We start from the raw sequence: 71,730 nt of genomic DNA, 5'->3' as shown, positions 1-71,730 counted from the left end.
TTAGGCATGGAGTTTCACTCTCTAAGGACCAGTCTCCCAAGACTGCACAAGAGATTGAAGACATGAGGAAAATTCCTTACGCCTCTGCCGTAGGAAGCCTCATGTATGCTATGCTTTGCACCCGACCTGATATATGTTTCGCCGTTGGCGTAGTTAGTCGTTTCCAATCCAACCCTGGACCCGAGCACTGGATTGCTGTTAAGCATGTTCTTAAGTATCTTCGAAGAACTAGGAACTTGATGCTTACATACTCAGGTACTGACCTGACTATGACGGGATATACCGACTCCGATTTTCAAGCGGATAAGGATTCCAGGAAATCCACTTCGGGATCTGTGTTCATCCTTAATGGTGGAGCTGTTGTGTGGAGAAGTGTTAAGCAATCTTGCATTGCTGACTCCACAATGGAAGCAGAATATGTGGCTGCTTGTGAAGCATCCAAAGAGGCTGTATGGCTTAGAAAGTTCCTTAAGTATTTGGAAGTTGTTCCAAACGTCGACGAGCCCATGACCCTTTATTGTGATAATAGTGGGGCTGTCGCTAACTCAAAGGAACCTAGAAGCCATAAGCGCTCTAAGCATATTGAGAGGAAATACCATTTGATTCGAGAGATCGTGCAGCGCGGAGACGTGGAAGTGAAGAAGATCTCAACGGTGGACAACCTCGCAGATCCATTCACCAAGGCCCTAGCGAACAAGGTCTTCGACCAACATCGTGAGGGATTAGGCATGAAGGACTACACACACCTTCTTTGAGTCAAGTGGGAGTTTGTTGTCAATAGTGCCCACAAGAAGAGTTGTAGTCTTTATTTTGAACATTTGATGTAATAAAGTCTCATGAAGACTCTTGCTTGTAATTGCCTATTCATTCATTAATAAAGTTGAAACGTTCATTCAATCTTCCTTGTCTGAAGCTTTATGATAAAACCATAGTCTTTTAGTCCATAAACAAACTTAACAACTTACGAAGAGACAAATGTAGATTTGCATGAACAAACTCTTCGTAGTTTGCTTAAAACGATATATTCGCAATCTTAGGGTCAAAGGACTATTGACCTCAGTATGATTGTTAGAAGAATCTATGATGTCTGGTTATGAGGCATTGAGAGTTAGGAACTCTATAGTTCTTCTAGGTATCTTCCGAAGGTACTGAATTGACCAGTGCACTTCTAGAGACAAGATAAGAACAAACCATTTAACCTCTTATGTCTCGAAGTCACTATGTATGAATTGCATCATGCTTACCTTAATCCTGAAATGAGACATGCCATTTCACACCTTAGTATTCTCATTTGAGAAAGTCAAAGTTCGGACTCACTATGTGATTCCGAACAAGGCCTATTGGTGAAGTACTAAGTTGTGAGTCTGTCATGAGTAACTTTGTGAAGTTCTCATAGATATGGAATTCATGTACAAGATTGCTGAAATGCAATGTATGTCACCTCATGCTTTGTTCCTTGGAGTGTGAATAAATGAACTGGCCAGTGTCCAAATTGAGTCTTGACTCTTTTGGATGAAACAATGTGACTTGTTAGCTCCTCGTCAATACATTGTTTCTAACTTATTCACAAGCGACAAAGGAGTTGAGGAAATAACAGCTAGAAGGGTAAAATGGTAATTTAGTAAATCCCGACTAGCTGATGACATTCATGAAGGGTAAACATAGATAATATTCAGTGGATCCGCTCATCATAATTAGGTCGAATTCTTGAGTAGAAAATAAATTCATTTGAACCGAGAGATTTTCAGTGTCAGCTCTTTAGTGGAGTCAGTTGGCATTAAGCTAAACTTGGAAAAGGTTTGTGAACTTTTGAGTCCAAGTGTTTAGCTAAAGCTTTGTTCATTTGGGTCCATGAGGTCACTGTCACGAATCACATCGATAGGAATAGTTAAACTGGAAGCTAAGCCAAAACAAGAACGAAAATAGTTAAAAGGGTATTTTTGTCTTTTGAGACATAAGGATGAAATGGATGTCAATAAATTTTGACAAGTTCATTTGATGACTTAATGTCACTCGGCCATAATATGATTAATTGGGCCTTGTGAATTAATTTCATTTCATAAGAATTTTATTGAAAACTCTTAATGGGCCTTTTTCATGTTCTCATGAATAAATGAAGAAGCTTCTAGAAGCTCCTTCTAGAAGTGAAATGGGCGCCCATAATACCCAAGGAAAGAGAGTTTATTTTGTGCATAAATGTATTTAGATACTTGCCAAAAGAAAAAGAGGAAACAAATTTCCCACACATGCAATGGGAAATTCGGCCAAGTGAGAAAAGGGAAAGCCAAGGAACAAAAAAGGAAACAAATCCTTGCCTCTAGGAGGCAGCCTTGGGCGCCCAACAAGGAATGGGAAATGAAGGATTTTTGCTCATGAATATGTGATATTCTATAGAAGAGGAAACTACCTTATTGAAGGTGAGACCTCTCCTATAAATAGGAGCCCCATTTCCTCACAATTCATTCATCCAAGTTTAAGAGATTTGAGAGACTCTCTCTCTAGAACTTGGCCGAAGTCCTCTTCTCTCTCTCTCTAGTTTATTTTCGGTTTTCTCTTGTCTTGGCACCTAGGTCCTCACTCGACCTAGTCTTTAGCTCTGCGACTTCGAGACTCGTTCTCAAGTCGTAGTGTTTAAAAGTGCCCACTCACTAATTCCTTCTTTTCGAGTGATTTAGTGATAGAAACTATCGTGGTTGCTCGAGTTCCCGAGGAAAGAAAAGAGAGACGTGCTGCGAGGGGAGACGAACGTTGCCAACCTTCCAAAGGCTCATCAACGTTCAAGCATCAAAAAGGTTAGTAACTTTTAAAGCTCATATTAGTTTTTATTTACATGCATATGCTCTTGTCTAGGTTAGTAAAAACTAGTTTTACTTAAAAAGAAAATTTTTAAAATTCCGCCGCTTTGCGAAGCGTTTAATCTTTTTCTTAAACCCTAGATCGATTCCAACATGTTTGGCCCTTCTTGGAGTCTTGCATCGAGAAGCGATCCATTACCTTATCAATATAAGATGCTTGAGAGAGCGACAGGGTCCGGTTTTTCCTATCTCGAAAGATTTGGATCCCCAAAATGTACGCGGCTTCTCCTAGATCCTTCATATCGAATTGCTTTGCCAGCCAGACAACTTATCCACGTCATTACCAATGAGTAGTATATCATCGACATATAGTACCAGAAACACAACTTTGCCTTCGTGTATTAACTTGTAAACACAAGGCTCATCTATTGACTGTTCAAAGCCAAAGCTCTTTACAGTTTCATCGAATCTAATATTCCATGACCTAGATGCTTGCTTTAATCCATAAATGGATTTAAGCAACTCACAAACCTTGATCTCTTGACCTTCTTCCACGAAACCGTCTGGTTAAGCCATGTAAATGCGCTCGTCAAGATTGCCATTCAGAAAGGCAGTCTTGACATCCATTTGCCAGATCTCAAAGTCGAGAGCTGCAGCTATGGATAGGAGTATGCGGATGGATTTAAGCATCGTGACTGGCAAGAAGGTTTCTTCACAGTCAATCCCTTCTTGTTGGGTATAACCCTTCGCCACAAGTCGTGCTTTGAACGTCTCGACGTTCCCATCAAGACCCCTTTTCTTCTTGTATATCCACTTACACCCTACGGGTTTAATCCCTTCAGGAAGGTCCACAAGTTTCCAGACATTGTTGACATACATCGAGTGTATTTCAACTTTCATGGTGTCAAGCCAAAGGTTTGATTCAGAACAAGCCATCGCTTGGCTATAGGAAACAGGATCATCCATGTCAGAGACGGCTACAAGAGAGTCTCCATAAGACATGTACCTGTCAGGCTTTTGAGTAGCCCTCCCACTACGTCGAGGTACTACTTGACGAGATTCTGATGAGTTAGGTTGTGTTTCAGTTGGGGTAAGAACAGTTCTTACAGATGAGGTAGAAGCTTCCTCACCCAACTTTTCTTCAAGCACAATTTTGCTTCTAGGTTTCGCATCCTTCATAAAGTCCTCCTCCAGGAAACGAGCATTCGTGCTAACGATAGTCTTATCGTCCTCGGGACTATAGAAAATGAAACCTTTAGTTTCCTTTGGATATCCCACAAACAGGCACAATTCTGACCTACTAGCTAACTTGCTAGTCTTTTGCCTCAGCACGTGTGCAGGGCAACCCCAAATTCGGATGTGGCCTAAACTAACTTTACGGCTAGTCCATCGTTCATAAGGAGTACCAGGAACCGTTTTGGACGGAACTTGGTTCAGAATGTAAGCGGCTGTTTCAAGGGCATATCCCCAAAAGGAAGGAGGGAGTGATGAGTAACTCATCATTGATCTAACCATCTCCATAAGAGTTCGGTTTCTTCTCTCTGACACTCCGTTTTGTTGAGGTGTGCCATGTGCGGTAAGCTGAAAAGCGATACCTTCTTCTTTAAGAAAGTCATCGAACTCTCCAGACATATACTCACCATCTCGATCAGATCGAAGGGTTTTGATCACTTTGCCAGTTTGCTTTTCCACTAAAGCCCTAAAGACCTTAAATACGTTAAAGGTCTCGGATTTGTGTTTGAGCAAGTAGACAAACCCATATCGTGAGTAATCATCGGTGAAGGTAACGAAGTATTCGTATCCTCCACGTGCCTGTTGGCTGAGCGGACCACATACATCAGAATGTACTAGTTCCAGCAACTCAGTGGCTCTTCGACCCTTATCGGAGAAAGGTCGCTTAGTCATTTTTCCTTCTATGCAGGATACACAAGCAGGTAGTGAACCTATTGCAGAGGCTTGGAGTGGACCATCCCACACAAGTCTCTTAATCCTATCTAGACTGATATGACCAAGTCTCAAGTGCCAGAGGTATGTTGATTTTGTTAGATCGGAGGATTCAGAAAGTTAGATCCTCTTTGGCTCCCTAATTAGATCATTATCTATTTCGGTGTCCAAAAGAGAAGGTTTAGTGGGATAGATGTAGAAAAGAGCATTCTTCATACATGCATCAGTGACAACAGAATTATCAGGAAACGAAATACGACTTCCATTCTTAATGAACTTTAAACAATAATCTTTCTCACGAAGACGAGCAACGGATATTAAGTTCTTCCCAAAGGTAGGAACAAAATAAACATTATTCAAGTTTAAAGTGCGGTCTTCAAAAGACAGCGTCACGGATCCCACAGCCTTCGCGGACACCAGGCTCCCATTACCCCATTTGAAACAGAACTCGCCTTCCTCTAAGCTTTTGGTTTTCTTGAAACCATTCAAGGAACAACAAATATGGTTAGTAGCAGCGGAGTCAAGAATCCACGTTGATACATTATCAGCTACTAAGCATGCTTCGGTAACTAGTACAATACTATGTTCCTTTGCTTTGAGATAGGCAGGACAGTTCTTTTTATCGGCTTTGTAAGGTCTGTTCTTAGTTCCAGAGGCGGAGGCTTTTTTCTCAGTAGCATGTGCCTCTCCTTGATTCCTCTTTCTCTTAGTGAGACCTACAGCAGTGTGAAGTTCCTCCATAAGCTTGGTAACAGTGTACTCTAGCTTGTTAATGGAGTACTTCATCTTGGAGGTATCAAGAGATGCGGGGAGAGTTTCTAAGATCACATCTATGACATTGTTCCCATCAATCTCAGATCCTAGGATTTCCATTTTACTCAGATAACTAATGATCAATATCATAAAGTCTCCAACAGGAGTCCTAGCCTGCATATGACAGTTCATAAACTGTCGGACTGCTTGTAGTCTTGCTTGACGCCTTTGCCCTCCAAACATCTCAAGGAGATTGTAGAGCATGTCAGCGGTAGTCTCGATGTCACGATGTTGCTCTTTCAGCATATTGTTCATAGATGCCAAGATATAGCACCTCACAATCTAATCGGATCGAAGCCAGGCCGCTAAGGCGTCATTGTCCTCTTGAGTTGAATCATCATTCGTCAGAGGAGGACACGGGGTGGTGAGTACCCATTTGTGCTTGTTAACGGTAGGTATTATGTCGAGGTTACGTTTCGAATCTACGTAGTTTTCGTTTTCGAGTTTGATCGAAGAAAGAAAGATAGAGAGATGGTTGAGAGACATATTGCCTATATAAGTTGAAACAAGTTTATGATTAGTCTTTGGTTTAGGATTTAAGTTTTATTAAGACTTTTATAATATCCAAAGGTGTTATAAACCAAACGATAATTTACTCCCTCAAGAGAAGGCCGCAAAAGATCTCCTTTTATAACTAAATGACACATCATTAATGCTAAGCCAAGATGTCAATACATCTATTTTGACTAGCCACCTTGTAAATTGGTTTGATCACTCACATCCTTTCGCAGGGCCTCGAGGGAGGATTACTAGGGATTGAGCCTAAGTGTGCAACCAACCACTTAGTCCTAAAGATCAACTTTGAAAAACAATCCCTCGAGGGGAGGCCTTGCCATCATCGTCTCACTCTCGGACGTAGCTCATTGAGCAATGATCAGAGCAAAGCGCCCTTGAGTACTCTCATTTAAGAGAGGGCCACGAGGGTGACTCTTAGTCCGGCGACACTTGCACTTTTCATTAGTCTTGGGGATCGTGGGTTACAAACAACAAGTATAACCCTCCCACTTAGTTTTTGGAGTTGGTTCATCGACTCTTATAAGTTCGGAAACAAATTTCCTAGTTAGAGAGCGACAGAGCGGACAACTAGAAGAGAATCCTAGATCGACATGTTCAGAGTAGTATTAGTGCATAAAGGCACAAGGTACATACTCGATATTTTCCTATTTTCTATTTCGGGAAAGTGCATGAGGGAAGTGTGAACTTAAACTCACTCGAACACTTGAAAGTTTGAGATTACACATCTTTTTATTTTTCGGCTTGTCTACAAAGAGACCTCCCACTCAAATTTTCAAGAGCATATAGATTTTGAACATATGTAATATAGATATAGTTTTGAAAACATTTTGAAAACTTATTTGATTTGGATGACAAAATATTTTCAAGTTTGAAAGTGAAAACGGTTTTTCAAAATTCAAACTAGTTTTGTAAAAACTCAATTTCAATTAAACTTTCAAAAATAAAAACATTTTAATCTTACACATCATGTTTATAATCATATGAAAAACATTTTTTCTCAAGAAAATTTTCTCATTAGAGTTCTATAACTCATGGTAGTGGGGTTTGAAAATCCGGATTTCTAAAAAAACTTGAGTTTCAGACAGCCGCGCACCTCGGAGTAAAATCGCCATATCTGGCGGCTCCGATGTCCTTTTCAGCCGAAACCGGTGGCATTGGACAGAGGACAGATAGAAATTTAATGTGATTCGAGAATCATTAAATTTAGATTTCTGAGCAGAGAGTTATGCCACTTTTAATGCGGGTTTACTCCAGCTCGAAGAAAAAGAAATAATTAAAACTTTCGTCCTTTTTAGGTGCGAAAAAGAATCGAGTGTAACGGAACGTTTTATGAAGGTTGTTAAAGCTTTTATTTGTGTTTTATTAGCAAGGTAATAACATGATATAAAAGAAATAACAACAAGCATAAAACGAATACAATAAATAAAAGAAACTAGAAAGACAAGGTAACTAGTCACAAAATTTACTCGAAAATTCTCAAACCTTTAAAACACGTTTTTCAATATAAAAAATTAAAAACTTTTAGAACTGATTCTAATGTGTTTTAAAAACATCCCAAACTCATAGAAAACCAACATGATTTTTAATTTAAAGGCAAGAGCAATAAATTAAAAAAAATCTAAGATAACAATTCTAACTTGTCACAAAATTAGTAAACTTTCGAAAACGATTTTCAAGCTCATATTTTTAAAAACATGTACATGCATCTCTTTGACCATAGCTCTGATGCCATTTGTTGGAATCGATCTAGGGTTTAAGAAAATAATTAACGCTTCGGGAAGCGGCGAAATTTTAAAAATTTTCTTTTTCAAGTAAAAACAGTTTTTACTAACCTAGACAAGTGCAAGTATATGTAATTAAAACCTAATATGAGCTAAGAAGTTTACTAACCTTTCTTGAAGCTTGATCTTTGAGAAGCTCTTGGAAAGTTTGCAATGCTCGTCTCCCCTTGCAGCACGTCTCTCTTTCTTTCCTCGGCACCTCGAGCAACCACGAAAGTTTCTATCACTAAATCACTCGAGAGAAAAGCAATTAGTGAGTGGGCACTTTTAAACACTACGACTTAGGAACGAGTCTTGAAGTCGCAGAGCTAAACACTAGGTCAAATGAGGACCTAGGTGCCAAAACAAAAATCGAAAATAAACTAGAGAGAGAGAGAGGAGTTCGGCCACCACAAGGTCTAGAGAGAGAAGCTCTCAATCTCTAACTTATAGGGAATGAATAAAATGAGGGGAATGAGGGTCCTATTTATAGGAGAAGGGTTGGCCTCGGAAAGAAGTAGTTTCCTCTTATTTTTCAAGTCTTTATGAGCAACCCTTTATTTCCCATTCCTATCCAAGTCACACGGCCACATAAGCCTTCATGACACCATGGATTTGTTTCCTCTTTTATTTTTCTTCTCCCTTGACTTGTCTTGGCCGAAATTCCCATTGCCTTGAATAGGAAATTTGTTTCCTCTTTTTCTTTTGGCAAGTATCTTCATACATTAATGCACAAAAGGAACTCTCTTTCTCTTTGGGTAGTGGGCGCCTATTATGCTCTAGAAAGGCCTTCTAGAAGCTTTTCCATTTGTTCATGACAACATGAAAAAGGCCCATTAAGAATTTTCAATAAAATTCTTATGAAATGAAATCAATACACAAGGCCCAATGATCAAGTCATGGCCGAGTGACATTAGGTCATCAAATGAACTTGTCAAAAAATTTATAGACATCCATTTCATCCTATGTCTCAAAAGACAAAAATACCCTTTTGACAATTTTCGTTCTTGTTTTGACTTAGCTTCCAGTTTAACTATTCCTATCGATGTGATTCGTGACAGTGACCTCATGGACCCAAATGAACAAAGCTTGAGCTAAACACTTGGACTCAAAAGTTCACAAACCTTTTCCAAGTTTAGCTTAATGCCAACTGACTCCACTAAAGAGCTGACACTGAAAATCTCTCGGTTCAAATCAATTTATTTTCTACTCAAGAATTCACCTAATTATAATGAGCGGATCCACTGAATATTATCTATGCTACCCTTCATGAATGTCATCAGCTAGTCGGGATTTACTAAATTACCATTTTACCCTTCTAGCTGTTATTTCCTCAACTCCTTTGTCGCTTGTGAATAAGTTAGAAACAATGTATTTGACGAGGAGCTAACAAGTCACATTGTTTCATCCAAAAGAGTCAGGACTCAATTTGGACACTGGCCAGTTCATTTATTCACACTCCAAGGAACAAAGCATGAGGTGACATACATTGCATTTCAGCAATCTTGTACATGAATTCCATATCTATGAGAACTTCACAAAGTTACTCATGACACATTCTCACAACTTAGTACTTCACCAATAGGCCCTGTTCGGAATCACATAGTGAGTCCGAACTCTGACTTTCTCAAATGAGAATACTAAGCTGTGAAATGGCATGTCTCATTTCAGGATTAAGGTAAGCATGATGCAATTCATACATAGTGACTTCGAGACATAAGAGGTTAAATGGTTTGTTCTTATCTTGTCTCTAGAAGTGCACTAGTCAATTCAGTACCTTCGGAAGATACCTAGAAGAACTATAGAGTCTCCAACTCTCAATGCCTCATAACCAGACATCATAGATTCTTCTAACAATCGTACTGATGTCAATAGTCCTTTGACCCTAAGATTGCGAATATATTGTTTTAAGCAAACTACGAAGAGTTTGTTCATGCAAATCTACATTTGTCTCTTTGTAAGTTGTTAGGTTTGTTTATGGACTAAAAGACTAGTGTTTTATCATAAAGCTTCAAACAAGGAAGATTGAATGAACGTTTCAACTTTTTATTAATGAATAAGCAATTACAAGCAAGAGTCTTCGTAAGACTATATTACATCAAATATACACAAATAGACACTACTACTCTTCTTGTGGGCACCATTGACAACACGAGCGCCTTCGTCAGCTCGGCCACCTCGGTCAAGCGCCTTCACCACCTCGGCCGAGCGTTCTTGCTACCTCGGCTGGGCACGCCCGCTGCCGGGCACGCCGCGCCCGGCCAAGTTCCGTGCCTGGCACGCCCCGCGCCCGTCCAGGCGACATGTCCCACGTGCCTTGTGCCCTCTTAGGTGTGAGGCCTCGCGCGCCACGCTCCCGGCCACCCGGTGGGCCTCAAGGGGCCGCGCCCAAGGCCTCCCCTCAAACACTACAAATACCCCCCCCCCCCTTGGGGAAGGAAAAAGGACCCCGTTTTTTACACAACTTACATCCTGGTTGATGCCAACAACACTCCTCTTCTCTCGAGAACTCTCTCTCGCCCCCTTGTGATATTTCCAAGAGCGCGCACTCCTCCTCCCTCGGCTCAGAAAGTCAAGGACCCCCCTCCACGAGAGGGAGCGCGCTCCTCTTCTGCGACCCGAGCCTCTGCAATACATACTGCCCTCCTGCTTCTTGGCCCTTGAGCTAGAACTCCGAGCTACAAGCACGCGACCCCTCTAAAGCCTTCACTAGAAGCTACGAGCAGGGTCCTACTCTAAAGCCTTGGATTCACAAAGCCTCCGAGCCCAAGATAGCCTCCCCACACAAATTGAACTACGTTCTGACCTGATCCCTACTAAAGGGTACGTAGGCAGCCAACCTTTGGCACGGTCACACCCCCCAAAACACACCTCAGGGTTTGGAGGGTGCAGCTCGGTCTACGAGCTCCCGTTTTTGGCCCGGGCGCGATCACTTGGTCCGGCCTTGGATCGAACCGCCCGAGGTATTTAATCGTTGTTCATTTTCGTGCGACAACATTTTGGCGCTAGAAGGAGGGGACTTCCCGACTTACACAGTGTTGTCACAGTTTTTCGGACAACGATTTAGGAGTCGTAGACGGTTAGACCCAAGGCCGGACCAAGTGGTCTCGTCTCGACTCGAGCGTGTCGGGCTTGGTATCCCAAGCCGTCCCTTAGCTGTAGGTGATCTCTATCTCGTCCAAGCACCTAAAAAGCAGGCAGAGAAGGTGTGAACTACAAAGGGGAAACAGAGGGGTTGCCTCTGTTTACCTCTCCGACGCTCAACATTAGTGGGATTGAGGTGGTTTGTAGAGGGATTAGGAACTACAAAGCTCACCTTGTCTCGATACCTGAAAAGCAAGAAAGAGATTGTGAACTACAAAGGGGAAACAGGGGGGGTGCCCCTGTTTACCTCTCCGACGCTCAACATTAGTGGGATTGAGGTGGAGTATAGAGGTTTTAGGGGTGTTTAGAGGCCAAGACTTGAGAGAAATGAGCGAGGTACGAGTTCGACAGCGTTTCAGTACTCAAATTCGGATTACCTGGACTAGGGGAACGGCCCCTCTATTTATAGGCGACCAAGGGGCGTTATGGGCAACCCCCTTGGCCGAGAATTGCCTTGGCCCGGCCATAGGCCGAGACTGGCCCTTGGGCTGGCCAATGGCCGAGGCTATTTGGGCCGGCCATTGGCTGAGGCTGGCCCTAGGGCCGGCCAATGGCCGGGAGTATCTTGAGTCGGCCATTGGCCGAGGCTGGCCTCTGGGCCGGCCAATGGCCGAGGTTGTTTGGGCCGGCCATTGGCCGAGGCTGGCCCTAGGGCCGGCCAATGGCCGGGAGTAGACTGAGTCGGCCATTGGCCGAGACTGGCCCTTGGGCCGGCCAATGGCCGAGGCTATTTAGGCCGGTCATTGGCCGAGGCTGGCCCTAGGGCCGGCCAATGGCCGGGAGTATCTTGAGTCGGCCATTGGCCGAGGCTGGTCTCTGGGCCGGCCAATGGCCGAGGCTGTTTGGCCCGGCCATTGGCCGAGGCTGGCCCTAGGGCCGGCCAATGGCCGGGAGTAGATCAAGTCGGCCATTGGCCGAGGCTGGCCTCTGGGCCGGCCAATGGCTGAGGCTGTTTGGGCCGGCCATTGGTCGAGGCTGGCCCTAGGGCCGGCCAATGGCCAGGGCGAGCTGCCGAGGCGCGTTCGACGTCGCTTTGCCTCCGTTCGGCCGCTATCGGGGTCGGGCCGATAACATTAGCCCCCCGAGTTTACGGCCGAGTGAAACTCATGCGCTAAACTCAAGAGTCTCGCCGTCATCGGCCCACCGGAGCAACCCGTCGCGACAAGGTTTGCCTCGGCTCCTTTAATTATTATTATTTTTTTCTTTTCCCCGGTCACTTTTGCCTTGTCTCGTTATACGCGTCAATGGACCCTACCAACCACCTGTCGGGGGCGCAACTTTCATCTCCATCGGTTACCAACATCGTGCCGCCCTCACGCCCTTTGAGCCACCACGTGACAGAGATGGCCGGGGGAGACTTTCACACGGTCGAAGCATGGCTGGCCGACGGGGAGGAGTACACGTGCATTGGGGACGGCCCCGGCCGCCAGGGGAACGCCGGCCCAGGAGCGCTGGGCGTCGGAGAGCGCTGGGCCGACCAACGCGGGGGCGCGCTTGGTGAACTGGGCCCGGGAGAAGATGCGCTGGCCCCTGTCCATGCCGTCTGTGCTGGGAGCGTCGCCGGAGGAGCCCCAGGCGGCGCTGGGGACGCGCGCGGCCCGGGTGAAGTCGCGCTCGGCGAGGCGGGCCTGGGCGATGGTGCGCCGGTCTTCGTCGGCGCTGTCTGCGCTGGAGGCGCCGCCGGGGGAGATCCAAGCAGCGCAGGAGGAGCGCTTGCCCCGGGAGGGGCCGCGCCGGCCGAGTCGGGCGCCAGAAGCGTCGCGCCGGCCCTGGGCGGCGACGCTGGGCCTATTTGGCAGGCGGGCGGCGACGATGGAGGCCTGGGCAACTCCGGCCCGGCCTTTCCCGAGGAGGCGGGCGGCGCCAATGAAGGGCCGCCGGAGGTGGGCGGCGCTGCTGGAGGGCCGCCGGAGGTGGGTGGCGCTGCTGGAGGGAGCGCCGGTGCCGGTGACGAGGAGGGCCGGCCGGACAGCGCCGGCCGGGGGGCGGCGGCCGAGGCATTGGTCGCCCTAGCCCTAGGAGCCGGCGGGCTAGGGCTGCAAGGGGGGAGCCCACCTAGCGGGCCGGGCCGCTCTGCTGGGCCAGGTGCGCGCGCCACTGGGCCGAGCGAGACTCCCAGGGGCCCAGGTGACTTGGGCGCGCAAGAGGGCTGCCTCCCTGGGCCGGGCACTGGCGGGGCCGGCCCAATGGCCTTGGGCGCACAACGCGGGGTCCTAGACGCGCGAGGGGGCCTCCTACCCGGGCCGGAGGTTGGTGGAGCCGGCCCAACCGCCTTGGGCATCCACCAAGGGAGCCCGGGCGAGACGGGCCTCGCCGAGGGAAGCTTGCCGGGTCCGAGGCCGGGCGCCGATGACGGGTCCGCTGCCGGGCCGACCATTGGGAAGACAAGGCCCGCCGAGCCGGGCACCCACGTCACGGTCCAGCCGGCCGGCCTGGGCGATCGCCACGAAGGATCTGTCGGGCCTGGGATCGCTTCCGGCGTCGAGTGCTCAAGCGAGTCGTCGGGCCGTCATGTCACACCCGCTGCGATGTCTTCTTTAACAGCGCGGGAGGAAGCACGAGCCCTAGCCTTTCCGACCGGGGGATCGGCAATACGTGGCGGACTGGATTGCTCGGGAGTCGACACTCCGAGCTCGCTCTCGATAGCTAGTTTTACGAGCTTGAGGAGGCGATACGGCATCCCGGACTCCGTGACGATCTTGCGACCGTTGCCCGACGATCTTCCGACTCGCCCCCGGAAAGGACACGCCACCATCCACGAGGCAAGCCTTCGCGGAGGGTTACGGTTACCCTTCCAGCTGGTGATCCAAGAGTTACTGATTCGGTTGGGGGTGCACGCGTCGCAAATGTCTCCGACCTTCTATCGGGTAGTCGCTGCGTGCCACATGATGCTCTACCGGGCAAAGAGAAGGGCGGTCACCGCGGACGACATCCAAGATCTCGTGCTCGTTCGCGGGGTTCCGGGGAAACCAGGCTTCTACACGGCGTTCACTCGGAAGCGCATCTCTATCGTCACCAAAGTTACCTCGAAGCACCGATACCCTTGGGTGTGGGTGTCCGAGTCAGCCTTTGGGACCGCGCCTCTCTTCTTCGGCCCCGTGGCCGACTTCCCACCCGTGGGTGATATCGAGGGCTCCGAGCTCGTCGCGGTGATTAGGGCGATCCCGGAATCAAGGCGGCAAGGAACACTCTTCGAGTCCCCAGACCTAATGGCGAGGACCGGGTGGTTCGTGCCTAGCGACGACGTTCCTTTGCCCCCCGGCCTCGACGCGGGGGCCACGGAGGATCCCGAGACCGAGGAGGGGGGTGCGTCAGCTCCTTCCCCCGATGCGGGGGGTACTGGCCGCGCATACACTTTCGCGTTATTGCGCTATCGTTGTTTTCCATTGTTTACGCTTATTGTTATGCTTTAACTGACAGACGCTCTTTTCTTTTCTATAGGTATCATGGCTCGACGTCATTGACCACGCACACAAATGCCGAGAGCAATGCCCACCGACGACGCTACGACCGTGGCCCGCCCTCCAGCTGAGGCCCATCGCGGAGGGTCGCCATCGCGGGCGAGGAATGAAGCGATCTCCTCCAACAAGCGACCATCATCGTCGGCTTCTCTCGGGTCACCGCCCGGCCACAAACGCGCTCACACATCGACGGTGTCAGACAGCTTGGACTCTATGCTCCTAGCGGAGGCGGCAGAGTTGAGAGACCAATGCTCCCGAGGGATCCTCGAGACCTCCTTGCGGGATTTCAAGGGTCTACTGACGACGAGCGACCTCGAGCACTTCCAGAATGGGATCGGCGACGCCCGAAAGGTATGACTCGTTTTGCTTGTGTTGTGTATGACTGTCGTGCTTATTGTAATTATCCACGTTTCATTTGCTTGCAGATGCTCGCGCGCCAAGAGCGGAGCGATCGCATTCTCTGAGATATGCTGCGACGCATGCAGATCATGGAGAGGGAGAAGACGAGCATGGCGGCCGCGCACGCTGCTGTCCTGGCGGGGGCTCGCACCGCCCAAGAGTTTGAGGCGCTCGAGGAGGAGCTGGAGCGAGCTCGTGGGGAAACGGCTACCGAGAAGGCGCTTCGTGAGAAGGCGGAGCAGGCAGCCGACACCTTCCTGGGGGAAACGAAGAAACTTCAGACGGCACTCTCGAGCCGGGATGCGAAGCTGAGCATCGTCCACGCTCGACTGTCGGCGAGCGAGATCGCTCGGGTGAAGGTCGAGAGGGAGAGGGACACTCTTCGGATGGAGATGCAGACCCTTGCCGAGGAGAAGGAAGACGCCGTGCGATCCAAGACTGACTTGGAGGACGACTGGGACTTGGCGTTGGAGGCGGCTCGCTACGAGGCGGCCAGGCGAGTTCGGGAAGCGACCGCGAAGGAGAATGCGTCTCGCGGGACCACGTTCTCCTTTTTCAACACCATGTTCCCTCCTTACGACGACGAGCCGCCGGAAGATGACCCGCATCCACGAATCCCCGCCGAGGCTGCGCAATCGACGACCCATCAGCCGGATGGAGAAGCCGTTGGCGGGTTCGGCGCTTCTTGCCCCGAAGAAGATGAGGAGCAGATCGATTTCGGCTCGGAGTAGCCAACTTTTCTTGAGTTTTTCGCGCAATTGTTTAGCGCTTACGTATCGTTTACTTTCGGATTCTCATTTGTTCGGCATGCATCGTACTTTCTTTGTTTTTCTCGCCGGTTTGATTGTGTGACATTGTGTTCCTTTGATTGAAGTTTTTACATTCGTTATGCGTCTTATTTTCTCGATCTATCATGCTCAGTATATCGGTTTGCGCAATTTGAATAGTGCGTGTCTTACGAGCCCGGCTTACTTATGCTTAGCGTAACCCGTTGGCACGGCTTACTGCCGCATTTGGCGGCGAAGTTTCCCGCGGACGCTGGCTAGACCAGTTTCATCCGGCGGGTGCGATTTTCGGCCATCCATTCGTGACTCGCTGCCTATCGGCGTGCGCGAGCTGGGTGGCCATCGCGCTCATCTTCCGGGGAGTACGTTACCTATCGGCGTGGGTATCGGGACGAGTTCGCAGTTCCCAGTGAGCGTGGTACTTGTTGGTACGCGTGTCACGTTTTGGGTTTTGACTGCCGGGATCGACAATCCGGTGCGCAGACGTGATCCATCAATGCCTTGCTGCCTATCGGTGTGCAAGGTGCATCGATGCGTGAGAGGGTCGCAGCGAAAGACGTGCGAGGCCGGAGGTCCGATGCGCGGATCCAACCTGTCGACGTTTCGCTATATCTCGGCGTGCGGCCTCAACCCGTGCGAGAGCGTCGCACGAGGAGGGTACGAAGTCGGAGGTCCGGTGCGTGGATCCGATTTATGGGTGTTTTGTTACCGCTTGGTGCGTGAAAAGTGGAGTAGGCGGGCTTGTTATTCTCGCCTTATCCTCCTTAGCCCCCCGAGTTTTTTGGGTGCTCGTAGAGGAGGCTAGAAACTAAGATACAATGTTTCGAAGTGAAATCTAATTCATTAAATTATTGAAATGGTTCAAAAATTACATCCCAGGCCGTTGGCCAAACTTGATGTTGTCGCACGAAAATGAACAACTATTTAAAACCTCGGGCGGTTCGATCCAAGGCCGGACCAAGTGATCGCACCCGGGCCAAGAGTGTGAACTCGATAGTCTCGAGCTAGGGTTTTCTCCGATCAACCCGCCTCTCGGGAGAGGTAGGGGGTGAGGAGGATGGGTGACCGTGCCTTGGTTGTCGGCTGCCTACGTACCCGTGCGTGGGATCAGGTCAGAACGTAGTTCAAGCGTGTGTGACGCAGTGTGAGGCGTGGAGCCTTGGCGAAGAGGCGTGCTCGACGAAGGAAACGGGGCGCGAGGAGTCCTCGGCAGCGTCTCAGAACTTCGGAGATCGCGTACGCGTCTAGCGTGTTAGACGCGCAAGGGTAGCTCTAGTTGAGAACCCTAGGGGCGTGCTTGAGCACCGGAGAACGTTCGGTCAAAGGGAGCGACGTCCGGGAAGTTCCCGTGAGTGCTTCGGGACCTTTGAGAACGAGGGAGAGAGAAGAGAACCTGCTTCAGGCCAAATATGGCATCCAGAGAAGCAGAGAAATCAAGCGTGTCGATAAGAGATGAAGAGAATTATTAGATATTCTTGGATATCTTGGGATGGCTTTCCCCTCAATGGGAGAGGGTATTTATAGGTGTTTGGGAGCCTTAGAAGGTCCCTTTCTCGTCCATGTGGGACTAGGAATGCGTGTGGCATCAAGTGGAGGCGCACGGCGCGCGCGGCGCACAAAGGGCGGCGCACAACGCGCGGCGCGCGGCGCAGGGGGCGCGGCGCGCGGGTCACCGGGCGCGGCGCGGGACGCGCGGCCCAGGACGCGCGGCGCAGGGTGCCTTGACTGGCGCGGCGCGCTGCCTGGCCGGCGCGGCGCGCTGCTTGTTGCTCGGCTGGCTGGCGCAGCGCGTTGCGTGCGTGATGGACGGCTCGTCTTGGCCGGGTTCTTTCGGGCCTTCGAATGTCATTCGTCTCACGTGAAATATGAAGTTTTCTACTCGATGAGAGTGACTCGATTCGAGTAGCGAGGCTCGGCCCGGCGAGAGCGACTAGCGACTTGATTCGAGGAGTGACTCGAGGATGACTCGAGGCTCGACTCGAAAATGACTCGAGGCTCGACTCGAGGAACAATTAAAGGCTCGACTCGAGGAACCACTCAAGGCTCGACTCGAGGAGCGAAGCTCGACTCGAGGAGATTGACTCAAGGCTCGACTCGAGGAGCGAAGCTCGACTCGAGGAGTCAGGAGTTTGGGCGAGGGCTTGAAGATTTGCCGCTCTTCAGGACCTCCGGCCTGACCATCGGCCCTTTGAGCGACGTGCCTTCTCGGCGTCTCGGGTTTTCCGAAAACGACCGACAACATTAGCCCCCCAAGTTCGTCGTTCGGGAGGCGTCCCAGCGATGAACTTTTTGTTCTTCTAGTTGGGTGTTTGAGGAAAATGTTTCCCGTGCCTTGTGGCCCCGAGGAAAATTTTTTCCTCTTCTCTTTTTTTTTTTTTTTTTTTTTTTTTTTCATGGGTGGCCGCGCGGCGCGCTCCCTGGACGGCGCGGCGCGCGGTCTGCGCTGCACGACCCGCGCGGCGCGCGGGCTTGGCGCGCGGCGCGCCCCGTGCGCGGGGCTGGGTCGCTTCGCGCGGGAGAACTCCGACTTTTTGGAGTTTCTACTCCGATTTTGCTCCTTGTGGGAGTAGGATTTCGACTCCTACCCCCCTAGAAGTCTATAAATAGACCTTCCCCCTTCCCATTACTCCTCACATTATTTTTTCTCTTTTCTTACGCTTGTTTTCTTCTTTTACGTTTGCATTATGGGTGTCCCTCCCCTTTTCTCAGCTGAGAGTCCCGAGATTGATTTCTCTCTCTTGTTTCAGGGTTCTGAACACGCAGAGGATGATCTCTTCGCGGGATTAAGGGAGGTTCCTCTGCACGTGGAAGAAAATCCAAGCGGAGTAGAGCAGTGGTTGGAGGAAGGCGAGCTGGGTGCGACCGTGCCCGCTGCTCAGCCTCTCGAAGAGTGTGCGCCAACTGGGCGCGGTACAGGCGGGGAGTTTGGTCGTCCCGCGTCCGGGGAGCCTGCCCCTCGCCTCGTGATCAACTTAGTTGGCGGGGGGGTCCGTGACAAAGTTCGCCTCGACGCGCCGCAGTCCGACTTGGGCTTTCAAGGCGCGCCGGGAGATGTTACGGACGCGGATGCGGTGACTCCACTAGAGTCGGTTCTCGACGAGATAGACTGCGTGGACGACTTTGGTCCCGAGTCTGAAGATCCCGGAGGTGAGTCAGAGACATGTCCGGGGGCCGAAGGCCTCGCGTCGGAGTGTCCCGAGGTACCGTCGGCAGCTGCCGCGGTCGTGTCGGAGGGCGGGGACCCTTCCGTGGAGCCAGGGGATTCTCAGCCCGAGACCCCTGACGCGGAGGCGTTGGTATCGGCGAGGTCGCTTGCTAGGACGGAGTGGTATCCCGAGGAGGGCCTTGCTGCTCCCGAGGACTTCGATTGTTCGGGGGTCGATGCTTCGAGCACGCTTACCTACCGGACATTCGTCGGTCTCCGGGAGGCTTTTGCCATTCCGTCATCCGTGGCGCTTCTCCGTCCTTTAAAGGACGACCGTCCTTTCCGGCCTCGTCGTGGTTTCGCCGCAGTTTCAGTTGCGAGTCTTAACTGCGGGTTGCGGCTGCCGTTTCAACCCATCGTTCAGCAGCTTCTCGCCCGTCTGGGGGTGCACGCATGTCAGATGAGCCCGGCGTTCTACCGCATAGTGGCGATGTGTCACATGGAGTGGCATTGCCAGACCGAGCGGGTGATGACCGTGAGTGATTTTCGCAATCTCATCGCGGTCTTCCCTGCGCCCGGGCAACCCAGTTTCTTTGTGGCCCGTGATCGACGGAATACTAAGCTGATCATCGACTCAGAGAAGTACAATCGACGACCGTGGGTGTGGGTCTCGGCGGAGGCTTTTGGTGACGCGCCGCTCCGGTTCGGCCCCTTGTCCGAGTTTCCCGCTAACGAGGGGGCCGACGATCTCGACTTTGTGAAGGAGATCCGGGGAATGTCGGAGGCTCGGAAAGCCGTTGAACGATTTCGTTCTCCTGAGCTGATGGCTTCCACTGGGTGGTTCCCGCCGTTTCCTCAGCGGACCGAGGGTGCCCCGAGTGCCGCATCATCTCTCTCGAGCGGCGATCCTCAAGGTATGTTAACGTTTCGTACTTCTTGCTTTTGTTTTTAGCTTAGGGTTTTGACTTTGTCGCTTTTGCAGTCTCTTCGGCTAGGGCGAGGGCTCGGGCTCGTCTAGCGAAGGCTTCCCGGGACCCGAAGTCGTTGGCGGCGGTTCGTCGTCGGATTGCTGCGCGGGATGGTCGGGAGAAACTCGATACCGATCATCGGGCGGAGAACGGTCCTCGCGCTTCTTTAAAGCGACCTTCCTCCTCGGCTTTGCCAGACACGTCTTCGGACTCTAAGCGCGTGAACTCGATGGTCGACGTGGAGGCCGCGGAGGTTAGGGGGGAATGTTCCCTGGGCCTTGCTCAATCTTCGATGAAGATGTGGAAGAGCGTTGTGGCCAGCAGTGACGTAGAGTTCTTTCGTCACGGCGTTTCCGATGCACAGAGAGTGAGTTTCCCTTGCCTCATTTGCGATGAATCTGTCTTTCGCTAAACTGTCTTTTTGCCTTCTCAGGTGCTTGCTCGAGCGACCCGGGGCGAGAAGATCCTTCACGACCTCATCAGGCGGATGAGTCGCGCTCAGGAAGAGCTTGCTCAAGCGAAGTCTCAGTTGGCTCACGCCGAGCGAGGTTCTCACTCAAAGGCGGAGTTTGCGAGTCTCCGCGAGCAGCTTCAGGAGGCTCGCGTGGAACTGGGAGTTACCCGCGGCAAGTGCGACCGCGCTCAGGCGGCGGTGGCGAAGATGGCTGAGGAGCTAACGACGGAACGTCAAGCCCTTGAAGTGGCGACTCGATCGACGGAGGTCTTTCGGAGCGAAGCGCGGGACCTTCGGCGTCAGTTGGAATCGCGCACGGAAGAAGTTGGCATTCTTCAGGGCCAGCTTACATCGAGTGAGGCTGCCCGTGTTCGTGCGGAGCGTAAGCGTGACTCCTTGGCGGAGGAGGTGGCTCGGGTCACCGAGGAGAAAGCCGCGGCGGAGCAGCTTGCGTCCGACCTTCAGGACGACTTTGATGTCGGAGTCGAGGAGGCAAGGCATGCAGCGGCGGTGGAGTGTCGGGACGCCACAGCTGCCGAGAATGTTTCTCGGGGGGTCACCTTCGACTTCTTCGACTCGCTTTTCCCACCACTTGACGGGGCCGACCCTGTGGGCGACGATCCCGCCGAGTGACCGTTTTCTTTCTTTATTTTTCCTGCGCAAATGTTTTAGCGCGTGCTTTTTAGGTTTTTCCGTTCAGCGCACTTGTCTTAGCGCTTGCTTACTAGGATATTTCTCTTTAGCGCACTTGTCTTAGCGCATGCTTTCTAGGTTTTGAGGCAGTTGCCCCTTTCTTTTATGAGGAGTTATTCATTTATTTTTATGAATGTTTTCGCACATTTATCTTCTATGGTATGCATGGATGGTCACTTGTTTGTGTCCATCCTTTTATCTCAGCAGGATACTTTTTCAAACACGCCAGTCACTTGGATGGTTTGCGTTCTTAAGTATTTTCAACTGCGAGTCAGCCATGCTACGTAGGTGTGTTACGTGCGCCGGATTGTGCTACGTGGGCATCTCAAATTGCGCCATGTAGGCATCTTGGGTTGCGCCATGTAAGCGTCTTAGGTTGCGCCATGTAGGCGTCTTACGAGCTGCGCCTTTACGCGACTTACATGCGCCATGTAGGCGTCTTAGGTTGCGCCATGTAGGCGTCTTACGGGCTGTGCCTTTACGCGACTTACGTGCGCCATGTAGGCGTCTTAGGTTGCGCCATGTAGGCGTCTTACGGGCTGCGCCTTTACGCGACTTACGTGCGCCATGTAGGCGTCTTAGGTTGCGCCATGTAGGCGTCTTACGGGCTGCGCCTTTACGCGACTTACGTGCGCCATGTAGGCGTCTTAGGTTGCGCCATGTAGGCGTCTTACGGGCTGCGCCTTTACGCGACTTACGTGCGCCATGTAGGCGTCTTAGGTTGCGCCATGTAGGCGTCTTACGGGCTGCGCCTTTACGCGACTTACGTGCGCCATGTAGGCGTCTTAGGGTGCGCCATGTAGGCGTCTTACGGGCTGCGCCTTTACGCGACTTACGTGCGCCATGTAGGCGTCTTAGGTTGCGCCATGTAGGCGTCTTACGGGCTGCGCCTTTACGCGACTTACGTGCGCCATGTAGGCGTCTTAGGTTGCGCCATGTAGGCGTCTTACGGGCTGCGCCTTTACGCGACTTACGTGCGCCATGTAGGCGTCTTAGGTTGCGCCATGTAGGCGTCTTACGGGCTGCGCCTTTACGCGACTTACGTGCGCCATGTAGGCGTCTTAGGTTGCGCCATGTAGGCGTGTTACGGGCTGCGCCTTTACGCGACTTACGTGCGCCATGTAGGCGTCTTAGGTTGCGCCATGTAGGCGTCTTACGGGCTGCGCCTTTACGCGACTTACGTGCGCCATGTAGGCGTCTTAGGTTGCGCCATGTAGGCGTCTTACGATTTTTTTTGGTGGAGCGTGTTCTTTTGAGAGTTTCCTTACCATAGCTAGCCCCCCCAAGTTTTTTGGGTTATAAGTTAAATGTTGATAACCAGAAAACTTGCATAAAACGAAATTGAAATGGAAAACTTGAGTTTAATTACTTTTGCGAAAAAAAACTTGTGAGAAAATTTAAATCCTAAAACATTGGCTCGTAGGCCTTATTGAAAATGGAAATAAAAGCGATAAAAAAGCGGGGGACGCTAGCTACTGATAGTACTGCCTCAAGTGCTCCGCGTTCCACGGGTGGCGAATCGGAGTCCCGTCCGTGTGCTCGATGTAGTATGTCCCGTCGTGAATGACTTTGCGGACTCTGTAAGGGCCTTCCCAGTTTGGGCCTAGGACGCCGGCGCCTTGGACTTGTGTGTTTTGGAATACCCGTCTGAGGACGAGGCTTCCGACGGCAAAGGTTCGCCTTTTGATTTTGGAGTTGTAGTATCTTTCGACCTTGCGTTTCTGTGCGGCGAGGCGTCTGAATGCTTCCGCCCTCTTTTCGTCGATCAGGTCCAACTCAAGGCGCATGGCCTCGTTGTTTTCCGCTTCGTCGAACGTGTCGACTCGGAATGTGGGTATCTCGATTTCAATTGGAACCACAGCCTCGACCCCATATGCAAGGGAGAATGGCGTCTCGCCGGTGGCGTTTCGCGCGGTTGTCCTATACGCCCATAGGACGAATGGTAATTCATCGGCCCAGGCGCCTTTCTTGTCTTCGAGCTTCTTTTTCAGGTTGCTCTTGATAGTCTTGTTGACTGCCTCGACTTGGCCGTTGGCCTGAGGATGTCGCGGCGAGGAGAAGGTCTTGCTGATCTTCAGTTGATCGCAGATATCTCTTACTCGCGCGTTGTCAAATTGTGCCTCGTTGTCAGTCACAATCGAGGCGGGGATACCGTGCCTGCATATGATGTTCTTCCAGATGAAGTTCGTCGTGTTTGCTTCAGTTATTCTGGCAAGCGGCTCGGCCTCTACCCACTTAGTGAAGTAGTCGATGGCGATAATGGCGTACTCGTATTGCCTTGGCGCTCTAGGGAGCTTGCCAATGATGTCCACGCCCCACTTAGCAAAGGGACGTGGGACAACGATGCTGCTTAACGGGGTCGGGGGCTGTCGCGGAATTTCCGCGAAGCGCTGGCATTTATCGCAATGCCTTGCCCATTCGTAAGCATCTCGCTTCATGGAAGGCCAGAAATAGCCTTGCTTAAGCGCTTTGAGCGCAAGGGAAGTTCCAGCGGCGTGGTTCCCGCAGATGCCCTCATGGATTTCGCGGAGGACCTTGGTCGACTCAACGCTATCGAGGCATCAGAGCAGCGGTGTAGAGTAACCGCGCTTATAGAGCGTGCCCTCACGGAGCGTGTATTTGGATGCTAAGGCCCTCAGTTTATCGGCTTCCTTGCGGTCTTCGGGGAGTTCCCCTCTTCGCAAAAACTCGACAATTGAGTCCATCCAAGTGGGCTGAGATGCCACTTCTATCGTCCCGACTTCGTCTCGAGAGACGGATGGTCGTGGGAGAGATTCAATGGGCACAGTCCCCAATCCGTCTTCGTCGATGCCAGATCCGAGGCGAGCAAGCGCATCAGCCTCCGAATTTTGTTCTCTCGGGATTTGGTGAATCTCGAACCAAGAGAAGGCCTCGAGTTTGGAGTTCGTCTTAGCCAGGTACGCGACCATGTTGGGCTCCTTGGCGATGTAATCTCCCCTAACCTGGTTTACGATCAACTGCGAGTCGCAGTATATTCGCAGGTTATGGGAGCCGAGCTTCTGTGCTAGCTCTATCCCTACAATGAGCGCTTCGTATTCAGCTTCATTGTTGGAGGCTTGGAAGCCGTAGTGGAGGGCATATCGCAGCTTTTCCCCATCGGGGTTAAATAGGATTATTCCGGCGCCAGCCCCCCGAGCATTAGATGCTCCGTCTACGTATAACTCCCAGACGGGACCCGTTGGGTCTACCTTCCTTTTCCGAGTTAGCTCGTTATCGTTTAAGTCAGTTTCCGCTCTTCCCATATCGGGAGCGTAGGAGAATTCTGCCACGAAGTCGGCTAAGGCCTACCCCTTTATAGCCGTTCTTGGGTGGAACTCAATCCCGTACTCGCTCAATTCTTGGGACCAGATCGCCATGCGAGTCGACGTTCCCTTTTGAAGAGCTTTACCGATTGGATGCTCAGTTCGCACCGCGATCGGGTGAGCTTGGAAGTACGGTCGTAGCTTCTTAGCTGCCGTTACGAGAGCCAGAGAAAGTTTCTCAATCTCGGTATAGCGTGTTTCCGCGTCGAGTAAGGCCTTGCTTACGTAGTAGATTGGCCATTGGACCTTGTTCTCTTCGCGGACAAGGACGGCGCTTACAGCTCTTTCAGAGACGGCGAGATACACGTACAGCGTCTCGCCCTCTTTTGGTTTAGAGAGGAATGGTGGGGACCCAAAGTAAGCCTTCATTTCTTGGAAGGCACTTTCGCATTCGTTCGTCCACTCAAAGCCGTCCGTCTTCTTCAGAGCTTTGAAGAACGGTTGACACTTGTCGGTGGCTTTAGACACGAAGCGTGTCAGAGCGGCAATCCGACCGGTCAGGCTTTGCACTTCTTTGACTCGCCTTGGCGACTTCATTTCAAGGAGTGCCTTGATTTTTTCCGGGTTCGCTTCTATGCCTCGTCGGCTGACGATATAACCGAGGAACTTTCCGGATTCAACCCCGAATACGCATTTGTTAGGGTTGAGCTTCATTTTATATCGGCGGAGGATTGTGAACATCTCCCTAAGGTCGCGTACGTGATTAGTTGCCAGCAGGCTTTTAACGAGCATGTCGTCCACGTATACTTCCATTGTCTTGCCGATTTGATCGGCGAAGATCCGATTTACCAAGCGTTGGTATGTTGCTCCCGCATTCTTAAGGCCGAAAGGCATGACCTTGTAACAGTAGAGACCTCGATCAGTGACAAAGGTTGTCTTAATTTGATCGGGCTCGTGCATTCGAATTTGGTTGTAGCCTGAATAGGCGTCCATGAAGCTTAGGAGTTCATGGCCGGCCGTGGCGTCCACCAGTTGTTCGATGCGCGGGAGTGGAAAGCAATCCTTAGGGCAGGCTTTGTTAAGATCTTTGTAATCTATACAAATTCGCCACTTCCCGTTGGGCTTTTTTACCATTACCACGTTGGCGACCCACTTGGGGTACTTAGCCTCTCGAATGAAGTTTGCGGTGAGGAGTTTCTCGACCTCTTCATTTATGGCCAGGTATCGTTCTGGGTTGAACGTTTGTCTAGCCTGCACTTTTTCGGCGACCTTTGGGTCGTCGTTATGTCGGTGCACTATTACCTCGGGATCGATTCCGGGCATGTCCGCATGAGTCCATGCAAAAACATCCTTGAACTCCCTAAGGAAGGCGGTAAGCTGAGTTTTGATGGCGAGTGGAAGTCGGGTGCCGATTTTTACAACTTGATCAGGCTTCGACTCGTCCAGGACGATTGGCACAAGATCATCGGAGGTTTCCACTTTAAGTCTTTCGATTTCATCACGGGGGTCAAGTTCTCCGAACTTCCTTGCATCCCTCAGGTTGCATGGGTAATCGTCTTCCAGTTGGAAGATTGTGTTGACCGCTTTTCCCGCGGACTTGCCATCAACTCCTTGCACGTAGCATATTCTGGCTTGGGATTGGTCTCCAGCCATGATGCCAATTCCCCCTTCGGTGGGGAACTTCACCAGTAGGTGATACGTGGAAGTGATTGCCCTCAGCCGGTTCAACGTGGGTCGCCCAATGATTAAGTTGTAGGGCGACTCTTGATCGACCACCAGGAATGGGACCATGTGAACGGCTTCGATTCCTCCAGGGGTTCCAAAGGTGACCGGCAGGTCGATGATGCCCTCAGTCATAACCTTTTCCCCAGTGAACCCAAACAATGGCGTTTGGGTCGGAGTCGGGCGCAGCCCCCCGAGCTTCATGCGCTCTAGGGTGGACTTGAAAATTATGTCGGCAGCGCTGCCGTTATCAATGAGAACCCTTTTCACCAAGTTATTGGCCACTTGGGCTTTGAGCACGATCGCGTCATTGTGCGGATGCACAACTCGCTTGGCCTCTTCATTGGTGAAATACATCGTCTCGTGAGGCACGGACGGAGGTTCTTCATATGTGAAGTTGACGTGCATAGCAGCGTCTTCCTGAGACACGACCCTAAGGAATTTCTTCCGTTGACGGGCTGAATCCCCATCCTGTGGACCTCCCAGTATGGTGGTTACCACGTGCAGTTGTGGGTTGGCGTTGGCAGTAGCCGGGGTTTGGTTGGCAGAGGCGGCTGCTCCTCCTCCTTGACCAGACTGCTGTCTGTTCGCGGTGGGGCCCGCAGCGCCAATCATGCGCAACACGAACTCCTTCAGCTCACCCCGTTGGATCAGAGCCTCGATTTGCCTTTTGAGGTTGTAGCATTCCGAGGTCAAATGACCATATTCCCGATGGAACTCACAATACCGGGACCGATCGCGAGTTGCGGGGTCCTTCTTCATTGGAGCCGGGGGCGTGAACTTGTCACGTGCCAGAGCCAAGATCCTTTCCGGCGCCGTGTTCAGCGGCGTGAACGACGAGTACCCTTTGAAGTTTTCCGCAAGTCGCGGTTTCTGAGGTACAGGGGGTTGGTTGCTAGAAACCTGGTTCCCCTTGTTTCGCCTCTTACGAGGTTCGTTCTGCTCGCGGATAGGTTCTTCCCGACGGCGAGAGCTTTGATTAGTGCTCTTGCGGCCGTCGAGGTAGTCTTCGACTCCCATGAAGGTCTTAGCTCGAGTCATTAACTCGGCCATGGCGGAAGGGACACGGCCGACGACAGACTTGAGGAAGTCACTCGTGCGCAAGCCTTCTATGATAGCGGCAATCGCGTCACTGTCGTCAAAGCGGTCGACCTTGTTTGACTCTTCTGTGAATCGGGCGAGGTATCGTCTAAGAGACTCGCCACTCTCTTGCCTGATTGACCACAGGTACATCTTGGTCTTCTTTTGGACCATAGACGTAGCGAATCGTGCTAGGAACATGTCCTTCAGGTCTTTGAACGAGTGGATGCTCCCTGGTCTCAAGTTTTTGAACCACTCAAAGCCGGGTCCGGTGAGGGTCAAACTAAAGGCTTGGCACATGGCACCAGGAGAAACACCCTGCATCGTCATCCAGGTTTCATAGTGCTGGATGTGGTAAGCAGGATCTGCTTTCCCATCGTAGGGAGCGAGGTTCCGGAGCTTGAAATTCCCCGTACAAACCTCAGCCAATATCTGAGTAGTGAAAGGCGATGAGTTCTCCTCAACGACTCCGTAGGCACTTCCACCTATTCCGTATTCTCGGAGATCTCGTACCTCATTTCGAAGGTTGTGGATCATAGTGACCACATCGAGACCGGTCGTTGGAGTGACCCCTTGATCGGGAGGAGTCACCTGCAGCCTCTCGTTAGACCCCTGTCTTGCGCGGCGGTTCCCGTTAGTTGGGGCCGCCAGCGGGATGTTGGGTCTAGAGCTTAGTCGCTCTCTCAGATCATTGCCACGCCCCATGCGTTGAGCAGTGAGGTGGTCCCTAAGATCAGGGCTGGCCGTATGGAGGCGCCGGCTCTGCTTGCGGCGGTGCGCTCTCCGCGCGCCCTGACTTTCCGCAACATTCTCCCTTGGACCTAGTCGGTCGAGGGCCGAACGTCGGGAATTCCCCTCTTGAGAAGTTACCGGCGCATCGCCTGTTCGGGGTAGGGGATTCGACGGACCGGCTTCAAACACGGCGGGGAGTCCCCCGTCCTTCGTGAGAGAAGTCTCGACATCCTCCGAGTCACCCGTATCCTCATAATCAGGGTCGCGGCTTTCCTCGTTGAGGTTCTCAGGATCCCCGTTGGGGATCGTCGTGTCACGCATAGGTTGCTTCGCAGCCAGTTGGCGGTGATACCTTGCGTTCCTCGCCTTTAGTCGGCGGATACTCTCCTCCAACTCCGTGATGCGGTTGTCCCTGCTATCAGGAGATGGAGATGGTGAGCGGGTCGAGCTCTCTTCGTGGAGCGACTCTTCGTCACCATGCGCTTGGGAGCGCAAGAAGTATTTCTTGGTCTTAGCGACGTTTTCGGGGTTGTTTGCGCCCTTAGAACGTACGGGTGGTTGGCTACTCATCGTTTCTCAAGTTCGAGAAGGTTGAGTTCGCAGAAGAAAAGAAGAAGATGAATAGAAGGGATTTCGGGCTGAATAGGTCGGGAAGTCCCCTCCCTCTAGCGCCAAAATGTTGTCGCACGAAAATGAACAACTATTTAAAACCTCGGGCGGTTCGATCCAAGGCCGGACCAAGTGATCGCACCCGGGCCAAGAGTGTGAACTCGATAGTCTCGAGCTAGGGTTTTCTCCGATCAACCCGCCTCTCGGGAGAGGTAGGGGGTGAGGAGGATGGGTGACCGTGCCTTGGTTGTCGGCTGCCTACGTACCCGTGCGTGGGATCAGGTCAGAACGTAGTTCAAGCGTGTGTGACGCAGTGTGAGGCGTGGAGCCTTGGCGAAGAGGCGTGCTCGACGAAGGAAACGGGGCGCGAGGAGTCCTCGGCAGCGTCTCAGAACTTCGGAGATCGCGTACGCGTCTAGCGTGTTAGACGCGCAAGGGTAGCTCTAGTTGAGAACCCTAGGGGCGTGCTTGAGCACCGGAGAACGTTCGGTCAAAGGGAGCGACGTCCGGGAAGTTCCCGTGAGTGCTTCGGGACCTTTGAGAACGAGGGAGAGAGAAGAGAACCTGCTTCAGGCCAAATATGGCATCCAGAGAAGCAGAGAAATCGAGCGTGTCGATAAGAGATGAAGAGAATTATTAGATATTCTTGGATATCTTGGGATGGCTTTCCCCTCAATGGGAGAGGGTATTTATAGGTGTTTGGGAGCCTTAGAAGGTCCCTTTCTCGTCCATGTGGGACTAGGAATGCGTGTGGCATCAAGTGGAGGCGCACGGCGCGCGCGGCGCACAAAGGGCGGCGCACAACGCGCGGCGCGCGGCGCGCGGCGCAGGGGGCGCGGCGCGCGGGTCACCGGGCGCGGCGCGGGACGCGCGGCGCAGGACGCGCGGCGCAGGGTGCCTTGACTGGCGCGGCGCGCTGCCTGGCCGGCGCGGCGCGCTGCTTGTTGCTCGGCTGGCTAGCGCAGCGCGTTGCGTGCGTGATGGACGGCTCGTCTTGGCCGGGTTCTTTCGGGCCTTCGAATGTCATTCGTCTCACGTGAAATATGAAGTTTTCTACTCGATGAGAGTGACTCGATTCGAGTAGCGAGGCTCGGCCCGGCGAGAGCGACTAGCGACTTGATTCGAGGAGTGACTCGAGGATGACTCGAGGCTCGACTCGAAAATGACTCGAGGCTCGACTCGAGGAACAATTAAAGGCTCGACTCGAGGAACCACTCAAGGCTCGACTCGAGGAGCGAAGCTCGACTCGAGGAGATTGACTCAAGGCTCGACTCGAGGAGCGAAGCTCGACTCGAGGAGTCAGGAGTTTGGGCGAGGGCTTGAAGATTTGCCGCTCTTCAGGACCTCCGGCCTGACCATCGGCCCTTTGAGCGACGTGCCTTCTCGGCATCTCGGGTTTTCCGAAAACGACCGACAACACTTGAAATTTTAAATTGTCTTTGCTAGAATCGAAAATTACATGAAAACAACAAAGCGAAAAAAGGACGAATGAACGTCTACTGGTAATATTGCCGAAGGTGCTCCGCGTTCCACGGGTGCGTGAACACGAGTCCCTCCATGTTCTCGAGCTCGTACGTGCCGTTGTGGATGGCTCGGCGCACACGGTACGGGCCTTCCCAGGTGGGGCCTAGAACTCCCGCACCCTGCACCTTGGTGTTTTGGAACACCCTTCGAAGAACGAGGCTTCCGTCAGCAAACTTTCGCAGCTTGATCTTTGAGTTGTAGTATTTCTCGACTTTTCTCTTTTGCGCAGCAAGTCGGGTGAGTGCGTCCGACCTCCTTTCGTCTATGAGGTCTAACTCGAGTCTGATTGCGTCGTCGTTGGCGGCTTCTTCATACTCCTAGATGCGCAAGGTTGGTAGCTTGGTCTCGACGGGTACGACGGCCTCGACGCCGAACGTGAGAGCGAAAGGGGTTTCGCCGGTCGCATTTCGAGTGGTGGTGCGGTACGCCCATAAGACCATGGGGAGCTCGTCGGCCCTAGCTCCCTTTCTTTCCTCCAGCTTCTTCTTCAAGTTCTCTTTGATCGTCTTGTTAACCGCCTCGACTTGACCGTTGGCTTGAGGATGGCGAGGAGAGGAGAAGGTCTTGCTAATGCCTAGTTGTTCGCACATTTCTCGGAGGCGCGCGTTGTCGAATTGTTTCCCGTTGTCGGTTACAATTGACGCGGGGATCCCGAAGCGGCAGATGATGCTTTTCCAAATGAAGCTCGTCGTGTTCGCCTCAGTGATCTTCGCTAGCGGCTCGGCCTCTACCCACTTTGTGAAGTAATCGATGGCCACGATTGCGTGCTTGTATTGCCTTGGAGCCGTAGGCAGCTCACCGATGAGGTCGATTCCCCACTTCGCGAAAGGCCGCGGCACAATGATCGGACACAATGGGGCCGGTGCTTGACGCGGGATGTGGGCGAACCTTTGGCACTTATCACACTTTTTGGCCCACTCGTGGGAGTCCTTTTTCAAGGTCGGCCAAAAATATCCAAGTCTCAGTAGCTTTAATGCCAATGATTGCCCAGCGGCGTGGTTTCCGCACACCCCTTTGTGCACTTCGCGGAGCGCTTTCCTCGCCTCGACTTCGGTTAGGCAGCGGAGAAGGGGCATAGAGTAGCCTCTCTTGAACAAGTGGTCCTCCCTCATTGTGTACTTCGGCGCCAGGCTTCTCAGCTTCCTGGCCTCCTCTTTGTCTTCGGGGACGACTCCTCGTTTCAGAATTTCCACGAGCGGAGTCATCCATGAGGGAGGCAGAGTCTCGTCAACCACCCCTACGTCGCCTCTCGAGACGTAGGGTAGGGTCAGTACTTCGATCGGGACGCTGCCTTCGCCCTCCTCATCTATCCCAGACGCGAGACGAGCCAAGGCGTCAGCATCAATGTTCGCTTCTCGAGGAACTTGGACGATCTCGAACCACGACAGGGCCTCCAGGTTCATTTGGGTCTTGGACAAGTACGCGATCATGTGTGGCTCTTTCGCGGCGTAGTCGCCCTTAACCTGGTTCACAATCAATTGCGAGTCGCAATGGATGCGCAGGTTTTGGGCGCCCAACTTGTTCGCTAGCTCCAAGCCAACGATCAGAGCCTCGTACTCTGCCTCATTGTTGGAAGCCTTGAACTCGAACCGCAGGGCGTATCTCAGCTTTTCCCTATCGGGATTTGTGAGCACAACGCCGGCGCCAGCCCCCCAGGCGTTTGATGCGCCATCCACGTGCAAGTCCCAGACCGGCCCTATCGGGTCGTTGGTCCTCTTCTTCGACGACTCGCTGTGGTCGTCCTCCTTGTCTTCCGTGCTCTTACTACTCTCGTCGCCCTCGTTGGTTGGGGGCGCACTTGTGAACTCGGCGATGAAGTCGGCGAGGGCTTGACCCTTAATGGCGGTTCTCGGCTGGAACTCGATCCCGTACTCGCCCAACTCTTGGGACCATATCGCCATTCGAGAGGAGGTCCCTTTTTGAAGGGCCTTCTCGATGGGATGTCTCGAGCGGACCACAATGGGGTGCGCTTGGAAGTAGGTCCGGAGCTTTCTCGCGCTCATGACGAGGGCGAGGGACAGTCTCTCGATTTCTGGGTATTGGGTTTTGGCGTCGAGGAGCGCCTTGCTAACGTAGTAGACCGGCCATTGTACCCTGTCCTCCTCGCGTATGAGGACCGCGCTCACGGCCCTATCGGAAATCGCGAGGTAGAGGTACAAGGTTTCGCCATTCTTTGACTTCGCGAGGAATGGGGGGGAGGTGAAATAGGCTTTCATATCGCGGAATGCTTCCTCGCACTCCTCCGTCCACACGAACCCGTCGGTCTTCTTCAGTGCCTTGAAGAATGGTTGGCACCTATCAGTGGCTTTGGAAACAAATCGCGTCAGGGCGGCGATCCTTCCCGTCAAGCTTTGAACTTCTTTGACCTTTTGTGGCGACCTCATCTCTAAGATCGCCTTAATCTTCTCAGGATTGGCCTCGATCCCGCGGCGGCTCACCATGTAGCCCAGAGACTTTCCAGACTCGACCCCGAAAGCGCACTTGTTGGGGTTGAGCTTCATTTTGTAGCGTCGCAGGATCGTGAACATTTCCCTAAGGTCTCGAACGTGGTCGTGGGCTTTGAGGCTTTTGACAAGCATGTCGTCCATGTAGACCTCCATAGTTTTGCCAATTTGATTGGCGAACATGCGGTTCACCAACCTTTGATACGTCGCTCCCGCGTTTTTGAGGCCAAAGGGCATGACCTTGTAACAGTAAAGTCCGCGGTTCGTAACAAAGGTGGTTTTAATCTGATCCGGCTCGTGCATGCGGATCTGGTTGTAGCTTGAATAGGCGTCCATGAAGCTCAGCAACTCGTGGCCCGCCGTGGCGTCCACGAGCTGCTCGATCCTCGGGAGAGGGAAGCTGTCTTTCGGGCAGGCTTTGTTGAGATCTTTGTAATCGATACAGATCCGCCACTTCCCGTTTGGCTTCTTGACCATCACCACATTGGACACCCACTTGGGGTGCTCCGCCTCCCTGATGAAGTCGGCGGCGAGAAGTTTGTCAACTTCTTCACCAATGGCTTGGTACCTCTCCCCACTGAACGCACGCCGCGGTTGGACGCGCTCGGCCACTCTCTTGTCGTCGTTGAGACGATGAACCATGATTTCGGGGTCGATCCCCGGCATGTCGGCGTGAGTCCACGCGAAGACATCTTTATGCTCTCGGAGGAAAGCGGCGAGCTCGGATCGGACTTCAGACGAGAGTTGGGCGCCTACCTTGACCACTTGGTCAGGCTTGGCGTCGTCCAACACGACGGGAACGAGGTCGTTCGGTGTCTCCACCTTTCGACGCTTGACTTCGTCCCTTTGGTCTAGCTCTCCGAAGGTGCCTCCCTCCTCTAACTTGCACGGGAATTTGTCCCCGAGTTGGAAGACGGTGCTCACCATCTTCCCTTTCCCTTTTCCGTCCACGCCCTAGATGTAGCACATCCTCGCCATGGATTGGTCTCCCAACATCACGGCGATTCCTTTCTCGGTCGGGAACTTCTTCATTAGGTGGTACGTGGACGTTATGGCCTTCAACCGATTGAGAGTCGGGCAGCCGACGATGATGTTGTAAGCCGAGGGCTGATCCACCACTAGGAACGACACGATGTGGGTAACCTCGAGCCCCCCCGGCGTACCGAAGGTAATCGGGAGGTCGATAGTTCCCTCCGTCATGACCCTCTCCCCGGAGAAGCCGAAGAGCGGGGTTGAGATTGGGGTCAGTCTTACCCCAGATAGCTTCATCCTGTCCAATGCCGACTTGAAGATTATGTCGGCGGATCTCCCGTTGTCGATCAGGATTCTCCGGACGAGGTTGTTGGCGACCGGGGCAGAGACGACTATCGCGTCGTTGTGTGGATGGAGTACTCGCGCCGCTTCTTGTCCGGTGAAGAACATGGACTCGAAGGGGGCCGGAGGAGGGACCTCGTACGTATGGTTATGTAGTGCGCTATTTTCCCTTGGGAAACTTCGCGCACGTACTTCTTCCTTTGCGTAGCTGAGTCCCCGAATTCCGGGCCGCCCAAGATCGCGCCCACGATGTGAAGTTGCGAGCTCTCTGGTTCTTCGTTTGTCGCGCGGTCCGTGACAGTCACCGTCACCGGACCTTTCTTTCCTTGCCGCGGGGGGCCCCCGTGCGCCGCGGCGGTCCCGATAGTTCTAAGGACGTACTCTTTTAGTTTCCCATCTTGAATCAGGGCTTCAATCTGACGCTTGAGTTGATAGCATTCGGATGTCAGGTGCCCGTGATCCTGATGGTAGTCATAGTACTTGCTTTGATCCCTTTTGGCGGGATCCTTCGTGAGAGGGGTTGGGCTCCCCAACTTGTCACGGTGCAGAGCTAGGATTCGCTCCGGCGAAGTGTTCAGAGGAGTGAATGGCGAGAACTTTCGGAAGCTGTCGACATGTGGCGGCCTCGGCCCAGGGAGGGAACGGCCGTTAGGGGCCTGGCTTCCCTTATTCCTCCTCTTTCGGGGGTCGGGACGATCTTCATCTCGATCGTCGCGGCGGCGACTTCCCTGTCCTCCTGACTTTCGGCCATCTCGGCCATCGAGATAGTCCTCGACTCCCATATACGTGCGGGCTCTCGTCATTAACTCCGCCATGTCTCGTGGGACTTGGCCAACAATAGACTTGAGGAAGTCGCTCGTGCGTACTCCCTCAGTGATCGCCGTGATGGCGTCCCTGTCGTCGAACCCTTCGACCTTGTGAGACTCCTCGGTGAAGCGAGCGAGGTATTGTCTCAGCGTCTCGTCTCTTCCTTGTCGGATAGAGAGGAGGTGGGTCTTCGGTTTCTTTTGCGCCACGAGGGTGGCGAATCGGGCGAGGAACGCCTCTCGTAAGGCCCGGAAAGACGGGATGCTTCCCGGCCTCAAACTTCGGAACCACTCAAACCCCGACCCTGTGAGGGTCAGGCTGAAGGCTTGGCAGAGGGTGGCGTCCGTCTGCCCTTGCATCGTCATCCACGTCTCATAGTGTTGGACGTGGAAGTGGGGATCCGTACGCCCATCGTAGGGGGGAATGGACGGTGACTTGAAGTTTCCCACGCATGGTTGCGCGAGGACTTGCGCGGCGAAGGGAGAGTATGATTCCTCGATCCCTCCGTATGGCCTTTGCCTCCCTGACTCCCTCATTTCTATGATTTGATTTTGGAGGCTCTGAATCATCGTGACCATGTCGAGCCCGTTAGCGGGGCCGACCGTCAGGGCCACGGGAGTCACCGGTTGGCGTTCGTTGGACGCTTGGTCCACGACATTGGCCTGAGGCCGGCCGAGAGTTGCGGCGGGGAGCGCGTCCCTCCGAGAGTTTAGCCTTTGGCGGAGATCCTCCCCTCGGGAGTTTCTCTGCGCCGTCAAGCGCTCTCTAAGGTCCACGCTTGGCGCGGGGCGAGGCGAGGTCGCCCTTGGTCGAACCGTCCGGCGGGCGCTTCGGCTATCGGCCCCATCATCTACCAGAGTCGCTCTCTCCTCGGTGAGGGGCCGTGTCCGGCCGCCTCTTGAAACCGAGGGGGCGAGTCCCCGGGAATGTGACCGTGCCTGCTGCCGCGCTGGGTGCGACGGCCCGGCCAAAGCATTGTTAGACCTCTCGGGCCGTGAAGGGACAAGGCTGGGCGTTGCCTCATTGGTCCTTGACTCCCCCACATACTCGGGGTCGGAGTCGTCTTGGGCGGACCTATCTTCAATGTCATAGCCGAGGAGGTCGGCTATGAGCGTACCGTCGACGCCGGGGCGGTCAAGGAGCTCCGTAAGCCGCCGGGCCGTGTCCTCTCGGAGCTCGGCCTCGGGGTCAATCATCGGGTCTTGGGGCTGGCTCTCGCTATCGTGAGGTTGCCCTTCAAGACGATGTGCGAGGCATCGAAGACCGTACCTCGAGCTCGTCGCTCGGGTACCCGCGGAGGTGGTGGGAATGTGACTAATTTCTCGAGAGTTGTGAGAACAAAGGGAGAAGACTGGTAGAGGGAATGCGTCGTCAATGTCGAGAGAGCCCCTCCTTCTAGCGCCAAAATGTTGTTGCAGTTTTTCGGAAAACGATTTAGGAGTCGTAGACGGTTAGACCCAAGGCCGGACCAAGTGGTCTCGTCTCGACTCGAGCGTGTCGGGCTTGGTATCCCAAGCCGTCCCTTAGCTGTAGGTGATCTCTATCTCGTCCAAGCACCTGAAAAGCAAGCAGAGAAGGTGTGAACTACAAAGGGGAAACATAGGGGTTGCCTCTGTTTACCTCTCCGACGCTCAACATTAGTGGGATTGAGGTGGTTTGTAGAGGGATTAGTGTTTAGAGGCCGAGACTTGAGAGAAACGAGCGAGGTACGAGTTCGACAGCGTTTCAGTACTCAAATTCGGATTACCTGGACTAGGGGAGCGGCCCCTCTATTTATAGGCGACCAAGGGGCGTTATGGGCAACCCCCTTGGCCGAGAATTGCCTTGGCCCGGCCATTGGCCGAGACTGGCCCTTGGGCCGGCCAATGGCCGAGGCTATTTGGGCCGGCCATTGGCCGAGGCTGGCCCTAGGGCCGGCCAATGGCCGGGAGTATCTTGAGTCGGCCATTGGCCGAGGCTAGCCTCTGGGCCAGCCAATGGCCGAGGTTGTTTGGGCCGGCCATTGGCCGAGGCTGGCCCTAGGGCCGGCCTATGGCCGGGAGTAGACTGAGTCGGCCATTGGCCGAGACTGGCCCTTGGGCCGGCCAATGGCCGAGGCTGGCCCTAGGGCCGGCCAATGGCCGGGAGTATCTTGAGTCGGCCATTGGCCGAGGCTGGCCTCTGGGCCGGCCAATGGCCGAGGCTGTTTGGGCCGGCCATTGGCCGAGGCTGGCCCTAGGGCCGGCCAATGGCCGGGAGTAGATCGAGTCGGCCATTGGCCGAGGCTGGCCTCTGGGCCGGCCAATGGCCGAGGCTGTTTGGGCCGGCCATTGCCCAAGGCTGGCCCTAGGGCCGGCCAATGGCCGGGGCGAGCTGCCGAGGCGCGTTCGACGTCTCTTCGCCTCCGTTCGGCCGCTATCGGGGTCGGGCCGATAACACACAGCCCGAAATCCCTTCTACAGTTCGACCCCTTTCTTCTCGACTCGAGAAAGACATGAGTGGTCAACCACCAGTTCATTCTGAGGGCGTGAACAACCCCGAAAACGCAACCGCGGTGAAGAAATACTTCATGCGCTCCCGAGCGCAAGGTGATGAGGAGTCTCTCAACGACGAGAGCCCCACTCCCTCGCCCCCTCCTCTTCAGGACAGTCGGGACGACCGCATCCTTGAGATGGAGGAGAAAATCCGCCAGGTGAAGATGGCCAATGCAAGGTACCACCGCCAACTAGCGGGCAAGACTCCTGCACACGGCTGCCCCCATGGGGAATCTGAGGACCTCATGGACGAGTGACATGATTATGACCCCCACTATGAAGGCTTCGAAATTTCGGCGGACGTCGAGACTTCTCTCACCAAGGACGGGTAACGCCCTGTTGAGATCGAAGTCGGTCTGTCGAAAACAAAAGCAATACCGGTCGCCTCTCAAGAAGAGACCTCCCGACGTTCGGCCCATGACCGACTCGGTCAAAGAGGCAATGTCAGGGAAGGTACAACAACTCGGCGGGTACGGCGCGTGGCTCGAAGCTCACACTCCCATACCGCCGGGCCGGATCTAAGAGATCGACTGACCGCCCAACGGAACAACCGTGGCGAGGACCTCCGAGAGAGGTTGAGCGCTCGTAAGGGTCACAACCCTACGGCCCCAATCAATGGGGACCCTCGCACGGCTCAAGGGTCGAACGAATGGCGACGGGTGACTCCTCCTGAACAAGGAGCGACCCCCAACACTGGCCTCGACGTCGTCACCATGATTCACAATCTTCGTAACGAGGTGCGTGAGCTGCGTGAAGGCGGCTTGGCCTGTGATACATACGGGGTCGTGGAAGAACATTCCTCTCCCTTCACCGCCCAAATCCTTGCTGAGGTGTGCACGGGAAACTTCAAACTCCCGAATCTCCCTCCATACAATGGGAAATCTGATCCCACGTATCACATCCAACATTACGAGACTTGGATGACGATGCAGGGCGTCTCACCTGGGGCTCTATGCCAAGCTTTTAGTCTTACGCTCACCCGACCCGGTTTCGAGTGGTTTAAAAATCTAGGACCAGGGAGCGTCCAATCGTTCAAAGACCTGAAGGACATGTTACTGGCACGATTTGCTACGTCCATGGTCCAAAAGAAGACCAAGATGTACTTATGGTCAATCAGGCAAGAGAATAACGAGTCCTTGAGACAGTATCTCACTCGATTCACCACAGAATCGAACAAGGTCGACCGCTTTGACGACAGTGAGGCGATTACAGCCATCATCGAGGGCTTGCGCACTGGAGACTTCCTAAAGTCCGTCGTCAGCAGAGTCCCTTCTACGATGGCCGAGTTAATGAACCGAGCCAAAACCTTTATGGGGGTAGAAGATTACCTCGACGGCCGCAGGAGCAGCAACCAAAGCTCCCGCCGTCGGGACGAGTCTGGCAACGAGCCTGGCAATCCACGTAAGAGGATAAACAAGGGAGGTCAACCTTCCGATAGCCGACCCCCTACGTCTCAAAAGCTGCGTCTCGCGAGCAATTTCAGAGACTACTCCGGTTACACTCCCTTGAACGCCCCGGTAGAGCAAATCTACGCTGTGGCGCGTGACAAGTTCGTCGCTCCGGCTCCAATAAGAGGCAACCCCGTGTCTCGCGACCGGTCCCGCTATTGCGAGTTCCACCGGGATTACGGTCACACGACCGCTCAGTGCTTCCATCTTAGGAAACAAATTGAGACGTTAATCCAGAAGGGAGAACTCAAAGAGTTTGTCCTTCGCTTGGTAGGAGAGGCATGTTGTCAATGGTGCCCACAAGAAGAGTTGTAGTCTTTATTTTGTACATTTGATGTAATAAAGTCTCATGAAGACTCTTGCTTGTAATTGCCTATCTATTCATTAATAAAGTTGAAACGTTCATTCATTCTTTCTTTGTTTGAAGCTTTATGATAAAACCTTAGTCTTTTAGTCCATAAACAAACTTAACAACTTACGAAGAGACAAATGTAGATTTGTATGAACAAACTCTTCGTAGTTTGCTTAAAACGATATATTCTCAATCTTAGGGTCAAAGGACTATTGACCTCAGTATGATTGTTAGAAGAATCTATGATGTCTGGTTATGAGGCATTGAGAGTTGGGGACTCTATAGTTCTTCTAGGTATCTTCCGAAGGTACTGGATTGACCAGTGCACTTCTAGAGACAATATAAGAACAAACCATTTAACCTCTTATGTCTCGAAGTCACTATCTATGAATTGCATCATGCTTACCTTAATCCTGAAATGAGACATGCCATTTCACACCTTAGTATTCTCATTTGAGAAAGTCAAAGTTCGGACTCACTATGTGATTCCGAACAAGGCCTATTGGTGAAGTACTAAGTTGTGAGTCTGTCATGAGTAACTTTGTGAAGTTCTCATAGATATGGAATTCATGTACAAGATTGCTGAAATGCAATGTATGTCACCTCATGCTTTGTTCCTTGGAGTGTGAATAAATGAACTGGCCAGTGTCCAAATTGAGTCCTGACTCTTTTGGATGAAACAATGTGACTTGTTAGCTCCTCGTCAATACATTGTTTCTAACTTATTCACAAGCGACAAAGGAGTTGAGGAAATAACAGCTAGAAGGGTAAAATGGTAATTTAGTAAATCCCGACTAGCTGATGACATTCATGAAGGGTAAACATAGATAATATTCAGTGGATCCGCTCTTCATAATTAGGTCGAATTCTTGAGTAGAAAACAAATTCATTTGAACCCAGAGATTTTCAGTGTCAGCACTTTAGTGGAGTCAGTTGGCATTAAGCTAAACTTGGAAAAGGTTTGTGAACTTTTGAGTCCAAGTTTTTAGCTCAAGATTTGTTCATTTGGGTCCATGAGGTCACTGTCACGAATCACATCGATAGGAATAGTTAAACTGGAAGCTAAGTCAAAACAAGAACGAAAATAGTCAAAAGGGTATTTTTGTCTTTTGAGACATATGCTGAAATGAATGTCAATAAATTTTTTGACAAGTTCATTTGATGACTTAATGTCACTCGGCCATAACTTGATTATTGGGCCTTGTGAATTAATTTCGTTTCATAAGAATTTTATTGAAAATTCTTAATGGGCTTTTCTCATGTTGTCATGAACAAATGAAGAAGCTTCTAGAAGCTCCTTCTAGATGAGAATAGGCGCCCATAATACCCAAGGAAAGAGAGTTTATTTTGTGCATAAATGTATTTAGATAGTTGCCAAAAGAAAAAGAGGAAACAAATTTGCATGTAGATGCACAAGGAATTTCGGCCAAGAGAGTAATGGGCAAGGCAAGGAACAAAAAAGGAAACAAATCCAAGCCTCTAGGAGGCAGCCTTGGGCACCCAACATGGAATGGGAAATAAGGGATTTTTGCTCATGAATATGTGATATTCTATAGAAGAGGAAAGTACCTTATTGAAGGTAAAACCTCTCCTATAAATAGGAGCCCCATTCCTCACATTTCATTCATCCTAAGTTTAAGAGATTGAGAGACTCTCTCTCTAGAACTTGGCCGAAAATCCTCTCTCTCTCTCTAGTTTATTTTCGATTTTTTCTTGTCTTGGCACCTAGGTCCTCACTCGACCTAGTGTTTAGCTCTGCGACTTCAAGACTTGTTCTTAAGTCGTAGTGTTTAAAAGTGCCCACTCACTGATTCCTTCTTTTCGAGTGATTTAGTGATAGAAACTTTCGTGGTTGCTCGAGGTGGCGAGGAAAGAAAGAGAGACGTGCTGCGAGGGGAGACGAGCGTTGCAAACTTTCCACAAGCTTCTTCAAAGTTCAAGCTTCAAGAAAGGTTAGTAAACTTCTAGCTCATATTGGTTTTTAATTACATGTACTTGCACTTGTCTAGGTTAGTAAAAACTGTTTTACTTGTAATAGAAAATTTTTAAAATTCCGCCGCTTACCGAAGCGTTAATTATTTTCTCAAACCCTAGATCGATTCCAACACGGCAGCCCCCACCGACAACAGGCAACAGCCTGAAAAAGGTGGAGGGACCAACCCAAACACCGACCGCACGGCGGTCACAGCTATGGTTGATGCGCAACTCCACGTCGTCACCACCATACTAGGTGGCTTGCAAGACGGGGACTCGGCTCGGCAAAGGAAAAAGCTCCTCAGAGCTGCCTCCCATGAAGGCCTTGCCGGGCAGGTTAACCTCACCTACGAGGAACCTCCGTCCGTACCTTACGAGACGATACAATTCACCAATGAAGAGGCCAAGCGAGTTGTGCACCCGCACAATGACGCTATAGTCCTTAAGGCCCAGGTGGCCAACAACTTGGTAAAAAGAGTTCTTATTGATAACGGCAGCGCAGCCGATATAATCTTTAAGACCACCCTCGAGCGCATGAAGCTCGGGGGGCTCCGCCCTGTCCCAACTCAGACGCCCCTGTTTGGGTTCACAGGAGAAAAGGTCATGACTGAAGGAATCATTGATTTACCAGTCACCTTCGGAACTGCCGGAGGCATCGAAGTCGTTCACATGGTCTCCTTTCTTGTGGTCGACCAGGAGTCGCCCTACAATGTTATCATTGGGCGACCCACGTTGAACAGACTAAGGGCTATCACGTCCACCTATCACCTACTAGTGAAATTCCCCACCGAAGAAGGAATTGGCGTCATGGCCGGTGATCAGACCCAGGCGAGGATATGCTACGTCCAAGGCGTGGACGGCAAGCCCGCTGAAAAAAGGGTTAACACGATCTACCAACTGGAAGACGACTACCCGTGTGATAAAAAAGATGCACGGCAACTCGGGGAATCAGACCCCCGCGACGATATCGAGAGGTTGAAAGTTGACACCCCCGATGATCTCACTTCGATCGTTCTCGACGAAGCTAAACCTGACTAGGTAGTAAAGATCGGTGCACAACTCCCTCTCGCCATCAAAACTCAACTCGCGTCCTTCCTTCGGGAGTTTAAGGATGTCTTTGCATGGACACATGCAGACATGCCCGGCATAGACCCCGATGTGATTGTGCACCGATTGAATGACGATAAAACCATCGCTGAAAAGGTACAAGCTAGACGTGCGTTCAACCCCGAACGTTGCCTAGCAATAAACGAGGAAGTCGAAAAACTTCTCTCCGTCGGTTTCATCCTAGAAGCCAAGTACCCAAAGTGGGTGGCCAATGTGGTCATGGTCAAAAATCCCAACGGGAAGTGGCGCATTTGCATAGATTACAAAGATCTTAACAAAGCCTGCCCGAAAGATTGCTTTCCACTCCCGCGCATCGAACAATTGGTCGACGCCACGGCAGGACATGAACTCCTAAGTTTCATGGACGCCTACTCGGGCTATAACCAGATACGAATGCAAAAGCCCGATCAGATCAAGACAACCTTTGTCACTGATCGCGGCCTCTACTGCTACAAGGTCATGCCTTTCGGCCTTAAGAATGCAGGAGCTACTTACCAACGATTGGTAAACCGGATCTTTGCCGACCTAATCGGCAAGACCATGGAAGTATACGTGGACGACATGCTCGTTAAAAGCGTGTTGGCCACCAACCACGTAGACAACCCGAGGGAGATGTTCTTAATCCTCCGCCGGTACAAAATGAAGCTCAACCCCAACAAATGTGTGTCCGGGGTCGAGTCCGGGAAGTTCCTAGGCTACATAGTTAGCCGTCGAGGTATCGAAGCGAACCCCGAGAAAATCAAGGCACTCCTTGACCTGAAGTCCCCGCGACGTGTCAAGGAAGTCCAAAGTCTGACCGGTCGGATTGCCGCCCTAGCGCGTTTTGTGGCCAAAGCAGCCGACAAGTGTCAATCGTTCTTCAAAGCAATTAAGAATACGGATGGCTTTGAATGGACAGACGAGTGCGAAAAGTCCTTCCAAGAAATGAAGGCCTACTTCGGGAAACCTCCGTTCCTCTCCAAGCCAAAAGAAGGCGAAACGCTTTACATCTACCTCGCCGTCTCCGAACGAGCTGTGAGCGCTGTGCTGATCCGTGAAGAAGGTATGGCTCAATGGTCCATCTTCTACATAAGCAAAGCCCTACTTGATGCCGAAACGCATTATACAGAGATAGAGAAGCTCTCTCTTGCTCTCCTCGTAGCCGCCAAAAAGCTACACCCATACTTCCAGGCTCACCCAATCGTTGTCCGGACCGGGCACCCAATCGGTAAGGCCCTTCAAAAGGGAACATCGACTCGTATGGCGATCTGGTCCCAAGAATTGAGCGAGTACGGGATCGAGTATCATCCGCGGCCGGCAATAAAGGCTCAAGCCTTAGCTGATTTCGTGGCAGAATTCTCCTACACTTCCAACATGGGAAGAGCAGAAGACAGCTCGACCGACAACTTGTTGGCTCGAAAAAGAAAGGTCGACCCTACGGGTCCCATCTGGGAACTACACGTGGACGGAGCATCTAATGCCCAAGGAGCAGGCGCCGGCGTGATTCTGACAAACCCCGACCGGGAAAAGTTACGCTACGCCCTCCACTACGGATTCCAGGCCTCCAACAATGAGGCCGAGTACGAAGCCCTCATCGTAGGGCTAGAGCTCGCTCAAAAGCTCAACGTACAAAATTTACGAATACACTGTGACTCGCAGTTTATCGTAAATCAGGTTAAAGGCGACTACGTTGCCAAAGAACCTAACATGATCGCCTATTTGGCAAAGACAAATGCCAAGCTAGATACCTTCTCCTGGTTCGAGATCGTCCAGATCCCACGAGAAGAGAACTTCGAAGCTGACGCCTTAGCTCGCCTCGGATCCGGTATCACCGAAGACGGGTTGGGAACCATCTAAATCGAGTCTCTCTCGCGACCATCCGTCTCACGTGACGAGGTGGGAACGATTGAAAGCGCCGCTCATCCAACTTGGATGACCCCGCTTGCGGACTTCTTGCGAAGAGGGGTACTTCCCGAAGACCGCAAAGAAGCCGAAAGGCTAAAAGCCCTCGCATCCAAGTACGTGTTGAGAGGCGAAGCCTTATACAAGCACGGGTATTCAACCCCACTGCTCCGATGTCTCAACAGCGTCGAGTCGACCAAGGTCCTCCGCGAGATACACGAAGGCCTCTGGGGAAACCACGCCGCTGGAAGGTCCCTCGCGCTCAAAGCGCTTCGACAAGGCTATTTCTGGCCAACGATGAAAAAAGACGCCTACGACTGGGCGAGAAAGTGCGACTAGTGTCAAGGTTTCTCCAACGTTCCACGATAGCCGCCATCTCCCCTAAGTAGCATCGTTGTTCCACGCCCCTTCGCAAAATGGGGCGTAGATATTATCGGCAAGCTTCCCAAAGCTCCGAGACAATACGAATACGCCATCGTCGCTATCGACTACTTCACCAAGTGGGTCGAAGCCGAGCCTCTGGCCAGGATCACTGAGGCCAACACTACGAACTTCATCTGGAAGTCCATAATATGTCGCCACGGCATCGCCGCGTCAATCGTGACCGATAACGGCGCGCAGTTCGACAACGCGAGGGTTAGAGAGATCTGCGCCCAACTAGGGATAAGCAAGACATTCTCATCCCCGCGACATCCACAAGCTAATGGCCAAGTGGAAGCCGTCAACAAGATGATTAAGAGCAACCTCAAGAAAAAGCTCGAAGCCAAAAAAGGCGCCTGGGCTGAAGAACTGCCTTTCATCCTATGGGCCTATCGAACGACCATTCGAAACGCCACCGGAGAGACCCCCTTCTCCCTAGCTTTTGGGGTTGAAGCGGTGGTCCCCGTGGAAATAGAAGTCCCCACCTATCGGGTTGACACTTTCGACGAAAAAGAAAATGAGGAAGCCATGCGCCTCGAACTGGATCTAATCGACGAGAAAAGATCCGAGGCTCTCACCAGACTCGCTGCACAAAAATGAAAGGTCGAGAGATACTACAACGCCAAAGTCAAAAGGCGGATCTTCGCCGTCGGCAGCCTTGTACTCAGACGCGTGTTCCAGAACACCCAAGTGCAAGGCGCCGGAGTCCTAGGCCCAGATTGGGAAGGACCGTATAGACTCCGACAAGTCATACACGACGGGACCTACTACATCGAGCACACGGACGGAACTCCAATCCGGCACCCGTGGAACGCCGAACACTTGAGGCAGTACCACCAGTGATCAAGTCCCCCCCCTTATTGCTCTGTTTTCCTTTATTCAATAAAGGCCTATGTGCCACTGTTCAAGGATGTTACCTGTTAGCAAAAATCAATAAAAAATAAAGTTTGCGGTCTCTTTTACCCACTTAAAAAAAAGTTTTTAGTCATCATGGCACGGCCTGTAAACTAAAAACTTGGGGGCTAGGGGTCCTGCGACGTACAAGAATTCACGGCAAAAAAAAAAAAAAAAAAGAGGTGAAAACCTTAAGCTCCCCACTTCTGGGATGAGGCTTAGGTCGACCTAACTCTGCGAGCTCGGTCGCTCTCCAGAGCAAGCTCAACGAGGCCGGCATCGAGTCGAGCTTGCTCCTCGAGCTCAAGTTCGCTCGTCTAGTCGAGTTCGCTCCTTGAGTCAAGCTCAAGTTCGCTCTTCGAGTCGAGCTCGCTCCTCCAGTCGAGCACGCTCCTCGAGCGGAGTTCGCTCCTCAAATCGAGTTCGCTCCTTGAGTCGAGCTCAAGTTCGCTCTTCGAGACGAGCTCGCTCCTCCAGTCGAGCTCGCTCCTCGAGCTCAAGTTCGCTCCTCAAGTCGAGTTCGCTCCTTGAGTCGAGCTCAAGTTGGCTCTTCTAGTCGAGCTCGTTCTTCCAGTCGAGCTCGCTCCTCGAGCGCAGTTCGCTCCAAAAGTCGAGTTCGCTCCTTGAGTCGAGCTCAAGTTCGCTCTTCGAGACGAGCCCACTCTTCCAGTCGAGCTCGCTCCTCGAGCTCAAGTTCGCTCCTCAAGTCGAGTTCGCTCCTCGAGTCGAGCTCAAGTTCGCTCTTCGAGACGAGCTTGTTCCTCCAGTGGAGCTCGCTCCTCGAGCTCAAGTTCGCTCCTCAAGTCGAGTTCACTCCTTGAGTCGAGCTCAAGTTCGCTCTTCAAGTCGAGCGCGCTCCTCCAGTCGAGCTCGCTCCTCGAGCGCAGTTCGCTCCTCAAGTCGAGTTCGCTCCTTGAGTCGAGCTCAAGTTCGCTCTTCGAGACGAGGTCGCTCCTCCAGTCGAGCTCGCTCCTCGAGCCCAAGTTCGCTCCTCAAGTCGAGTTCGCTCCTTGAGTCGAGCTCAAGTTCGCTCTTTGAGACGAGCTCGCTCCTCCAGTCGAGCTCGCTCCTCGAGCTCAAGTTCGCTACTTAAGTTTAGTTCGCTCCTTGAGTCGAGCTCAACTTCGATCTTCGAGTCGAGCTCGCTCCTCCAGTCGAGCTCGCTCCTCGAGCGCAGTTCGCTCCAAAAGTCGAGTTCGCTCCTTGAGTCGAGCTCAAGTTCGCTCTTGGAGACGAGCCCACTCTTCCAGTCGAGCTCGCTCCTCGAGCTCAAGTTCGCTCCTCAAGTCGAGTTCGCTCCTCGAGTCGAGCTCAAGTTCGCTCTTCGAGACGAGCTTGTTCCTCCAGTGGAGCTCGCTCCTCGAGCTCAAGTTCGCTCCTCAAGTCGAGTTCACTCCTTGAGTCGAGCTCAAGTTCGCTCTTCAAGTCGAGCGCGCTCCTCCAGTCGAGCTCGCTCCTCGAGCGCAGTTCGCTCCTCAAGTCGAGTTCGCTCCTTGAGTCGAGCTCAAGTTCGCTCTTCGAGACGAGGTCGTTCCTCCAGTCGAGCTCGCTCCTCGAGCCCAAGTTCGCTCCTCAAGTCGAGTTCGCTCCTTCAGTCGAGCTCAAGTTCGCTCTTTGAGACGAGCTCGCTCCTCCAGTCGAGCTCGCTCCTCGAGCTCAAGTTCGCTACTTAAGTTTAGTTCGCTCCTTGAGTCGAGCTCAACTTCGATCTTCGAGTCGAGCTCGCTCCTCCAGTCGAGCTCGCTCCTCGAGCGCAGTTCGCTCCTCAAGTCGAGTTCGCTCCTTGAGTCGAGCTCAAGTTCGCTCTTCGAGACGAGCTCGCTCCTCCAGTCTAGCTCACTCCTCGAGCTCAAGTTCGCTCTTCGAGACGAGCTCGCTCCTCGAGCTCAAGTTCGCTCCTCAAGTCGAGTTCGCTCCTTGAGTCGAGCTCAAGTTCGCTCTTCGAGTCGAGCTCGCTTCTCCAGTCGAGCTCGCTCCTCGAGCGCAGTTTGCTCCTCAAGTTGAGTTCGCTCCTTGAGTCGAGCTCAAGTTCGCCCTTCGAGACGAGCTCGCTCCTCCAGTCGAGCTCGCTCCTCGAGCTCAAGTTTGCTCCTCAAGTCGAGTTCGCTCCTTGAGTCGAGCTCAAGTTCGCTCTTCGAGTCGAGCTCGCCCCTCCAGTCGAGCTCGCTCCTCGAGCGCAGTTAGCTCCTCAAGTCGAGTTCGCTCCTTGAGTCGAGCTCAAGTTCGATCTTCGAGTCGGGCTCGCTCCTCCAGTCGAGCTCGCTCCTTGAGCTCAAGTTCGCTCCTCAAGTCGAGTTCGCTCCTTGAGTCGAGCTCAAGTTCGCTCTTCGAGACGAGCTCGTTCCTCCAGTCGAGCTCGCTCCTCGAGCTCAGTTCGCTCCTCATGTCGAGTTCGTTCCTTGAGTCGAGCTCAAGTTCGCTCCTCAAGTCGAGTTCGCTCCTCTAGTCGAGTTCGCTCCTTGAGTCGAGCTCAAGTTCGCTCTTAGAGTTAAGCTCGCTCCTCAAGTCGAGCTCGCTCCTCGAGCGCAGTTCGCTCCTCAAGTCGAGTTCGCTCCTTGAGTCGAGCTCAAGTTCGCTCTTCGAGACGAGCTTGCTCCTCCAGTCGAGCTCGCTCCTCAAGCTCAAGTTCGCTCCTCAAGTCAAGTTCGCTCCTTGAGTCGAGCTCAAATTCACTCTTCGACACGAGCTCGCTCCTCGAGCTCAAGTTCGCTCCTCAAGTCGAGTTCGCTCCTTGAGTCGAGCTCAAGTTCGCTCCTCAAATCGAGTTCGCTCCTTGAGTCGAGCTCAAGTTCGCTCTTCGAGACGAGCTCGCTCTTCCAGTCGAGCTCGCTCCTCGAGCTCAAGTTCGCTCCTCAAGTCGAGTTCGCTCCTTGAGTCGAGCTCAAGTTGGCTCTTCTAGTCGAGCTCGTTCTTCCAGTCGAGCTCGCTCCTCGAGTGCAGTTCGCTCCAAAAGTCGAGTTCGCTCCTTGAGTCGAGCTCAAGTTCGCTCTTCGAGACGAGCCCACTCTACCAGTCGAGCTCGCTCCTCGAGCTCAAGTTCGCTCCTCAAGTTGAGTTCGCTCCTCGAGTCGAGCTCAAGTTCGCTCTTCGAGACGAGCTTGTTCCTCCAGTGGAGCTCGCTCCTCGAGCTCAAGTTCGCTCCTCAAGTCGAGTTCACTCCTTGAGTCGAGCTCAAGTTCGCTCTTCAAGTCGAGCTCGCTCCTCCAGTCGAGCTCGCTCCTCGAGCGCAGTTCGCTCCTCAAGTCGAATTCGCTCCTTGAGTCGAGCTCAAGTTCGCTCTTCGAGACGAGCTCGCTCCTCCAGTCGAGCTCGCTCCTCGAGCCCAAGTTCGCTCCTCAAGTCGAGTTCGCTCCTTGAGTCGAGCTCAAGTTCGCTCTTTGAGACGAGCTCGCTCCTCCGGTCGAGCTCGCTCCTCGAGCTCAAGTTCGCTACTTAAGTTTAGTTCGCTCCTTGAGTCGAGCTCAACTTCGATCTTCGAGTCGAGCTCGCTCCTCCAGTCGAGCTCGCTCCTCGAGCGCAGTTCGCTCCTCAAGTCGAGTTCGCTCCTTGAGTCGAGCTCAAGTTCGCTCTTCGAGACGAGCTCGCTCCTCCAGTCTAGCTCACTCCTCGAGCTCAAGTTCGCTCGTCAAGTCGAGTTCACTCGTTGAGTCGAGCTCAAGTTCGCTCTTCGAGACGAGCTCGCTCCTCGAGCTCAAGTTCGCTCCTCAAGTCGAGTTCGCTCCTTGAGTCGAGCTCAAGTTCGCTCTTCGAGTCGAGCTCGCTTCTCCAGTCGAGCTCGCTCCTCGAGCGCAGTTTGCTCCTCAAGTTGAGTTCGCTCCTTGAGTCGAGCTCAAGTTCGCCCTTCGAGTCGAGCTCGCTCCTCAAGCGCAGTTCGCTCCTCAAGTCGAGTTCGCTCCTTGAGTCGAGCTCAAGTTCGCTCTTCGAGACGAACTCGCTCTTCCAGTCTAGCTCACTCCTCGAGCTTAAGTTCGCTCGTTAAGTCGAGTTCGCTCGTTGAGTCGAGCTCAAGTTCGCTCTTCGAGACGAGCTCGCTCCTCGAGCTCAAGTTCGCTCCTCAAGTCGAGTTCGCTCCTTGAGTCGAGCTCAAGTTCGCTCTTCGAGTCGAGCTCGCTTCTCCAGTCGAGCTTGCTCCTCGAGCGCAGTTTGCTCCTCAAGTTGAGTTCGCTCCTTGAGTCGAGCTCAAGTTCGCCCTTCGACTCGAGCTCGCTCCTCCAGTCGAGCTCGCTCCTCGAGCTCAAGTTTGCTCCTCAAGTCGAGTTCGCTCCTTGAGTCGAGCTCAAGTTCGCTCTTCGAGTCGAGCTCGCCCCTCCAGTCGAGCTCGCTCCTCGAGCGCAGTTAGCTCCTCAAGTCGAGTTCGCTCCTTGAGTCGAGCTCAAGTTCGATCTTCGAGTCGGGCTCGCTCCTCCAGTCGAGCTCGCTCCTCGAGCTCAAGTTCGGTCCTCAAGTCGAGTTCGCTCCTTGAGTCGAGCTCAAGTTCGCTCTTCGAAACGAGCTCGTTCCTCCAGTCGAGCTCGCTCCTCGAGCGCAGTTCGCTCCTCCAGTCGAGTTCGCTCCTTGAGTCGACCTCAAGTTTGCTCCTCAAGTCTAGTTCGCTCCTTGAGTCGAGCTCAAGTTCGCTCTTCGAGTTAAGCTCGCTCCTCAAGTCGAGCTCGCTCCTCGAGCGCAGTTCGCTCCTCAAGTCGAGTTCGCTCCTTGAGTCGAGCTCAAGTTCGCTCTTCGAGACGAGCTCGCTCCTCCAGTCGAGCTCGCTCCTCAAGCTCAAGTTCGCTTCTCAAGTCGAGTTCGCTCCTTGAGTCGAGCTCAAATTCGCTCTTCGACACGAGCTCGCTCCTCGAGCTCAAGTTCGCTCCTCAAGTCGAGTTCGCTCCTTGAGTCGAGCTCAAGTTCGCTCTTCGAGACGAGCTCGCTCCTCCATTTGAGCTCGCTCCTCGAGCTCAAGTTCGCTCCTCAAGTCGAGTTCGCTCCTTGAGTCGAGCTCATGTTCGCTCTTCGAGTCGAGCTTGCCCCTCCAGTCGAGCTCGCTCCTCGAGCGCAGTTCGCTCCTCAATTCGAGTTCGCTCCTTGAGTCGAGCTCAAGTTCACTCTTCGAGTCGGGCTCGCTCCTCTAGTCGAGTTCGCTCCTCGAGCGCGTTTCGATCCTCCAGTCGAGCTCGTTCCTCGAGCTCAAGTTCGCTCCTCAAGTCGAGTTCGCACCTTGAGTCGACCTCAAGTTCGCTCTTCGAGTCGAGCTCGCTCCTCAAGACGAGCTCGCTCCCTGAGTCCAGGTCGCCCCTCGAGTCGAGCTCGCTCCTCGAATCGAGCTCGCCCTTCGAGTCGAGTCCCGAGTCTACGAGTCGATTGATACTCCTCGTACTGACTCTTCAAAAAAAAAAAACAAAAGACGCCAGCCTAACCCGGTGCAACCGCGTTCGCTCGCTCCAGGGTGAGCGAGCCCAAAAGACGTCGGCCTAACGCGACGCACCTGCGTTCGCTCACTCCCGGCGCACCCATGTTCCGATGCCCAAGGGCGCGAACGCCTAAAAAGCCGCCGGCCTAACCCGGCGCACCCATGTTCCGACGCTCAAGGGCGCGAACACTTAAAAGACGCCAGCCTAACCCGGCGCACCCATGTTCCGACGCTTAAGGGCGCGAACACCTAAAAGACGCCGGCCTAACCCGGCGTACCCATGTTCCGACGCTCAAGGGCGCGAACACCTAAAAAGACGCCGGCCTAACCCGGCGCACCTATGTTCCTACGCTCCAGGCCGCGAACACTAAAAAGACGTCGGCCTAAACGCGACGCAAAGCGCGTTCGCTTGCCTCAGGGCACGAACCCAAAGACGCCGGTCTAACCCGGCAAGCTCGATCGCTCAAGCAGCTCGAGCTCGAAAATGCCGGCCTAACCCGGCAAGCTCGATCGCTCAAGCGGCGCGAGCTCAAAAACGCCGGCCTAACCCGGCGAGCTCGGTCGCTCAAACAGCGCGAGCTCGAAAACGCCGGCCTAACTCGGCGAGCTCGGTCGCTTAAAAGCACGGGCTCCGAAAGACGCCGGCCCAACCCGACGCAACTTATACGTCCAGTCGCCAATGGCACGGATGCAAAGCCCCCGGGGACTACCCGGTACGACCTCTTCGATTGCCGAAAGGCACGAAGCGAAGTCACTGGGCCATGATAAGCCCACAAAAAAGGCACACGCGAGTCAAAAAGTGCTCGAAAAATGAGATATGCATTCTGTTGGAATCGATCTAGGGTTTGAGAAAAAGTTTAACGCTTCGTTAAGCGGCGGAATTTTAAAAATTTTCTTTTTAAGTAAAACTAGTTTTTACTAACCTAGACAAGAGCATGTGCATGTAAATAAAAACTAATATGAGCTATTAAAGTTACTAACCTTTCTTGAAGCTTGAACCTTGTAGAAGCTTTTGGAAAGTTGCAACGCTCGTCTCCCCTCGCAGCACGTCTCTCTTTCTTTCCTCGGCACCTCGAGCAACCACGAAAGTTTCTATCACTAAATCACTCGAAAAGAAGGAATCAGTGAGTGGGCACTTTTAAACACTACGACTTAAGAACGAGTCTCGAAGTCGCAGAGCTAAACACTAGGTCGAGTGAGGACCTAGGTGCCAAGACAAGAAATAATCGAAAATAAACTAGAGAGAGAGAGAGAGGATGGGGCGGCCAAGTCTAGAGAGAGAAGCTCTCAATCTCTAAAACTTTGCATGAATGAAAAGTGTGGAATGAGGCTCCTATTTATAGGAGAGGTCTCACCTTCAATAAGGTAGTTTCCTCTTCTATAGAATATCACATATTCATGAGCCAATTTCCCTTTTCCTTCAAAGAGGTGCACGTCCAAGACAAAACAAGTAAGTCCTTGGATTTGTTTCCTCTTTTGTTTGCTTCTCTCTTGACCACATTTGGGCGCCCACCATGTTTCCTCTTAGGGGAAATTTGTTTCCTCTTTTTCTTTTGGCAAGTATCTTGATACATTTATGCACAAAATATTCTCTCTTCCTATGGGTATTATGGGCGCCTATCACCTTCTAGAAGGGGCTTCTAGAAGCTTTTCCATTTTGTTCATGACAACATGAAAAAGGCCCATTAAGAATTTTCAATAAAATTCTTATGAAATGAAATTAATCCACAAGGCCCAATTAATCATATTATGGCCGAGTGACATTAAGTCATCAAATGAACTTGTCAAAAAATTTATTGACATTCATTTCATCCTTTGTCTCAAAAGACAAAAATACCCTTTTGACTATTTTCGTTCTTGTTTTGACTTAGCTTCCAGTTTAACTATTCCTATCGATGTGATTCGTGACAGTGACCTCATGGACCCAAATGAACAAAGCTTTAGCTAAACACTTGGACTCAAAAGTTCACAAACCTTTTCCAAGTTTAGCTTAATGCCAGCTGACTCCACTAAAGAGCTGACACTGAAAATCTCTCGGTTCAAATGAATTTGTTTTCTACTCAAGAATTCGACCTAATTATAATGAGCGGATCCACTGAATATTATCTATGCTACCCTTCATGAATGTCATCAGCTAGTCGGGATTTACTAAATTACCATTTTACCCTTCTAGCTGTTATTTTCTCAACTCCTTTGTCGCTTGTGAATAAGTTAGAAACAATGTATTGACGAGGAGCTAACAAGTCACATTGTTTCATCCAAAAGAGTCAGGACTCAATTTGGACACTGGCCAGTTCATTTATTCACACTCCAAGGAACAAAGCATGAGGTGACATACATTGCATTTCAGCAATCTTGTACATGAATTCCATATCTATGAGAACTTCACAAAGTTACTCATGACATACTCACAACTTAGTATTTCACCAATAGGCCCTGTTCGGAATGACATAGTGAGTCCGAACTGTGACTTTCTCAAATGAGAATACTAAGGTGTGAAATGGCATGTCTCATTTCAGGATTAAGGTAAGCATGATGCAATTCATACATAGTGACTTCGAGACATAAGAGGTTAAATGGTTTGTTCTTATATTGTCTCTAGAAGTGCACTGGTCAATTCAGTACCTTCGGAAGATACCTAGAAGAACTATAGAGTCCCCAACTCTCAATGCCTCATAACCAGACATCATAGATTCTTCTAACAATCATACTGAGGTCAATAGTCCTTTGACCCTAAGATTGCGAATATATCGTTTTAAGCAAACTACGAAGAGTTTGTTCATGCAAATCTACATTTGTCTCTTCGTAAGTTGTTGAGTTTGTTTATGGACTAAAAGACTAAGGTTTTATCATAAAGCTTCAGACAAGGAAGATTGAATGAACGTTTCAACTTTTTATTAATGAATAAGCAATTACAAGCAAGAGTCTTCGTAAGACTATATGACATCAAATGTACATAAATAGACACTACTACTCTTCTTGTGGGCACCATTGACAACAAACTCCCACTTGACTCAAAGAAGATGTGAGTAGTCCTACATGCCTAATCCCTCTAGAAGTTGGTCGAAGACCATGTTCGCTAGGGCCTTGGTGAATGGATCTGCCAGAGATCTACTTCACCTCCACGTCTCCGCGTTGCGCGATCTCTCGAATCAAATGGTATTTCCTCTCAATATGCTTAGAGCGCTTATGGCTTCTAGGTTCGTTTGAGTTAGCGACAGACCCACTATTATCACAATAAAGGGTCATGGGCTCGTCGACGTTTGGAACAACTTCCAAATACTTAAGGAATTTTCTAAGCCATACAGCCTCTTTTGATGCTTCACAAGCAGCCACATATTCTGCTTCCATTGTGGAGTCAGCAATGCAAGATTGCTTAATACTTCTCCACACAACAGCTCCACCATTAAGGATGAACACAGATCCCGAAGTGGATTTCCTGGAATCCTTATCCGCTTGAAAATCGGAGTCGGTATATCCCGTCATAGTCAGGTCAGTACCTGAGTATGTAAGCATCAAGTTCCTAGTTCTTCGAAGATACTTAAGAACATGCTTAACAGCAATCCAGTGCTCGGGTCCAGGGTTGGATTAGAAACGGCTAACTACGCCAACGGCGAAACATATATCAGGTCTAGTGCAAAGCATAGCATACATGAGGCTTCCCACGGCAGAGGCGTAAGGAATCTTTCTCATGTCTTCAATCTCTTGTGCAGTCTTGGGAGACTGGTCCTTAGAGAGTGAAACTCCATGCCTAAAGGGTGTTTGACCCCTCTTGCAGTCTTGCATCGAGAAGCGATCCATCACCTTATCAATATAAGATGCTTGAGAGAGCGACAGGGTCCGGTTTTTCCTATCTCGAAAGATTTGGATTCCCAGAATGTATGCGGCTTCTCCTAGATCCTTCATATCGAATTGCTTTGCCAGCCAGACCTTAACCTCAGATAACTTACCCACGTCATTACCAATGAGTAGTATATCATCGACATATAGTACCAGAAACACAACTTTGCCTTCGTGTATTAACTTGTAAACACAAGGCTCATCTATTGACTGTTCAAAGCCGAAGCTCTTTACAGTTTCATCGAATCTAATATTCCATGACCTAGATGCTTGCTTTAGTCCATAAATGGATTTAAGCAACTCACAAACCTTGGTCTCTTGACCTTTATCCACGAAACCGTCTGGTTGAGCCATGTAAATGCGCTCGTCAAGATTGCCATTCAGAAAGGCTGTCTTGACATCCATTTGCCAGATCTCATAGTCGAGAGCTGCAGCTATGGATAGGAGTATGCGGATGGATTTAAGCATCGCGACTGGCGAGAAGGTTTCTTCATAGTCAATCCCTTCTTGTTAGGTATAACCCTTCGCCACAAGTCGTGCTTTGAACGTCTCGACGTTCCCATCAGGACCCCTTTTCTTCTTGTATATCCACTTACACCCTACGGGTTTAATCCCTTCAGGAAGGTCTACAAGTTTCCAGACTTTGTTGACATACATCGAGTGCATTTCAACTTTCATGGCGTCAAGCCAAAGGTTTGATTCAGAACAAGCCATCGCTTGGCTATAGGAAACAGGGTCATCCATGTCGGAGACGGCTACAAGAGAGTCTCCATAAGACATGTACCTGTCAGGCTTTTGAGTAGCCCTCCCACTACGTCTAAGTACTACTTGACGAGATTCTGATGAGTTAAGTTGTGTTTCAGTTGGGGTAAGAACAGTTCTTACAGATGAGGTAGAAGCTTCCTCACCCAACTTTTCTTCAAGCACAATTTTGCTTCTAGGTTTCGCATTCTTCATAAAGTCCTCCTCAAGGAAACGAGCATTCGTGCTAACGAAAGTCTTATCGTCCTCGGGACTATAGAAAGTAAAACCTTTGGTTTCCTTCGGATATCCTACAAACAGGCACAATTCTGACCTACTAGCCAACTTGCTAGTCTTTTGCCTCAGCACGTGTGCAGGGCAACCCCAAATTCGGATGCGGCCAAGATTCACTTTACGGCCAGTCCATCGTTCATAAGGAGTACCAGGAACCATTTTGGACGGAACGTGGTTCAGAATGTAGGCGGCTGTTTCGAGGGCATATCCCCAAAAGGAAAGCGGGAGTGATGAGTAACTCATCATTGATCTAACATCTCCATAAGAGTTCGGTTTCTTCTCTCTGACACTCCGTTTTGTTGAGGTGTGCCAGGTGCGGTAAGCTGAGAAGCGATACCTTCTTCTTTAAGAAAGTCATCGAACTCCAGACATATACTCACCACCTCGATCAGATCGAAGGGTTTTGATCACTTTGCCAGTTTGCTTTTCCACTAAAGCCCTAAAGACCTTAAATACATTAAAGGTCTCGGATTTGTGTTTAAGCAAATAGACAAACCCATATCTTGAGTAATCATCAGTGAAGGTAACGAAGTATTCGTATCCTCCACGTGCCTGTTGGTTGAGCGGACCACATACATCAGAATGTATTAGTTCCAGCAACTCAGTGGCTCTTCGACCCTTATCGGAGAAAGGTCGCTTAGTCATTTTTCCTTCTATGCAGGATTCACAAGTAGGTAGTGAACCTATTGCAGAGGCTTGGAGTGGACCATCCCTCACAAGTCTCTTAATCCTATCTAGACTGATATGACCAAGTCTTAAGTGCCAGAGGTATGTTGATTTTGTTAGATCGGAGGATTCAGAAAGTTTGATCCTCTTTGGCTCCCTAATTAGATCGTTATCTATTTCGGTGTCTAAAAGAGAAGGTTGAGTGGGATAGATGTAGAAAAGAGCATTCTTCATACATGCATCAGTGACAAAAGAATTATCAGGAAACGAAATACGAATTCCATTCTTAATGAACTTTAAACAATAATCTTGCTCACGAAGACGAGCAACGGATATTAAGTTCTTCCCAAGGGTAGGAACAAAATAAACATTATTCAAGTTTAAAGTGCGGTCTTCAAAAGACAGCGTCACGGATCCCACAGCCTTTGCAGACACCAGGCTCCCATCACCCCATTTGAAACAGAACTCGCCTTCCTCTAAGCTCTTGGTTTTCTTGAAACCATTCAAGGAACAACAAATATGGTTAGTAGCAGCGGAGTCAAGAATCCACGTTGATACATTATCAGCTACTAAGCATGCTTCGGTAACTAATACTATGTTCCTTTGCTTTGAGATAGGCGGGACAGTTCTTTTTATCGGCCTTGTAAGGTCTCTTCACAGTTCCAGAGGCAGAGGCTTTTTGCTCAGTAGCATGTGCCTCTCCTTGATTCCTCTTTCTCTTAGTGAAACCTACAGCAGTGTGAAGTTCCTCCATAAGCTTGGTAACAGTGTACTCTAGCTTGTTAATGGAATAGTTCATCTTGAAGGTATCAAGAGATGCGGGGAGAGTTTCTAAGATCACATCTATGACATTCTTCCCAACAATCTCAGATCCTAGGATTTCCATTTTACTCAGATGACTAATGATCAATATCATAAAGTCTCCAATAGGAGTCCTAGCCTGCATATGACAGTTCATAAACTGTCGGACTGCTTGTAGCCTTGTTTGACGCCTTTGCCCTCCAAACATCTCAAGGAGATTGTAGAGCATGTCAGCGGCAGTCTCGAAGTCACGATGTTGCTCTTTCAGCATATTGTTCATAGATGCCAAGATATAGCACCTCACAATCTCATCGGATCAAAGCCAGGCCGCTAAGGCGTCATTGTCCTCTTGAATTGAATCATCATTCGTCAGAGGAAGACACGGGGTGGTGAGTACCCATTTGTGCTTGTTAACGGTAGGTATTATGTCGAGGTTACGTTTCGAATCTACGTAGTTTTCGTTTTCGAGTTTGATCGAGGAAAGAAAGATTGAGAGATGGTTGAGAGACATATTGCCTATATAAGTTGAAACAAGTTTATGATTAGTCTTTGGTTTAGGATTTAAGTTTCATTAAGACTTTTGTAAAACCCAAAGGTGTTATAAACCAAACGATAATTTACTCCCTCAAGAGAAGGCCGCAAAAAATCTCCATTTATAAGTAAATGACACATCATTAATGCTAAGCCAAGATGTCAATACATCTATTTTGACTAGTCACCTTGTAAATTGGTTTGATCACTCACATCCTTTCGCAGAGCCTCAAGGGAGGATACTAGGGATTGAGCCTAAGTGTGCAACCAACCACTTAGTCCAAAAGATCAGCTTTGAAAAACAATCCCCCAAGGGGAGGCCTTGCCATCATTGCATCACTCTCGGACGTAGCTCATTGAGCAATGATCGAAGCAATAACGCCTTGGAGTACTCACATTTAAGTGAGGGTCGCAAGAGCGGCTCTTAGTCCCACGTTATTGCATCTTTCATTAGTGTTGGGGATCGCGGGTTACAAACAACGAATATAACCCTCCCACTTAGTTTTTGGAGTTGGTTCATCGACTCTTATAAGTTCGGAAACAAATTTCCTAGTTAGAGAGCGACAGAGCGGACAACTAGAAGAGAATCCTAGATCGACATGTTCAGAGCAGTATTAGTGCATAAAGGCACAAGGGACATACTCGATCTTTTCCTATTTTCTATTTCGGGAAAGTGCGTGAGGGAAGTGTGAACTTCAACTCACTCGAACACTTGAAAGTTTGAGATTACACATCTTTTTATTTTTCGGCTTGTCTACAAGGAGACCTCCCACTCAAAATTTCAAGAGCATATAGATTTTGAACATATCTGATATAGATATAGTTTTGAAAACATTTTGAAAACTTATTTGATTTGGATGACAAAATATTTTCAAGTTTGAAAGTGAAAACGGTTTTTCAAAATTCAAACTAGTTTTGTAAAAAATTCAATTTCAATTAATCTTTCAAAAATCAAAACTTTTAATCTTTACACATCATGTTTATAATCATATGAAAAACATTTTTGCTCAAGAAAATTTTCTCATTAGAGTTCTATAACTCATGGTAGCGGGGTTTGAAAATCCGGATTTCTAAAAAACTGAAGTTTCAGACAGCCGCGCACCTCGGAGTAAAACCGCCATATCTGGCGGCTCCGATGTCCTTTTCAGCCGAAACCGGTGGCATTGGACAGAGGACAGACAGAGCTTTAATTTGATTCAAGAATCATTAAATTTCGATTTCTGAGCAGAGAGTTATGCCGCTTTTAATGCGGGTTTACATTCCAGCTCGAAGAAAAAGAAATAAATTAAAGCTTCGTCCTTTTAGGTGCGAAAAAGAATCGAGTGTAACGGAACGTTTTAAGATATTGTTTAAAGCTTTTATTTGTGTTTTATTAGCAGGGTAATAACATAGAATAAAAGAAATAACAACATGAATAAAACGATTCAAGTAAATAAACGAAACTAGCAAGAAAATAAAACTAGTCACAAAATTTACTCGAAAAATCTCAAACCTTTAAAACACGTTTTTCAATATAAAAAATTAAAAACTTTTAGAACTGATTCTAATGTGTTTTAACATCATCCCAAACTCATAGAAAATCAACATAGTTTTTAATTTAAAGGCATAAGCAATAAATTAAAAAAAATCTAAGATTACAATTCTAACTTGTCACAAAATTAGTAAACTTTCGAAAACGATTTTCAAGCTCATAATTTAAAAACATGCACATGCATTCCTTTGACCATAGCTCTGATACCATTTGTTGGAATCGATCTAGGGTTTGAGAAAAAGTTTAACGCTTCGTTAAGCGGCGGAATTTTAAAAATTTTCTTTTTAAGTAAAACTAGTTTTTACTAACCTAGACAAGAGCATGTGCATGTAAATAAAAACTAATATGAGCTATTAAAGTTACTAACCTTTCTTGAAGCTTGAACCTTGTAGAAGCTTTTGGAAAGTTGCAACGCTCGTCTCGCCTCGCAGCACGTCTCTCTTTCTTTCCTCGGCACCTCGAGCAACCACGAAAGTTTCTATCACTAAATCACTCGAAAAGAAGGAATCAGTGAGTGGGCACTTTTAAACACTACGACTTAAGAACGAGTCTCGAAGTCGCAGAGCTAAACACTAGGTCGAGTGAGGACCTAGGTGCCAAGACAAGAAATAATCGAAAATAAACTAGAGAGAGAGAGAGAGGATGGGGCGGCCAAGTCTAGAGAGAGAAGCTCTCAATCTCTAAAACTTTGCATGAATGAAAAGTGTGGAATGAGGCTCCTATTTATAGGAGAGGTCTCACCTTCAATAAGGTAGTTTCCTCTTCTATAGAATATCACATATTCATGAGCCAATTTCCCTTTTCCTTCAAAGAGGTGCACGTCCAAGACAAAACAAGTAAGTCCTTGGATTTGTTTCCTCTTTTGTTTGCTTCTCTCTTGACCACATTTGGGCGCCCACCATGTTTCCTCTTAGGGGAAATTTGTTTCCTCTTTTTCTTTTGGCAAGTATCTTGATACATTTATGCACAAAATATTCTCTCTTCCTATGGGTATTATGGGCGCCTATCACCTTCTAGAAGGGGCTTCTAGAAGCTTTTCCATTTTGTTCATGACAACATGAAAAAGGCCCATTAAGAATTTTCAATAAAATTCTTATGAAATGAAATTAATCCACAAGGCCCAATTAATCATATTATGGCCGAGTGACATTAAGTCATCAAATGAACTTGTCAAAAAATTTATTGACATTCATTTCATCCTTTGTCTCAAAAGACAAAAATACCCTTTTGACTATTTTCGTTCTTGTTTTGACTTAGCTTCCAGTTTAACTATTCCTATCGATGTGATTCGTGACAGTGACCTCATGGACCCAAATGAACAAAGCTTTAGTTAAACACTTGGACTCAAAAGTTCACAAACCTTTTCCAAGTTTAGCTTAATGCCAGCTGACTCCACTAAAGAGCTGACACTGAAAATCTCTCGGTTCAAATGAATTTGTTTTCTACTCAAGAATTCGACCTAATTATAATGAGCGGATCCACTGAATATTATCTATGCTACCCTTCATGAATGTCATCAGCTAGTCGGGATTTACTAAATTACCATTTTACCCTTCTAGCTGTTATTTTCTCAACTCCTTTGTCGCTTGTGAATAAGTTAGAAACAATGTATTGACGAGGAGCTAACAAGTCACATTGTTTCATCCAAAAGAGTCAGGACTCAATTTGGACACTGGCCAGTTCATTTATTCACACTCCAAGGAACAAAGCATGAGGTGACATACATTGCATTTCAGCAATCTTGTACATGAATTCCATATCTATGAGAACTTCACAAAGTTACTCATGACATACTCACAACTTAGTATTTCACCAATAGGCCCTGTTCGGAATGACATAGTGAGTCCGAACTGTGACTTTCTCAAATGAGAATACTAAGGTGTGAAATGGCATGTCTCATTTCAGGATTAAGGTAAGCATGATGCAATTCATACATAGTGACTTCGAGACATAAGAGGTTAAATGGTTTGTTCTTATATTGTCTCTAGAAGTGCACTGGTCAATTCAGTACCTTCGGAAGATACCTAGAAGAACTATAGAGTCCCCAACTCTCAATGCCTCATAACCAGACATCATAGATTCTTCTAACAATCATACTGAGGTCAATAGTCCTTTGACCCTAAGATTGCGAATATATCGTTTTAAGCAAACTACGAAGAGTTTGTTCATGCAAATCTACATTTGTCTCTTCGTAAGTTGTTGAGTTTGTTTATGGACTAAAAGACTAAGGTTTTATCATAAAGCTTCAGACAAGGAAGATTGAATGAACGTTTCAACTTTTTATTAATGAATAAGCAATTACAAGCAAGAGTCTTCGTAAGACTATATGACATCAAATGTACATAAATAGACACTACTACTCTTCTTGTGGGCACCATTGACAACACATTCAAAATGGAAGCAATAAAAATGTCTCATAAATAAAAAGAGCCACGGCTCTAATAAACACGTGCTGAACAAAAGTGCGTGAAAAGTAAATCCTAGAAAAGGAAAAGAAATAGAGCGCTAAACATACGCGCTGAAAAATAAAGCCATCTCGGCTCAAGGAGCACCCTCGTCCAACAGAGAGGGAACAAGGTGTCGAAGAAGTCAAAGGTGACCCCCCGGGCCTCGTTCTCGGCCGCGGTCGCGTCTCGACACTCCACTGCTCCGGCACGACGGGCTACCTCGATCCCTATGTCGTAGTCATCCTGCAAGTCGGACGCTCTCTGCTCCGCTTCAGCAATCCGGGACGAGAGTCGAGCGTTTTCCTCCGCCAGAGAGTCGCGCTCGCGCTCCGCCCTAACTCACGCCGCCTCGCTCGAAGTAAGCTGGCGGTGCGACGTCTACAAGGCGTCAGATCGAGAGTCCAGCTGTCTCCGAAGGTCGGTGACCTCAGTGCAAAAAATCTCCGCTGATCGGGTCGCCACCTCGCCAGCTCGCCGCTCTTCGGTGAGCTCGCCCGCCATCTTGGCCACTGACAGTTGGGCTCTATCGCGCTGGCCTTGTGCGATCTGGAGTTCCACCCTGGCCTCACGGAGGTCTCGAAGCGTCTCGGTCTCCGCCCCCGGGTGCGAACCTCGCTCGACCTGAGCCAACCTAGCCTTTGTCCGGGCGAGCTCCTCCTGGGATGCCCCTAAGCGCCAGATGAAGTCATGCAAAATCTTGCCGCTTCGCACGACCCTTGCATACGCCTGCGACGACAAAGAAGCAAAGGTTAAAACTAAAAACCTACGCTTACAATAAAAGCCGAAGTACTGACCCTCTGAGCGTCGGTAACCCCCACCTGGAAGAAGGCGATGTCGCCCTTCGACACCACGCCCTTCCACCAGGCTAGTGGGGATCCCTCGAGGTGGCGAAAACAGTCCCCTCGGGCCTCTATCGCCTCCAGCTCCACCGCCGAGTTCGCCCTCTTGGGTTCGGAACGCTCATCGGGAGGTGCCGATGTCGAAGCCCTCTTCAAAGAAGCCCGAGACTCCGGTTCGACTAGACCGGCGGTCTCGACGAGCTCTCCCTTTGCCTCGCGCTCAGCGACCCTAGAGCGAATCGCCGCCATTGACTCAGGGTCCCGAGAAGCGAGGGCCTGCCTCCTAGCTCGCCTCCTTGCAGCTACACAAAACAAAGCACAAAGGTCAGTTTCCTGTCAAAACAACAAGTTTTACAAAACCATAAAGATACCTCGGGAAGCAGGAGCGACTGATTGAGCCTCGGGGCTCGGGGGCCTTCTCGCCCGGAGCGCCTCCTCGGTGCCCGGAGCAAAGGGCGGGAACCACCCAGTGAGCGCCATCAGCTCGGGGGAACGGAACCGCTCGCCAGCCTTGCGGGCTTCCGACATACCCAATATTTCTCTCACAAAGGGGAGCTCCGCTGCCCCCTCGTCCGCGGGAAAGTCGGCCATGCGGCCGAAGTGAGGGGGTGTTGGAATCGATCTAGGGTTTGAGAAAATAATTAACGCTTCGTTAAGCGGCGGAATTTTAAAAATTTTCTTTTACAAGTAAAACAGTTTTTACTAACCTAGACAAGTGCAAGTACATGTAATTAAAAACCAATATGAGCTATGAAGTTCACTAACCTTTCTTGAAGCTTGAACCTTGTAGAAGCTTTTGGAAAGTTGCAACGCTCGTCTCCCCTCGCAGCACGTCTCTCTTCCTTTCCTCGGCACCTCGAGCAACCACGAAAGTTTCTATCACTAAATCACTCGAAAATAAGGAATCAGTGAGTGGGCACTTTTAAACACTACGACTTAAGAACGAGTCTCGAAGTCGCAGAGCTAAACACTAGGTCGAGTGAGGACCTAGGTGCCAAGACAAGAAATAATCGAAAATAAACTAGAGAGAGAGAGAGAGGATTTTCGGCCAAAGTTCTAGAGAGAGAGTCTCTCAAATCTCTTAAACTTGGATGAATGAAATGTGAGGAATGAGGCTCCTATTTATAGGAGGAGGATTACCTTCAAAAGGTAGTTTCCTCTTTTCCTATTGCCTTGCACGTCCAACATGCCTCATGAAGGCTTAGGATTTGTTTCCTCATTTGATTTCCTCTTAGTTGGCCGAAAATGCACTTTCCTTCTTAAGGAAATTTGTTTCCTCTTTTTCTTTTGGCAAGTATCTTCATACATCAATGCACAAAATAAACTCTCTTTCCCACTATGGCATGAACGAAATTCAGCCTTATTTTCCTTGGGTTGGACGAAATTTGAGCTTCTAGAAGGAGCTTCTAGATGTTTCTTCATTTGTTCATGACAACATAAGAAAAGCCCATTAAGAATTTTCAAGTAAAATTCTATGAAATGAAATTAATCCTCAAGGCCCAATTACACTAATATGGCTGAGTAATATTTATTTCATTTGTCATCATATGACAATGTCAAAAAAATTTATTGACATTCTTTTCGTCCTATGTCCAAAAAGACAAAAATACCCTTTTGACAATTTTCGTAAAACTGTCTCGTTCTTGTTTTGACTTAGCTTCCAGTTTAACTATTCCTATCGATGTGATTCGTGACAGTGACCTCATGGACCCAAATGAACAAAGCTTGAGCTAAACACTTGGACTCAAAAGTTCACAAACCTTTTTCAAGTTTAGCTTAATGCCAACTGACTCCACTAAAGAGCTGACACTGAAAATCTCTCGGTTCAAATGAATTTGTTTTCTACTCAAGAATTCGACCTAATTATGATGAGCGGATCCACTGAATATTATCTATGTTTACCCTTCATGAATGTCATCAGCTAGTCGGGATTTACTAAATTACCATTTTACCCTTCTAGCTGTTATTTCCTCAACTCCTTTGTCGCTTGTGAATAAGTTAGAAACAATGTATTGACGAGGAGCTAACAAGTCACATTGTTTCATCCAAAAGAGTCAGGACTCAATTTGGACACTGGCCAGTTCATTTATTCACACTCCAAGGAACAAAGCATGAGGTGACATACATTGCATTTCAACAATCTTGTACATGAATTCCATATCTATGAGAACTTCACAAAGTTACTCATGACATACTCACAACTTAGTATTTCACCAATAGGCCCTGTTCGGAATGACATAGTGAGTCCGAACTCTGACTTTCTCAAATGAGAATACTAAGGTGTGAAATGGCATGTCTCATTTCAGGATTAAGGTAAGCATGATGCAATTCATACATAGTGACATCGAGACATAAGAGGTTAAATGGTTTGTTCTTATATTGTCTCTAGAAGTGCACTGGTCAATTCAGTATCTTCGGAAGATACCTAGAAGAACTATAGAGTCCCCAACTCTCAATGCCTCATAACCAGACATCATAGATTCTTCTAACAATCATACTGAGGTCAATAGTCCTTTGACCCTAAGATTGCGAATATATCGTTTTAAGCAAACTACGAAGAGTTTGTTCATGCAAATCTACATTTGTCTCTTCGTAAGTTGTTAAGTTTGTTTATGGACTAAAAGACTAAGGTTTTATCATAAAGCTTCAAACAAAGAAAGAATGAATGAACGTTTCAACTTTATTAATGAATAAGCAATTACAAGCAAGAGTCTTCGTAAGACTATATGACATCAAATGTACATAAATAGACACTACTACTCTTCTTGTGGGCACCATTGACAACAAACTCCCACTTGACTCAAAGAAGATGTGAGTAGTCCTACATGCCTAATCCCTCTCAAAGTTGGTTGAAGACCATGTTCGCTAGGGCCTTGGTGAATGGATCTGCCAGAGATCTACTTCACCTCCACGTCTCCGCGTTGCGCGATCTCTCGAATCAAATGGTATTTCCTCTCAATATGCTTAGAGCGCTTATGGCTTCTAGGTTCCTTTGAGTTAGCGACGGCCCCACTATTATCACAATAAAGGGTCATGGGCTCGTCGACGTTTGGAACAACTTCCAAATACTTAAGGAATTTTCTAAGCCATACAGCCTCTTTGGATGCTTCACAAGCAGCCACATATTCTGCTTCCATTGTGGAGTCAGTAATGCAAGATTGCTTAATACTTCTCCACACAACAGCTCCACCATTAAGGATGAACACAGATCCCGAAGTGGATTTCCTGGAATCCTTATCCGCTTGAAAATCGGCGTCGGTATATCCCATCATAGTCAGGTCAGTACCTTAGTATGTAAGCATCAAGTTCCTAGTTCTTCGAAGATACTTAAGAACATGCTTAACAGCAATCCAGTGCTCGGGTCCAGGGTTGGATTGGAAACGGCTAACTACGCCAACGGCGAAACATATATCAGGTCTAGTGCAAAGTATAGCATACATGAGGCTTCCTACGGCAGAGGCGTAAGGAATCTTCCTCATGTCTTCAATCTCTTGTGCAGTCTTGGGAGACTGGTCCTTAGAGAGTGAAACTCCATGCCTAAAGGGCGTTTGACCCCTCTTGCAGTCTTGCATCGAGAAGCGATCCATCACCTTACCAATATAAGATGCTTGAGAGAGCGACAGGGTCCGGTTTTTCCTATCTCGAAAGATTTGGATTCCCAGAATGTACGCGGCTTCTCCTAGATCCTTCATATCGAATTACTTTGCTAGCCAGACCTTAACCTCAGATAACTTACCCACGTCATTACCAATGAGTAGTATATCATCGACATATAGTACCAGAAACACAACTTTGCCTTCGTGTATTAACTTGTAAACACAAGGCTCATCTATTGGCTGTTCAAAGCCGAAGCTCTTTACAGTTTCATCGAATCTAATATTCCATGACCTAGATGCTTGCTTTAGTCCATAAATGGATTTAAGCAACTCACAAACCTTGGTCTCTTGACCTTTATCCACGAAACCGTCTGGTTGAGCCATGTAAATGCGCTCATCAAGATTGCCATTCAGAAAGGCTGTCTTGACATCCATTTGCCAGATCTCATAGTCGAGAGCTGCAGCTATGGATAGGAGTATGCGGATGGATTTAAGCATCGCGACTGGCGAGAAGGTTTCTTCATAGTCAATCCCTTCTTGTTGGGTATAACCCTTCGCCACAAGTCGTGCTTTGAACGTCTCGACGTTCCCATCAGGACCCCTTTTCTTCTTGTATATCCACTTACACCCTATGGGTTTAATCCCTTCAGGAAGGTCTACAAGTTTCCAGACTTTGTTGACATACATCGAGTGCATTTCAACTTTCATGGCGTCAAGCCAAAGGTTTGATTCAGAACAAGCCATCGCTTGGCTATAGGAAACAGGGTCATCCATGTCGGAGACGGCTACAAGAGAGTCTCCATAAGACATGTACCTGTCAGGCTTTTGAGTAGCCCTCCCACTACGTCTAAGTACTACTTGACGAGATTCTGATGAGTTAGGTTGTGTTTCAGTTGGGGTAAGAACAGTTCTTACAGATGAGGTAGAAGCTTCCTCACCCAACTTTTCTTCAAGCACAATTTTGCTTCTAGGTTTCGCATCCTTCATAAAGTCCTCCTCAAGGAAACGAGCATTCGTGCTAACGAAAGTCTTATCGTCCTCGGGACTATAGAAAGTAAAACCTTTGGTTTCCTTCGGATATCCTACAAACAGGCACAATTCTGACCTACTAGCCAACTTGCTAGTCTTTTGCCTCAGCACGTGTGCAGGGCAACCCCAAATTCGGATGCGGCCAAGATTCACTTTACGGCCAGTCCATCTCTCATAAGGAGTACCAGGAACCGTTTTAGACGGAACTTGGTTCAGAATGTAGGCGGCTGCTTCGAGGGCATATCCCCAAAAGGAAAGCGGGAGTGATGAGTAACTCATCATCGATCTAACCATCTCCATAAGAGTTCGGTTTCTTCTCTCTGACACTCCGTTTTGTTGAGGTGTGCCAGGTGCGGTAAGCTGAGAAGCGATACCTTCTTCTTTAAGAAAGTCGTCGAACTCTCCAGACATATACTCACCACCTCGATCAGATCGAAGGGTTTTGATCACTTTGCCAGTTTGCTTTTCCACTAAAGCCCTAAAGACCTTAAATACGTTAAAGGTCTCGGATTTGTGTTTAAGCAAATAGACAAACCCATATCTTGAGTAATCATCAGTGAAGGTAACGAAGTATTCGTATCCTCCACGTGCCTGTTGGTTGAGCGGACCACATACATCAGAATGTATTAGTTCCAGCAACTCAGTGGCTCTTTGACCCTTATCGGAGAAAGGTCGCTTAGTCATTTTTCCTTCTATGCAGGATTCACAAGTAGGTAGTGAACCTATTGCAGAGTCTTGGAGTGGACCGTCCCTCACAAGTCTCTTAATCCGATCTAGACTGATATGACCAAGTCTCAAGTGCCAGAGGTATGTTGATTTTGTTAGATCGGAGGATTTAGAAAGTTTGATCCTCTTTGGCTCCCTAATTAGATCATTATCTATTTCGGTGTCTAAAAGAGAAGGTTGAGTGGGATAGATGTAGAAAAGAGCATTCTTCATACATGCATCAGTGACAAAAGAATTATCAGGAAACGAAATACGAATTCCATTCTTAATGAACTTTAAACAATAATCTTGCTCAAGAAGACGAGCAACGGATATTAAGTTCTTACCAAAGGTAGGAACAAAATAAACATTATTCAAGTTTATAGTGCGGTCTTCAAAAGACAATGTCACGGATCCCACAACCTTCGCAGACACCAGGCTCCCATCACCCCATTTGAAACAGAACTCGCCTTCCTCTAAGCTTTTGGTTTTCTTAAAACCATTCAAGGAACAACAAATATGGTTAGTAGCAGCGGAGTCAAGAATCCACGTTGATACATTATCAGCTACTAAGCATGCTTCAGTAACTAGTACAATGCTATGTTCCTTTGCTTTGAGATAGGCAGTACAATTCTTTTTATCGGCCTTGTGAGGTCTCTTCTTAGTTCCAGAGGCGGAGGCTTTTTGCTCAGTAGCATGTGCCTCTCCTTGATTCCTCTTTCTCTTAGTGAGACCTACAGCAGTGTGAAGTTCCATCATAAGCTTGGTAACAGTGTACTCTAGCTTGTTTATGGAGTAGTTCATCTTGGAGGTATCAAGAGAGGCGGGGAGAGTTTCTAAGATCATATCTATGACATTCTTCCCATCAATCTCAGATCCTAGGATTTCCATTCTATTCAGAAAACTAATGATCAGTATCATAAAGTCTCTAACAGGACTCCTAGCCTTCACATGACAGTTCATAAACTGTCGGACTGCTTGTAGCCTTGTTTGACGCCTTTGCCCTCCAAACATCTCAAGGAGATTGTAGAGCATGTCAGCGGTAGTCTCGATGTCACGATGTTGCTCTTTCAGCATATTGTTCATAGATGCCAAGATATAGCACCTCACAATCTCATCGGATCGAAGCCAGGCCGCTAAGGCGTCATTGTCCTCTTGAGTTGAATCATCATTCGTCAGAGGAGGACACGGGGTGGTGAGTACCCATTTGTGCTTGTTAACGGTAGGTATTATGTCGAGGTTACGTTTCGAATCTACGTAGTTTTCGTTTTCGAGTTTGATCGAGGAAAGAAAGATAGAGAGATGGTTGAGAGACATATTGCCTATTAAAGTTGAAACAAGTTTATGATTAGTCTTTGGTTTAGGATTTAAGTTTCATTAAGACTTTTGTAAAATCCAAAGGTGTTATAAACCAAACGATAATTTACTCCCTCAAGAGAAGGCCGCAAAAAATCTCCATTTATAAGTAAATGACACATCATTAATGCTAAGCCAAGATGTCAATACATCTATTTTGACTAGCCACCTTGTAAATTGGTTTGATCACTCACATCCTTTCGCAGAGCCTCAAGGGAGGATACTAGGGATTGAGCCTAAGCGTGCAACCAACCACTTAGTCCAAAAGATCAGCTTTGAAAAACAATCCCCCAAGGGGAGGCCTTGCCATCATTGCATCACTCTCGGACGTAGCTCATTGAGCAATGATCGAAGCAATAACGCCTTGGAGTACTCACATTTAAGTGAGGGTCGCAAGAGCGGCTCTTAGTCCCACGTTATTGCATCTTTCATTAGTGTTGGGGATCGTGGGTTACAAACAACAAGTATAACCCTCCCACTTAGTTTTTGGAGTTGGTTCATCGACTCTTTTAAGTTCGGAAACAAATTTCCTAGTTAGAGAGCGACAGAGCGGACAACTAGAAGAGAATCCTAGATCGACATGTTCAGAGCAGTATTAGTGCATAAAGGCACAAGGGACATACTCGATCTTTTCCTATTTTCTATTTCGGGAAAGTGCGTGAGGGAAGTGTGAACTTCAACTCACTCGAACACTTGAAAGTTTGAGATTACACATCTTTTTATTTTTCGGTTTTGTCTACAAAGAGACCTCCCACTCAAAATTTCAAGAGCATATAGATTTTGAACATATCTGATATAGATATAGTTTTGAAAACATTTTGAAAACTTATTTGATTTGGATGACAAAATATTTTCAAGTTTGAAAGTGAAAACGGTTTTTCAAAATTCAAACTAGTTTTGTAAAAATTCAATTTCAATTAAACTTTCAAAAATCAAAACATTTTAATCTTACACATCATGTTTATAATCATATGAAAAACATTTTTGCTCAAGAAAGTTTTCTCATTAGAGTTCTATAACTCATGGTAGTGGGGTTTGAAAATCCGGATTTCTAAAAAAAACTGGAGTTTCAGACAGCCGCGCACCTCGGAGTAAAATCGCCATAACTGGCGGTTCCGATGTCCTTTTGAGTCGAAACCGGTGGCATTGGACAGAGGACAGACAGAGCTTTAATTTGATTCAAGAATCATTAAATTTCAGTTTCTGAGCAGAGAGTTATGCCGCTTTTAATGCGGGTTTACATTCCAGCTCGAAGAAAAAGAAATAAATTAAAGCTTTGTCCTTTTAGGTGCGAAAAAGAATCGAGTGTAACGGAACGTTTTATGAAGTTGTTTAAAGCTTTTATTTGTGTTTTATTAGCAGGGTAATAACATAGAATAAAAGAAATAACAACATGCATAAAACGATTCAAGTAAATAAACGAAACTAGCAAGAAAATAAAACTAGTCACAAAATTTACTCGAAAAATCTCAAACCTTTAAAACACGTTTTTCAATATAAAAAATTAAAAACTTTTAGAACTGATTCTAATGTGTTTTAACATCATCCCAAACTCATAGAAAATCAACATGGTTTTTAATTTAAAGGCATGAGCAATAAATTAAAAAAAATCTAAGATTACAATTCTAACTTGTCACAAAATTAGTAAACTTTCGAAAACGATTTTCAAGCTCATAATTTAAAAACATGCACATGCATTCCTTTGACCATAGCTCTGATACCATTTGTTGGAATCGATCTAGGGTTTGAGAAAATAATTAACGCTTCGTTAAGCGGCGGAATTTTAAAAATTTTCTTTTACAAGTAAAACAGTTTTTACTAACCTAGACAAGTGCAAGTACATGTAATTAAAAACCAATATGAGCTATGAAGTTCACTAACCTTTCTTGAAGCTTGAACCTTGTAGAAGCTTTTGGAAAGTTGCAACGCTCGTCTCCCCTCGCAGCACGTCTCTCTTCCTTTCCTCGGCACCTCGAGCAACCACGAAAGTTTCTATCACTAAATCACTCGAAAATAAGGAATCAGTGAGTGGGCACTTTTAAACACTACGACTTAAGAACGAGTCTCGAAGTCGCAGAGCTAAACACTAGGTCGAGTGAGGACCTAGGTGCCAAGACAAGAAATAATCGAAAATAAACTAGAGAGAGAGAGAGAGGATTTTCGGCCAAAGTTCTAGAGAGAGAGTCTCTCAAATCTCTTAAACTTGGATGAATGAAATGTGAGGAATGAGGCTCCTATTTATAGGAGGAGGATTACCTTCAAAAGGTAGTTTCCTCTTTTCCTATTGCCTTGCACGTCCAACATGCCTCATGAAGGCTTAGGATTTGTTTCCTCATTTGATTTCCTCTTAGTTGGCCGAAAATGCACTTTCCTTCTTAAGGAAATTTGTTTCCTCTTTTTCTTTTGGCAAGTATCTTCATACATCAATGCACAAAATAAACTCTCTTTCCCACTATGGCATGAACGAAATTCAGCCTTATTTTCCTTGGGTTGGACGAAATTTGAGCTTCTAGAAGGAGCTTCTAGATGTTTCTTCATTTGTTCATGACAACATAAGAAAAGCCCATTAAGAATTTTCAAGTAAAATTCTATGAAATGAAATTAATCCTCAAGGCCCAATTACACTAATATGGCTGAGTAATATTTATTTCATTTGTCATCATATGACAATGTCAAAAAAATTTATTGACATTCTTTTCGTCCTATGTCCAAAAAGACAAAAATACCCTTTTGACAATTTTCGTAAAACTGTCTCGTTCTTGTTTTGACTTAGCTTCCAGTTTAACTATTCCTATCGATGTGATTCGTGACAGTGACCTCATGGACCCAAATGAACAAAGCTTGAGCTAAACACTTGGACTCAAAAGTTCACAAACCTTTTCCAAGTTTAGCTTAATGCCAACTGACTCCACTAAAGAGCTGACACTGAAAATCTCTCGGTTCAAATGAATTTGTTTTCTACTCAAGAATTCGACCTAATTATGATGAGCGGATCCACTGAATATTA

The sequence above is a fragment of the Urtica dioica genome, chromosome 1 (assembly GCF_054948205.1).
Source record: "Urtica dioica subsp. dioica isolate 48M chromosome 1, U.dioica_male_clone48M_v1_H2, whole genome shotgun sequence".
NCBI lineage: Eukaryota > Viridiplantae > Streptophyta > Magnoliopsida > Rosales > Urticaceae > Urtica > Urtica dioica.
This window is presented reverse-complemented; position numbering follows the sequence as displayed.